Raw genomic sequence first — 71,464 nt, forward strand, 5'->3', positions numbered from 1 at the left:
CTTGTAAATATTTGGAATTACCAGATAAAACTAAAAACGTTCTTGGTATATCTTCTAATCTTTTAATAAAGTGACTTTTCTTTATCTTGTAATACCACTTACCGTTTAATACTATGTAATATTATGCGTAATATTTCATAAATGTATCTTTTAATAAAAATTCAGATTTTGAAGTTGATCGTATTATGTGTGATACCATAAGTCTATAATATTTTCATATCAGTATGACATTTCCTATATTTTACGCGCGAATATTTTAATGAGAGCTATTCACAAGAGAAACGTTACCGTTTTGCGGACACTTGCTCCCGCGTCTTACGTAGCCTCTGACAGAACCTCGCTAGGAGGCGATTTTATTCTTGTGATGGCGTCACGGTGTGAATAGTTCTCACGAGGAGTTTACCCGAGGTGTTAATCACCGATTTTGATGAAACTCGGGGGTGTGTAGACCTTGGGGTAACATAAATTTTCACCAAGGTAAAAGTTACGCTTGGCTTTCGTATTGCTATGGCAACCGAAAATGATTTTGACAACTTAAAATGAAAAATATACATTTAAACAAGAATGGGATTTCTTGGTTTCAAATCTCAACTAAAATGCAAAATTTGTACTATTTTGGGTGAAATTCATCAATATTTGCCAAATTTTACCGAAGTAGGGTGTTTTGTTTTTATATTTTTAGTAGATTGAGTAAATAAGTCATTTACGCTGTAGTCGTTCTATGTAATATTGTTTTTGTTTTATAGGAGGGGTTATGCAATCATCGTGTGCGTGCGTGCGTGCGTGCGTGCGTGCGCGCGTGTGTGTGTGTGTGCGTGTGTGTGTGTGTGTGTGTGTGTGTGTGTCGTCTCAAGGCAGCTAGGAAGGCATCTGCAGTCATGTCGCTGACAATTTCAAGGTGAATCGCTCGGGTTACAAAACAAACGAAGAGAGCTACAAACGCCTTGAAAGTCCTCTGTCCACGAATTTTCACGACCTTGAGGGAAAATGGTCCGGCGTAGTTCACACCGCATCGTAAGAAAGCTGACGCCTGCTGCTGGTAAATCTGCCATTTGTTGCTGGAGGGCGGTCGCTTTCTGTCGGACACATGGCACGCAACGTCGAATATGAAATCTGACCGCATCTCGAATGCCGAATACCCAGAAGCGTCTCTGAATGACTGATAATGCGATCCGGCATGTAAGTGCCTTAAATGTTCATGAACAAGTAACAGATCTGTTAATTTGTTTCTTCGTGGTAAGATCATCGGATGGAGTCGATCGGTATTCATTTTTGCTCTTCGAATGTGACCTCCAACTCGAAGTAATTCATCTGGATCAAGAAATGCATTTAATTACAGTAATTTTCTTTTTGTAGGAATTGTTGAAGATGTCTAAAGACATCTTATTTCTTCACTGAAGTCGATTTTGTTGCAGATAACGGACCAATTGTCCTGTTAGTTTTGGACGTTCGAGGGTTTTTCAGGAATCGATGGATGTACGCCGTAACTCGGAGAAACACGGACAATGATGAGTAATTATCAAGTAAGGACGTATCTACCTTACCAGCGTAGAAAGTGCAGGAATAGGTTGAGCTTCGAGTAGGCACTCTTCAGTTTCGTCTGGAATGACTTGATGGTGGGATTCCGTAGCCTGATTGAGCCAAGCAACCCATTCCACCATAATGAATAATTGTGGAGTTCAACGGCGGACATACCCCTAGAGGCGCAGTCAGCTGGGATATGTTCACCTTTGACGTGATGCCATTGTACTCCAGTGACCGAACCTTGGATCTCTGATACTATGTTAGCGATAAATGTCTTCCAACGTTGTGGTGGTGAAGAGAGCCACCCCAAGACCGTCATCGAGTCTGTCCAACAGTGAGTTTCTAAGGTGATTTTCTTAAGTGCGTCATGGATTGTCTTGACTAGATGAATGAGAAGCACGACGCCACAAAGTTCGAGCTTCGGTAATGACACTTGTTTCAGGGGTGCTACCTTGGTTTTTGCTGCGATCAAATGCGTTTGTACTTTATCATCCTGATTTCTGGTCCGTAAGTATACTGACACAGCGTAGGCCTTCTTGGACGCATCGCAGAAACCTTCGAGACTAAATTCTCGAGCTCGCTGTTGCGAGATGTGACGCTGAATGTTTAATAGTTTGATATTCTTCAGGTCTATCTGAAACGCTTTCCAATTTTGGTTAACACCATCACGAAGATGATCGTCCCAATCCAACTTGATTTTCCATAAATCTTGAAGTAAGAGTTTCGTTCTGATGATTATCGGGGCTAAGAGTCCCATCGGATCAAAGATCTTAGCTTCTTCAGAAATATTGACTCGTTTAGTTATAACTGGTTTGTCTGTATTTACCGTGACTGAGAACCAGTAGCGGCACTAAGGGTGGGCTGAAGTGGGCTTTAGCCCCCCTGCATTTCTGAGAGGGGCCACATATTTATATTAAAAGGGCCACATATTTATATTTAAGAGGCCACATATTTGAAATTTCTTTATGTTTTTATTGCCAAGTAAAGTTTTTCGGGGGGGGGGGGAAATCTTTAAAAATCAATTCGTTTACTCAAAAAGATAGTAGACCATAAACAGATAGATTCGGGAGGCGAAGGGAGCGGAAATGGAGAGAAAGTTTAATGAACAATTGAAAGAAAAGAAAGGGGCTTGAGGGAATTTCGGGAAATAACCCAGCGGGCATGCACGTCAATGCTCGGAATCCGACGCTCGGATACAAGCTCAGAAGGGGGTCCAGTAAACGCGACGATAGCCACAACAATAAAACGACCTTGCTCTTCTCGCTTCCTGGAAAATTCTGCGGTTTTTCGATTTCACCACTTTTGCGAAATATGGTCAATGCCAGGCTCGACCGCTAAGCTGCTTTTTTTTAAACATTTCTTTCCATTTCGTCTTGAGCTCCAGAACGAGTCAGGTCTATTTTGAAAGTCTTCCTCGAATTTTAAGTCTTTAGTCTTTCTGTTCTATTATTTTGGCAAGAGCGGACTTCTACCTCCTCGAGGTTTAAAGAAGCCCTAATGCGCTTGTTTAAAATATAAACACTTAGCTAAATGACTAGTTGATAGTTTAATTTTATTTCAAATTATTTCAACAGCCTTTTAAAGGCTAATTAACTATATAATAATTAATTTTTCCAAACAGCCTTTTTCAAGGCTAGCTAACTATTAGTAGATATATATTTTGAAAGTCTTTCTCGAATTATAAGTAGTTTAGTCTTTTCTGTTCTATTATTTTGGCAAGAGCGGACTTCTACCTCCTCGAGGTTTAAAGAAGCCCTAATGCGCTTGTTTAAAATATAAACACTTAGCTAAATGACTAGTTGATAGTTTGATTTTATTTCAAATTAATTCAACAGCCTTTTAAAGGCTAATTAACTATTAATAGTTAATTTTTCCAAAAAGCATTTTTCAGGGCTATCTAACTATTAGTAGATATATATTTTCCAAACCGCCTTTGTCAAGGCAAATTACTATTATTAGTTATTTTTCTAATATCTTAGAAACTTAGTCTTATTATTTACTAAGATAAATATTCCTCGAGAATTAGAAGTATTTTAGAGATACATTTTAGATAATTATATCCGGTAAATTTAACTATTTAAGTATTGACAAATTAAAAAAAATTGTAGAAATGAGTGGGAGAAAAGTTCCGTCCGGAAGCCAAAGTCGCAAAAAGCGAAAAGCCAGTCAAGAATTTTTAAATTCTCAAAAAGGGGCTCTAAATAAGTACTTCAAAACATCAATTCCAGTCTTAGAACAAACTCAATTAAATGCAATTGCGAACAAACTTGACTTACCAACCACTACTGAATCTTTAAAAAATCAACTTTCCCAGAACGAAAACAAATCGCTAGAATCCGAACCAAAACAAAATAGTACTGACAATAAAATAAGCTTATTGAAGGACGCTATAGGGGTTCATGTTGAAAGTAATCTTTCAACTAATAAATCGAACGATGTTATAAATAAACATTCTATGTTGCAAACGAGTCAAAATGTTTTCGATAAAGTTGTAGAAGGCATTGAAGAATCAGTTATTGATAATATCTTAATAGGAGCTCCTAGTGAAAGTGAATCAAACAATTCAAATGACATTGCACTTTCATTTGTCGCTTCCAGGAATTCCCGAGAGCTCCATGAGAATAGCAGTATCGTGCACCATTTAACTCCTGCTCTATCTGATTTAAATGCAACTCAAATTATTCCTGACATTAGTATCGACATGGATTCTCCACTCGCTCAACCAAGGCTCTTATCATTTCCCCAAACGATTATTAGGGGTCAAAAACGAAGTTTCAATAGTATTTATTATGTAAAATATCCCTTTTTGGAATATTCTGTAGAAAATGACATGGTATACTGTTTTTGCTGCCGTCATTTTCCAAGCAGTGGTAAAAAAACATATTTCACAACTGGTTTTAAAAATTGGAAAAATATGAATGAGAAATTTCACGAACATTTTACTTCCGAGAAATCGACCCACCAATTAGCGGAAACGAAGTACATACATTTTTTACAGTCTAAGAAACGAGGAGCTATAACTTCACAGATAAATAAGCAACACCGTTTAGATACTATTCGAAACAGAGAAGTTTTATCCGCCCATGTGCAAATTGTTTTAACATGCGCTCAACAGGATATCGCGTTAAGAGGGCATCGAGAGAACGACGATCAGCAAAATCGTGGAAATTTCATTGAAATCTTAGAATTGTTAAAGCGCATTTCACCTGACTTAAAGAAAAAAGTAGATAGCATGCCCAATGTAGCAAAATATACCCACGGATCAATACAAAACGAGCTTATTAACACTAGTGGTGCACTTGTTCAAAGAATGATTATTCAGGATATTAATGATTCGGGTGGTTTTTACGCAATAATTGCTGACGAAACTAGGGACAAAGGCGGTGTAGAACAACTAAGTGTTTGTGTTCGATTTACCACCACTAAGGGAGAGGTTCTTGAAAGGTTTTTGTCTTTTGTTGATTTACATAAATTTGACGCTGAATCTTCATCTTCCGCGATTATTAATATTCTTTTATCAAATGGGTTAAAAATATCAAACTGTGTAGCGCAAACATACAAGTATGACGGAGCGAGTGTAATGAGTGGAAGTAAGTCGGGAGTGAACATTAGGATTAAGGATGCTGTGGGTGGGATGTGTCCATATGTGCACTGTTACGCCCATCGCCTAAATTTAGTTTTGGTGGACACCTGTAAGAATGTACCAATAATTCGTGAAACACTTGGTTTGTTACAGGCAATTTATACATTTCAAAGTAATTCGTCACTTCGAAGTGAGTATTTTCAAGAGGCCCAAAAAGAGCTTGAATACGATGTACCATTAAAATGACCCCAGAGTTGTGACACTAGATGGTCCAGTAAAAAAAATGAGATTTTAGGCGTAACAAATGTGTCGTCTGAATATTTGCAAAATCCAAAAGTAGTTATAACTCAAGCCGTAGCAATTTGCGGTGCCACAATAAAAAAGTTAGAAACAGACCGAAATTCTGAAAGATTCGATCAAATTTGGGATGTTGCGAAACATTTAGCTCTCTCAGCCTCAATTCCAGTACCAGAAAAGAATAGTTCCGTCAAAGTACCCATGAAAAGAAAAATTATTCAAAACAAAAGGTTAAAAGGTACCATAATAACGGGTACTATAGGAAGTCGGGAAACGGAGTTCAAAACTATTGGCGACCAACTTAAAGCAACTTATTTTGAAATTTTAGATAGATTCGTATTAGAAATGAAAAAAAGATTGTTAGAAAATTGTTCTATTTATGAAGAACTTAGCGCATCAGACCCAAATTCGAGCGAGTTTTTGAACGTTGAAAAAATTACTGCGTTTTGTCAAAACTACAAAAGATTTAATTTTGAAATGGAGTCTCTGAAAAATCATGTCAACGTTGCTAAAATTTTATTTAGTACCAAAAGCGGTGAAAACATAAACACAGAAAGTTTGCAAACGCAGCTTAAAACCAATGAATATCTTAAACCTCAAAATTTGCAAAATGTTTCCGATTGCTATAAATATTTATTGACATACGAGCAGGCATTCCCAGATCTCGCAAAATATTTCCAAATTGTATTATGCATACCTGTTGCTAATACTATTTCAGAGCGTAGTTTTAGTACACTTAATAGACTCGAATCATTTTTAAGAACAACAATGTCTGAAAATCGATTAACAAATTTAGCCTTGCTCTCTATAAATAGAGATTTATCTAATAGGTTAAGAGACAATCCTTTGTTGGTTGTTGACGGGTTTAGTAAAAAAAAGAGAAGAGTGCAATTTATACTTTGAGTTAAATTTTCAAATTTTTAAATATGTAGAAGCTATAAGAGACATATTGGAGGGCAAGCCACAGCTGCCACCAAATTATAAGGGGTAACTAAAATGGTAAGGGCCACAAAATTCTTAGGGGCCACAAAATATTTAGCCCACCCGTGAAAAAACCTTAGCGCCGCTACTGCTGAGAACGAGAATGTATCTGTTACCGGTGTCCAAAGAAGACCGAGTGTTTTGAAGCATTCGGTGTTATAAAGCGTTTGTGGACCATGGATTTCGTGACTGGTGACGATTCCTTCAAGTCTTGTTAACTATCCCTTGATACCACGTCGTTTGTTGATCAGATTATCCATACTTCGTTGAGTAAGATGACTATCACGAACCGAACTGTTCCACACGCCAGGATTAGAAGACCAGATCCCTCAGTTTGAGTTGTAGCAGTTCACTGATGTAACGAGGATCTGGCTCGACGGACCCAGTGCCCCCGCCAGCAGTAGGCACGTGCCTATGTTCAAAAATTTTAGGCCTATTTTAGGGGCCTCTAAAAGTTAAAAAAAATTGCCTCTGGGGCCTCCAAATTTTTAAATTTTATTTATTTTTAAAAATTGGTCATCTAGCCCCCTAAAAAAAGAACTCCCATTCAATTCCAATTTCCAAGAGTCCTAAATGGCCCTAACAAAACGTTCTCTTTTGAACCACCTATACTCGAAATAAATATTACTTGAGTACACAACCAAAGGCAGCGAACTCTGTGGTTTCTGCTTTTGATAGTGTACACTGTTAACATTGATATAGAGTATATGACAAAAGACTGGCCCGGGATGGGGAAGTCCGTCGTGCAAGGAAAGCAGCAAAAAAACGCACCTGTTCGCCTCAGTGATAACTTAGCACCAAGTTCCTCCAACCAACACAATAAACATAAGCTTAGTTTCTAGGAATTCTACAAAAGGGGGCATAAAGTGAAAAACTGGATTTCTTTAATACGACTTAAACCGTTGCAACGCTTAAACGAAGGGAAATCCCCGCGCAGCTGAAGTCCAAGCGTAAAGCATCGTACCAGTCACTACTTTGAATAGAGAACGTCCTGGGGATTAGGGTTTTTTCTTTTTTACACTTTGTCCCTTTTGTGAAATCACGTGATATCAGTGACCACTGATCGTAGAGAAAGGACCTAGACCTTCGGTGGTCGGACTTGTCCCAGATAACGCGCGTTTCTTCATCAGAGCTGCCAGTTGGGCTTCTTTTTATGTCTACTTGCGGGAAAAAAGGAATTGGGCTGTTTTTTGGGCTACTTTCAGAGGTTTTCGATAATATACACTAAAATCGGTAGGATACCGGCTTCTTTCAAATGAATACGCTTTAAAGCACTCCGAAATATATTACTCTCAATATATGTACAGTTTTTCTTCAAAAATTCGATTAATTTGTACTTAAAAAAATATTTCGAATAATAAAAATTGGAGTTTCTATAAAATTTCCCATGATACTTAAAACTATAACATCACGCAAACACCAATATTTTGAAAAGCGCGCCTTTTAAAAAATAAACTCTCGCCAAATTGGGCTAGAATTTGGGCTTGTTTACAAAATATGGCCTATTTATAATTGGGCTCCTTTGAAGAGCTGTTGGGCGGTAAAGGTAAAATTATATCTGGCAGCTCTGTTCTTCATTTCGTTTTCTGCTCCTGAACAAACAGGTAGTTCTCAATTTCGATTCTCTCCCAGTCAAATTTTTTCAGTCTCTTCCGAGACTAACAGCCTTTTCAAAGGCTATTTAGCTGTTTTAAGCTAATTTTTAAACAGCCTTTTTCAAGGCTAATTAGCTATTTTAGCTAAATTATTCAAAAAGCCTTTTTCAAGGCTAATTAGCTATTCTAGCTAAATTATTCAAAAAGCCTTTTTCAAGGCTAATTAGCTATTCTAGCTAAATTATTCAAAAAGCCTTTTTCAAGGCTAATTAGCTATTCTAGAAAAAATATTCAAACAGCTTTTTTCAGGGCTTTGATAAAGTCTGTTTGAAGACTACATAGCTTTAACTAAGCTTTATTTTCTTAAACCTTTTTAAGGTTATTTCGCTATTACCAGAAAATTTTTATCTGGGTAACAAAAACGAGAAAAACGGAAAAGGAAAGATAGTTTCGTTAGTAGTCAGAAAGGTGCAATGGCACGTTTTTTGAAATCGTCGACGCAAAGCCATAACTATAGTTCTGAGAAAAACCTAGTCAAAGAATTGGGAAAGGGTTTAGAATCCTTGGGGACTGATAACAGTCACTGTTTTAGTAATACTGCTGAAGTTCTTCCAAACGTCAGTACTGATATGGAAATGGAACTAACTCATGAAGGAGAAATTGCAGAAGTAATTGCAAACCCCAACTCTAACCATGCACAAAATACATCAAACAACGCAAACAACGTGTCCAATTCAAAAGAAATGGGCTTACACGCGTTGAATAACTTGGATATTAGTCTAGATAAAGATTGCCTTCCAGTTCAGCCTAAACTAAATCCTTATCCTAAAAGATTAATTGGCGGTAAAAATCGAGGTTTCAATTCTTCTTGGTATGACAAATATCAAATGATTGAATATTCAGTTGCAAAGGATGCAGTGTATTGTTTTTGTTGCCGTCATTTTTTAGGCAGTAGAAACACTGCATTTCTAAAGGGATTTTCGGATTGGAAAAACATGGGGAGACAATTCGAAGAACACTTCCAACAAATCTTCTATCCAAATCCCGTGGATCAATAGTTTGCCAGGTTAACGACCACCATAGACTAGACGTTATTAGAAACAGAGAGGTCCTATCTACACTCGTGGAAGTGATTATTTTATGTGCCCAACAAGATTTAGCACTTCAGGGGAACACTTACACATCCACCGACAATATTGGGAATAGGGGAAACTTTATTGCAATATTAGATCTTTTAAAAAGAAAATGTCCTGATTTAAAAGCCAAGTGCGATAATATGCCGAATAATGCCAAATATTTGCACAGCACCATACAAAACGAAATAATTGGCATTTGTGCAAGTTTAGTGAGAAAAATTATTGTTCAAGAGGTCAACGAATCCGGTGGATTCTACTCTGTAATAGCTGACGAAACACGAGACAACGCGGGAGTAGAGCAGTTAAGTCTTTGTATTCGATATACTAAAGCAGAAATAGGTGTCGTAGAACGATTTATAGGGTTCACAGATTTACACAAGTTTGATTCTGAGAGTATCAGCTTGGCAATTATAAATCTTTTAAAAGAGGGTGGTTTCAAACTGGAGAATTGTGTTGCACAGACTTATGATGGAGCTAGTGTAATGAGTGGACACGTAAAAGGAGTAAGGGTTAAAGTAGAAGAAGCAGTAGGTGGCCATTGTCCGTACGTTCATTGCTACGCCCACCGCTTAAATTTAGTTTTAGTTGACTGTTGCTCCAAAATATCGACAGTTAGGGAATTACTTGGTTTGGTTCAAGCCATTTACAACTTTCAAAGCAATTCGGTTATTAGAAGTTAATATTTTGAAAACTCTCAAAAAAATCTAGGGTACGACATACTGAAAATGCCACAAAGCCGCGACACTCGATGGTGGAGCAAAAAAAAGTGATTAACTATTTTAGAATTAGACTTGATTCCGTAGTTTTAACTTTAGAGAATCTGATTGAAAACGGAAAACCCGACGAGGCTGCTGAGTGTCGTGGGTATATATCCCAATTACATAACTTTAACAACTTAATATTAGTCGTTGCATTAGACGAAGTATTAGGCGTAACAAATTCCCTGTCGGAATATTTACAAAGTTCCAAAGTTATTTTTACGGAAGCCGTTGCCATTTGCCAAGCTACTGTCAAGACCTTAGAAGATTGTAGAAACTCTGAACGCTTGGATTCTATTTGGGAAGAAGCTACTAAAATCGCGGAATCGGCTTTTATTGCAGTACCTGACCGTAACAGCGAACCATTAGCTTTACGTAAACGTAAAATTATCCCTAACAGGAGATTAAAACATAGTGTGGTAACAATTACAACGGGGACCAGGGAAACTGAAGCAAAAACCCTAATAGACCAGATGAGGTCCACCTATTTCGAATTTGTTCGAATTAATAGACAAATTTATTTCTGAAATGAAAATCCGGCTATTAGAAAACTCTAGTCTATATAATGGTATCATGGCGTCTGACCCTAACTCTGAGAACTTCCTAAACGAAATCGATATCCTAACACATTGTAACACATACGATAGGTTTCATTTCGACCTCGATTCCTTAAAAAGTCAATTTAAAATTGCGATAAATCTAATAATCCCCAAAAAATTTAACAGCGAAAGCGACTGCTTCCACTATTTAATGCCCATGGAAGATGGCTTCCCTGACCTTGTTAAGTACTACAAGGTTGTTCAATGCATTCCTGTCGCAAACACCATCTCAGAAAGAAATTTCAGTTCCCTGAAAAGAATAGAAACACGTCTTCGAACAACTATGGGAGAATTTAGACTTTCAAATCTGGCTACGTTGTCCATTAATCGGGATTTGTCGAATTGTTTAAAAGAAAACCCTAATTTAGTGGTTGACGAATTTGGTAAAAGCTCTAATCGAAGAGTATCATTCTTTGATTAAATTGCGAGGGCAGAAAAATTTATCTTTCCTAAGAAAACGTTTAAATTAACATATTAGTGTCATAATTTTAAAATTTTACTTATAGTCAAGAAAATTCCTTAAAATCGGACATTTCAAAATTAAAATATATAGATAGGGGGGGGGTCTTTAAATCAGACCGGGCCTGTGTGTTAAAAATTCCTGGCGGGGGTACTCGACGGACCAATGATGTTGCGCATACCAGCCCAGGAAGTGACAGAAATAATAACTCACGAATTAAAAGTACCGAACAGTAATTTATTGATTGTTCATGTCTACTTCGAAGATTAAACAATATTGCCCATAAATTGAAAGGCCGTGATATTTATACAGAAAATCGGAATATAAAAAATTAAGTTTAGATAACAATCATCTTACTCTGCGATTAAAAAACACATTACAAATAATAAAAACGTGTAGTTGCGAACAGGACTAGCTCTGATGATTATTTATTCTAATATTTTAATGTTAACAAGTTGGCAAGCCAAAATATACCTCTCCTCGGAAGAATTGTCCCTAGTGGTATTAATTTCTCGAGATAACCCTTAAAGATATATCTCCGCAATTTAGAGTTATTTGTTAAAAATGTTATCCCAGTGCTATCCCGCCCGGTATAAAATTTTAATTATAATTAAAATAATTGAGACGAAATGACCAATTTTAATTTATTCAGAATATCATAAGGTAAGTAGTTACAACAGTGAGTTAGACGTACTATAACAATGCACAACTGAATTAAACCCTTTTTACAGTACAATTATCAGTTGAATATAATACGAAGCAAATTTTAATAAAAGAAATATCTACAGAGAGTATTATAACGACCGTTCGCTTTTTGGTTTATAATTTTAACGGAATAGGGCCGATTTTTCATTAAACGATAGTTTATCGAAATTTTGTTAAAATAATATTCCCTAAGGCCGCGCGATAAATTTACGAGAATAATTTCCCGTCGCCGTTATATCGAAAATTTATTTTATTCGGGATTGCCAGAACTTTAATGTTGTGGGCGAGTAATTAGAAAATAAAATGGCAACCAGAATTATGCCAAATTATATATGTTTATTTTTATTCAGAACAGTCTATGGAACGTTCTAGATTAACTTTCATCAATGACCCAACAATATATATCCCTTCTACGTAATTGTACAGAACTGGTACTCAAGTGTCTAAGACTAGATTTGTCTTAGTTGATCGTGATTGAAAAATAAACAAAACACACTTACACTTAAGTAAATATCATAAATTTAACAAAATTCCAACTACCTAACTATAAACTGTCTTAATTAACAGCTGCGAGCTGTTCGCTACTAATTACTTCCAATCTACTTAATTAGCCTCACAGGTTGAGTTGATAATTTCAAGGGTATAATTAGGTTATTCCAATTCAAAAAATAATAACAATCAATTTTATCTTACAGCTGACTTGAGTTAGTTCACAATTACTTTAACACTTTCAGTCTTAAACACGCACTGTTCATACACTTAAGTCCATTCACTCACGTTCCAAACGCGAAACACAATTTAACTCTTTTCTTGACCGAAGACCGAACATACTAATTAAAGGGAATATAACCTCAGGTATTTGGTGTGGAACACCAACGTTTGCAGCTCTGGCCGATCTTGCCTTTGGCTTTAGAAATGTTTGGCGCCACCATACGGGGAAGTTTGGAAAATTGAAAGGGTCTTCGATAAAGGTTGCTTTGCAGGTTATATTCCCTTTAAAACCGCAAAGTTACCTCATAACTTTTGACCGACACCAGGACTCCGTCCTGCAGTAGTTCGTCTGACAGCCAAGAACTAAGAAAGACTATATCTTCTATATTGACGGCAACGGCTTTATATACTTTTATTATGTGATGTTTTTTGACCCGTCGAGATTTGACTAAAGTTCGATTGAAGATATTATATTTTTTACCCGGTTTGATTGATAGTTCTCCAGACGGTGGCGCTATATTATTACTTTGATATAGTTTCCGCGGGAGTTTTGAATAATTATCCTTTTTCTAAGCGTTATTAAAAGGTAACAATGAACTACTTTTTGTGTTTTAACGAAATTTTGTTAAGAATTTAACAAAAATTTAAAACAAAACAAAAAACCGTACCAAAGAATAAACAAACAAAGTTCAATAAACAATATATACAGATATTGTATTAATCCGTTTAGTAAAAAAACCCGCCTTATCATAATGGTTCCTTTATTTTAATGTTTTCCCTAAGGAAGTCAATGGCTCGGCGGTGAACTATCCGCATTGTTACAATGCGACCCGAGTTCAATTCCTGATCACGATCAAATTTTATATTAAAATACTAAAATATTTAATTAAATAAAAGATTAATATAATCTATAAATATTTAATAAAATATAAGATTAATATAATCTATAAATATTTAATAAAATATAAGATTAATATAGTTTATAAATATTTAATTAAATATAAGATTAATATAATTTATAAATATTTATTTAAATATAAGATTAATACAATTTATAAATATTTAGTTAAATATAAGATTAATATAATTTATAAATATTTAGTTAAATATAAGATTAATATAATTTATAAATATTTAGTTAAATATAAGATTAATATAATTTATAAATATTTAGTTAAATATAAGATTAATATAATTTATAAATATTTAGTTAAATATAAGATTAATATAATTTATAAATATTTAGTTAAATATAAGATTAATATAATTTATAAATATTTAAAATGATGTAGAATAAATTATATTATCTAACGTTATAACTTTGTTAAGGACATTCGCCAAAGTTGTTTTTTAGAAAAACACCGTAGCTTAACAAGCGTTGGTGGCTGAGTGGTTCGAGTACATCTCTTGCACGAGGCAGACCCGGGTTCGATTCCCGGCCGGCGCCAATAAATCGCAAATTGATACTAAGACGAATACCGTGTACAATTGGTGGAAACCCTGCCGTTGGACTTTGAGAGGTTGCATAACACTCAGCACTCGGTTCGTCCCGAACTCATTAATAAGACGTTGGAGAGAAAACGCCCATACAAACACAACAGACTCAACATTCACAACACGAACTCATCATTCACAACCTACACATAAACATAAAAAATGTCCAATCAAACAGGGGCGTATTAACCATTAGGCAGAGTAGGCACGTGCCTAGGGCGCCATTTTTCTAGGGGCGCCAAAACTCTGATAAAGCCCCACTGTCGAAGTACTTGGCTTGCCCCTACTTAGCTAACCAACCTGTTAGACAATGCCCAGGGGCGGCAAATGTTTATATGCCTAGAGGCGCCAAAAGTGTTAATCCGCCCCTGCAATCAAACTGAGTTAAAACTGCCGCGACGGTGAGCGTTAACGAAAAGCAACAACCAAACCCAACCCAACCGCAAATTTATCCATTAACGCTCACCGTCACACGGTGGTTTTGCCAACCTTTCGACTTCGTTCCCTAATTCCAAGCAATTGCGAACGCGGATTTCGTGATAATGCGTACGCAATGATTACACTTTGCTACACAAATGCGTACGCGTTCGCAGGACACACACACACAGACACCCTGACAGACAGACAGACACACAGACACGGTGATTGTAAAACCCCTCCTAGGTTACATAGTACCCTCGGAGAGATAAAAATATTTTCTTAATAAGTCGTATTTCGAAAAATCACAAATATAAATCTTAATTTATGAACACTTCAATTATAAAAATAAAACTTAATATATAAAAATAACTTCAAATTGTTAATTTGAGCATTAAGGAATCGGTATTTTAAATTGAAACATTAATTATGTAAATATCAATTTTTATCCTTTCTTTCATCGGAAAGTTTAAAAAAAACTAAGTCATCTTTTTGACTTAGCCCTTTTCCCTTTTTGTATGATCTATTTAAAGAATCTAATAAATGGAAATTGAATTGAATTGAAAACAAAATGTATTTTCCGATAATATTCAATAAAATTGTTTTAATAGATTTTAATTTATTCTAATAATCATCATAAATAGAAATAGCTAAATAATTTCAATTAGGGTAAAAGTTTTATAGCTGTGGTTTAATCACTGCAATAATGATTTAAAAATGCATCGCTTAATTTTCCTACCATGATTTAATAATTAAATCACAACTTAACTTCTCACGGAAATAAACGAAACGGGCAAAATTTATCAGCGCCTCCAGTAAATAGTATAAATCGAGAGGTTTTCCCCTGCTTTAGTATGATTCTTGGAACGATCTAAGGCAACATGTAAACACCTGGTACCTCTGAATCCCCGCTTACCCCCCTGCGGAGAAGCTAAGTCGTTTCAAGAAAGAACGTCCCAGTCAGCACATATAAACATAGTGTACTGTTATGTTTACATGCAGGCGGATAGAACGATCTTAAGTAGACCGTTCTTCGCAAGAACGATCTAGCAGCATGTAAACAGACTGGAACGATAGTTGGATCGTGATTGACAAAAACGATAAAACGTCCAGCGCCCTAAAACGATCTAAGAAATACATGTAAACAGCTTGGATCGTTCTTGGAAAGAACTTCAGGGGGTTTAGAGGTTTTTTCCTCCTGTTTTCTATGATAAAATTAAAATGTGTAACAAACTAAATATAAATTCTATTCTAAGCTCTATTCCACAACTACACATTGGATAAATACTTAATTAAAATTATATTTGAATTTAGCTGGTAACTTACACCTTAGATTACTTTTAATTTATCTACGTGACAATGAACAAGAATATTGTCTTGATTATTAAGCGGGGCTTGTTGTTCATACCAGCCTAGTAAGTGACAGAAGTACCGAACAGTAATTTATTGATTAATCATGTCTACTTTGAATATGAAACAATACTGCCCATAAATTGAAAGACCATGATATTTATACAGAAAATCATAATATAAAAAATTAAGTTTAGATAACAATTCATCTTACTCTGCTATTAAAAAAACACACGACAAATAATAAAAACGTGTAGTTGCGAACATCCCGGTGTCCCTAAAATATCATTTTAACTATTCAAAGGACTTATCATTATTCCATTGGTAGTAAGCATAATTTATTGATGGGTCGCTGCAGCACACGGTCAGTTGTCTTGACGGTGACCACTTTTACACAACCGTCTGCGCCGGGATAAATCTCCTGTATTCTGCCGAGCTTCCATTTGTAAGTTTCGTTTAACTGAAAGGCTGTCGGGATCAGTTGATAATGCTGACAAGGGTCTAGAATTCAGACACGCTTTGACTGGGCATAGTAAGGTATTCATCTCTTCGAACGTCAAAGCAGTCAATCCCCCGATTCGCCTTAGATGGAACTTCATTGTTCGTATTCCAGCCTCCCAGAGACCTCCAAAGGTTGGCGCGCTGGGTGAATTAAAGTGGCAGCGAATACCTTCATTCGATGTCCACCGTGAAATTGCACTGCAACTACTCGTGTTGTCGTGAACTTTAGAAATTCCTTAAGTTCTCGATTTGCACCGTGGAAGTTGGACCCACAGTCGCTATAGATGTCGGAGCTCTTTCCTCTTCGAGCTGTGAATCGTCCCAAGGCAGCTACCATTATCCGACTTAAAATAGAAAATTATTGGATTCGACATTAACTTTATGAAACAGACCATATGTATTTAGGAAAAGCGGATATTTGAATTATTTTATGACTATTTGATGAATTTCTGAGATAATTTTTTATTCACTTTTATTTTTTCTTCAAACCTATTGGTATTCGAAAAACGCGGCATCTAATAATTAGATCAGTTTTGTGTCGAAAATAAGCATTAATATTAAGTCAGCCCGACGTCGTTTCGCAGTTGGTTCTTAGGTCTATTAAAAGGCGATAAAGAGTCGACGTTTTGTAGTCAGCCGACGGTCAGCCGACCCTTTTACCCCTAGGACATTTCGACCCTAAATCCAAAGTTCGGCCGACTTTAGTGTTTAGTACCTTTTGCCGACGTCGGCCCAACTCTAATTTGCTACAGGGGCTATTTCTAGTTCCTCCAGAACGGTATGGTGGCGCTACGTACTTCTCCCCCTGGCATCGCGTCTGCGCTGGTGAGCAGCAAAGATAATATAACTACGTACCCTAGATTCGAAATCACGGCGTTTCTCGATAGCGCGTTTTCTCGTGAGGCTTTTACTGAGTTCGCGCCGGAAGTCGGAAAAATCGGGCTCCATAACAGGGTGAGAAATAGGGAATTTCAATAGATATCCCAAGATTATATTACTCACCTTTAGTTTTCTTTCGTTTAGAAACATTTTTAGAGCTACAGGCATGATCCATTATTGTTTTAAAACAATATAATGCAAAATATCTGGTATCTTGAAAACCGCAAGTCAAAAACCACGGCGCAATTTTCACTAAAACTTTACGTTTTAACTAGCCAGCTCCATGGAGGCAGTTTTTTCCGACTTCCGGCGGGAACTCAGTAAGAGCCTGCGTTGCGTGAATGGAGCTTGATTTCGAATCTAGGGTACGGAGTTATATTATCTTTGTGAGCAGTGTTGGAAATAAGGCGGTGGCATCGGTCAAAGACCAGATTATTAAATAGAATCTAGGGGGTTAAATGGTCATTACGGCCAGTTTATATTTAATTAAAAGTATAATTCTATACCGAAAAGAGAAAATGATAAAAGCGTTGCGCTCTCAGTTCCTCACAGCCAATGAAATTGCGGATTTTGACTCATAAATTGAGCGTATTTCGTGGCATCTGGCAGTAATGCAATTTGACGTTCTTTTGCAGTGCTGTTCCGGACGGTACAATTGTACTTTTTTAGTAAGTTTTGAAATTTGAAGTACCAAAATCCGTTTTGGAATTTTTTTAACGTATTTAGTACGTTTTCATTTTTTCAGTGCCAAAATACAATTTTGGGAAAAATATATGGTTTTTAATACATTTTGAAAATTTTTCGTATATAAATAATAAAATATTGAAATATGAAACTCTCGAAAAGAGTAATAAACCATTGAAATGCCCTAAATATATCATTTTTTTCAAAAATAGTTTCACAGTAGGTGGTTACCGTGGTTTAAGTGGTCACATTACAAAAACCAACACCTGTAATATTTGCAGTGGGGTTTGAAGCTTATCAGTCGGAGGTCAGTTAATATCCAGTAGTGGAATGGGGAAACCAGAGAAAAAAATCATACAAAAGAAAGTGTTATCTCTTATTGAAGTTTAACTGGCTTCCCCCCCCCTCGGCCATTATTCTACCGCGCTTCATCGTAATTCTAGTGAATTCTAGCAAATACCCAGCAAGTAATTTCCTGCCTTTAGTTTTGACACTGTTGAGTTCTCCCCCCCCCCCGGGGCGAAGTCAAATGTCCTTCAAACCTATATAAGCATATAAGTTTCATTATATTCATCAGTCATCTTTTCGAAAAGAGTTAGAAGATCTTAGGTGCTATTAAAACTTTAATTTATAAAAAATTCTAGGAGTAGTTAATTCTCCGTGTTGCCGATGTATTTTTGCCGCAGTTTAGGTTAAGAAGTTTAGTTATGGATAAGTTTTTGATTATAAAAAGTAACCCCAACGACAAAGTGCTAGGTCCCAAACCAGTATCCAGGATCAGTAGCGGTTGTAGCAAAAGAAAAGAGGACAACGATGTGGATGGACACCCAGCGCCGAAACGTAAATTCAAAACTGGTGACGAAATTTGCATTGTCAACTCCAAAATTAAAATCAGGGGACCAGAAATGTCAATTAACTCAGAACCAAAGTCGAATGCCAAAGATGACTTTCAAGAGGAAATTCTACCGGGACCAGGGGAAAAATCTGCTGAATCCGGCTCTGATATAGAAAACCAGACCCACAAACCATCATTTCCAAAATCTTCAAAGAAGAAAAGTGAGTTGAATTCTGCTAAGTTCAGAAGAGAATGGCTTAAGGGAAATGAAGAATGGCTAGTAGAAAAAAACAATTGTTATTTTTGTATACCCTGCAATAAGCAGTTTCATGGTAATATTAACCATATAAACCGACACAAAAGTACGGTTTTACACGTGAAAAATCTTAAGTCAGTACGTGGCGCCCATGTAGGGCAGAATGGCATAGCTAATGCTTTTTGTAATAAAAGCAAACAAAACCCATTAGAAAGTCAAATCAGATCGGCTGAATTGAAATTGGCAGGCTTTATAGCGGAACACAACCTTCCATTTACGGTTATGGACCATTTACCCCAGTTACTACAAAGCGCTTTTTCCGATTCAAAAATAGCGCAAGGTCTAAAATGCGCTAGAAAAAAAACAACCAAACTTGTTGGTGTTATAGGGGATGAGGCCCTTGATATTTTAAGGCTAAAACTAATAAATCATTACTACTCTATAATTCTTGACGAAACAAGTGATGTAGGCTCTATTAAATGTATGGCTATTGTCGTGAGGTTTTTTGATAATGAAATTGGGAAGTTACAAGATAGGTTTTTCGGAATGATTGAAGTACCGCATGCCGATGCGGAACCTTTGGTGGCCAAATTGTTAGCTTTTTTGGGTAAATTAGAAATTCCCATAGGAAATATGATTGTCTATGCCGCTGATAATGCTCCAGTTATGATGGGAAACGTGGGTGGGGTTAAAGCCCTTTTAAAAAAACAGTGCCCAAATTTGTTTGTTATAGTGTGCATAAGCCACTCCTTTAATACGTGCTCGTCCTATGCTTGTTTAAAATTGCCTAAAACTATGGAAGATTTAGCTCGCGATGTATATTCGTATTTCAGCCATAGTGCTAAGCGAATCACAGACTTTAAAGAGTTTCAAGAATACGTTAAAGTTAAGCCTCATAAATTGTTAAGACCATGCCAAACGCGTTGGTTGTCATTGGGAGCGGTTGTCTCCGAATGTTAGAGCAGTGGAACGCCCTTATATTTTTTTTTTCAATCGGCGGTCTTAGAAGACAAAATTGATTCGGCCGCGAAAATATTAAACGCACTTAGAAATCCAATCTATAAATTATATTATGCTTTCCTGGATTACGCCTTAGGACAAATAAACAAAATGAATCTAATATTTCAGAGCGAGTCGCCACGTATAACTAAGCTACACACACAACTTAAAGTTCATTATTTTTCTATGCTGAGAAACTATTTACAAAAAAAATATGTTAATCAAACTCCTGTCACTAAAATTGACCCAAAAAATCGTTTTCAAAGGCTTCCGTCTAAAAATATTTACGTACGAAGTAAAGCAGAAATCATGATTTCAGAGGGCAAAATTTGTTCGAATGAATTGGATATGTTTTATATTAGGGTCGCAGATTTTTATGAAGAGCTGTGTTCGCAGATTAAAGATAGATTTTCATTCGAGGATGAAGTGCCGTATCTGGCGATGTAGCTAGTCTCGCTAGACACTTTCCAAACATAGTAGAATCAAATAAATTAGAAACCTTAAATGAAGAATGGCGAATGCTACCAGACTTAGATCCGATTAAAAATTTGGGAAATACAGACGTAACATTAGAAAAAATTTGGTATGAAGTAACTAAAACAAAAAATTATTTAGGATATCAAATGTTTCCTACTCTCTCTCTCTTTTTGCTAACGTCCTGATTTCATTGCCACATTCAAGCGCTAACGTTGAAAGAGTTTTTTTCTCAATTAAATCTCATAAAAAACGACCACAGAAATTCACTAAGCACAAAAACGTGTAATTCTCTCCTTTTAACTAAAGAGTTAATTAGTAAAGAGAAAAATGACGGGGTTTGTTTTAAGTGGCAGCCAAGCGAAAAACTAGTGAAATCAAAAATTATCCTTGATCTTGATGTCTAAACTGACCTAACAATACGTTTTTTAACTGATATGTTTTTTTTTGCCTATAATAACTGTTTGTACCTGTAAATATCTCTTGTTTAATGTAGTGTAAATAATTCGTTTGTAAATATAATTAACTGGAAAATAACTTTTGTATGTAAATGAAAATAACTTTTGTATGTATCTGAAAATAACTTTTGTATGTACCTGAAAATAACTTTTGTATGTATACTAAATTTACAAAATTATTGCACGACGGATACTTCATGGTTCAATATTTTATTAAAATTAAAGGTTTACGCTAGCTTTCGGGTCGAAACCCCTCTTCAGGCGTTCTGTTTACAATGATTCTAAAATCTAAATTCAATTTACATTTCTCTTATCAGTGTATATTTTTTAATTTTAAATTTTAATTTTTAATTTTTAAACATTTAGTTTTTTAAATTTAGTATCTTTTAAAAAAAAATTTTAAAATTTTTTTTATTTTAAAACACCCCAATTGTTTATACTAATTTTTCCTTTATCTAAATTTAATTGTCCTAGGTTTTTTATAGCTATTGCTTCTTTAAATTGTCTTTTATAATATTGTGGTTCTTTAGTTATAATTTCTACTTCGTCAAACTTTATGTCGTGTCCTTTTGTTTTCCAAACGTGGTTCGCAATTCCGTTGTGTTGTTCTCCTAATTTTATACATTTTTTATGGTCTTTTATTCTTACTGCTAATTTTCGTTTCGTTTCGCCTATGTATGACATATTACAATCACATGATATTTTGTAGACAACACCGGTTTCATTGTTTTTATCAATTTTAGGTCTATTTTTAATTAAGGTGGAAGCTAGAGTTTCCGACCTTTTGCTTTTTAAGTTAATGTTAATATTTTTTAATTGTCTATTTGTTTTTTCAGTTATGCCTTTTTTATATGGTAGACTTAAATTATTCACAATTTTTTCATTTTTACGTTCTAAAAATTCACGTTTTACAATATGCGAATTAAAAATGTCATCAATCAAATTTTTAGGATAATTACATTTTTGTAATTGGTTAGAAAATATTTCTTTATCTTTTAATGGTTCATCTGAAATGGTTTCTATCTTATGTTTTAAACTTTTTAGGATGCCTAGTTTTATATTATTTGGGTGTGCTGAGTAATAATTTAAATAATTTTCGGCGTGAGTCGGTTTTTGGAAAATAGACAAGACAAATTTATCATTTTTTCTTTTGATTTTTATGTCTAAAAAAGGAATTTCTTGATTAACTTCAATTTCGTTCGTGAATTGTATATTTTTATCAATGGAATTTGCGATGTCTGTTAATGTTACAATTTTTAAGGTATTATTTTTTAAGGTGAGAATATCATCCATAAACCTATACCAGAAATATAGTTCATTTTTAAGACTCGGGTGATCTATAATTTTGGTTTCTATTTTTTCCATATATAAATTTGCGATGAGAACATTAAAATCTTAAAAGCCGATAAAGGAGGTAAAACTGTGATCATGGACAAAATTGATTATATAAATAAAATTGAAAATATGCTAAATTCTCCAGAATATGATAAAATAAAAGGTAACTTAACTGACACAGTGGATAGAAAAATAAAATATATTGTAAATAGAGCGGTGGATAATGGAGAAATCGCAAAAGATAAAAGATATAGATTTTACACTGATTGTGTGAAAACCCCATATGTATATGCTTTAATTAAATTACACAAAGAAAATCGACCAATGAGACTGATAGTATCATCTAGAAACTCAGTAACTTACGCGACTGCAAAAATGTTAGTAAATACTATAAAACCTCTGATTGGATATAATGGCCATAATTTAAAAAATTCCTACGATTTGGTGACAAAACTGAAAGAATGTAATGTAAATGAAAATATGGATTTATGTAGCTTAGATGTAATTAGTTTATACACAAAAGTACCTGTTGATAACGCGTTAAAAATTTTAAAATTAGAATTAGAATTAGACAAATCTTTAAATAATAGAACAAATCTAAAAATCGATACAATCATAAAGCTGAGTGAGATATGCTTAAAAAATACATTCTTTCAGTTCAATAACCAATTTTATAAACAGAAAGAAGGTCTAGCAATGGGCAACCCCCTATCTGGTTTCATCGCAAATTTATATATGGAAAAAATAGAAACCAAAATTATAGATCACCCGAGTCTTAAATATAAATTATTGAGATAAGATAAAAAGTAAGTTTTTATTTTATTATATTTAACGATTTATTTTAGTAAAGTTCATATATTAACTATATTTTTGTTATTTTAGGCCTTTGTTACTTGAATGAGGGCCAGAGGTTAAATTAATAATCATTAACCCAAGGATATTTCTTGGATAAATAATTGGTATAGTATTAATCGAAGTATATGTTAACTAAATGGTTAACGACTAAAATGTTTGGTAAGTATTTGTTAATGTTGAACTTTAAGTAATTTGCGATCTAGACGTTTCTGGGCTTTGTCATACTTGTGTTTTTCCTATGTTCTACGAATGGAAAGTTGTACAAAAAATTTGATTAATTCTTTCAAGTAATCAACACATGAAACATGCTGATGCATATCATCTATTGAAATAAACCAAGATTGATCAATTGTTCTTGAAATAATTCTGGTAATCCTCTTACCTTGATTTGTCTACGTTACTTGCCAACTTTTCATTTAGTTTTTTAATTTTCAATTGCCACCTTTTTATTTTAGATTTCTGTTTGCTTATAGTTCTTAAATATGATGTTTCCTTTTTGGTCTTAAATCCAGCTGCTTGAACCTTTTTGTTTTCATATGTTTTGCTATCTTCTGCTTGAATATTTTAGTTTGCATATGTTTTCAAATCCGCTACTTGAACCATTTTGTTCGACTTTGTCTCAATATTAGCTTTAGTAGCCTGCTGAATTTCAATTGTAGGAATTTCCACTGATGAAGAAAATTATGTTAAAATTTAATAGTTGTTTTAAATTAAACTGTTTTACAATCAAGTTCTGTGGATATATTTTTGCTGGAACTTGCTCCTTTTTGTAGGTCTATATTTGCGCTCTTCCACCATTTCTACAGACCGTTCACTAGATTCTATTTGAAATTTGTGTTTTAACTTATGACCCCTTTACCAGCTTCTGCCGTTACTAATATATAAATTTCATCGTACCAGTGGTTTTATGACAGTCCTTGATATCATTTCCTACTAAGTTCTACGGAACCTTTACGTTTGAGCAACTAGCTAAATTATCATTCCCTTTGGAAATATGTTTCATTTAAATTAACTTATAAATAAACAATACTTAAAACTCAATTTTTACTTGTTGGCCTAAATTCATTTGAAAATATTGTTGGAATAGCGTTTGGCGTCAATCTGTTTTTGTTTTACTATTCATAAAACAAGAATCCTCAAAATGTAGGGTGCATATTTTATTATGATGTAATTGTATAGCATCTTTCAAATAAATATCGCTTCTTCCGACATTTATCAGCCATTTCTCAGAGGTAAGTTTATTGAAAAACCACATATTTAAGATAGGCCTAACAAAAGCTATTAATTAAATTTTCTCACCGTTCTTTCTCTTTTGGAAACTTAAACAAAGAGATCCTTGGCTTTTCTTTAGAACTATTACATAATTTTGCAGAACAATTGCTTCCAGGCTTATTTCTTTATTGCTACAAACACTCAAGATAATAATTTCTGAGACGAAATGCGTAGATATATTTTTGCGTCTGAAATCCGCTGTTTGGGATTTCGAAAAATGCGCTTTCTCCCGGCCGTTAGTCGTCGCTCCGCTCAGGATTTTTTAAAATTCCGGGGGTTGCTTTTCAGGCGGAGTTTCATATCTGTATATTGCCAGTATCATCTCTGATATAGTCTTTGGTTCAACTTCAAACTGAGTACTGAAACTTCTGTTGAATTCTTCATCCTGTTACCTAGGAGGATACGGGTCATTCATATTTCTAGCTGTTACTTTCGTTAAATCAGACTTAGAATACGTATTTGTTATTTACTCGGCCTTCAGTATATTTTTAAACCGTCGCCCGTTATATTTTTTGATATGGCACCAGTTTTGGGATATTGGAATATTCGAGGCGTAAGTTGAGATTTTGGTAATAAATTTTTTTGGGTTTCTCTAGCAATTAAAAACCAAAATTAGGCATAAAATAAATAGTTAACCGAGGCTTACAGCTTGGTCACGGACTTGGCTTTTTCAAGATTAGGACTTGTGAGGAGGAGGATTTGGGGCGAAGTTCTTGAACAAATTTGGCCTTGAAAATATCCACTAATCAGATCATTTTCCTTTTTCTAAGATTGGCCAACCAATTCGACTTGTTATGGCTTATGCCGAGGCTGAACTTGAAGAAAAGAGATACAATTATGGGTAATTTTCACTCAATTTTAAATTTATAGAAATGTAAATTATTTGTATTTTTATGTATAGCCCACCACCTGAGTTTGATAGGAGTGAGTGGATGAATGAGAAGTTTACGCTAAACTTGAACTTTCCCAATGTTGGTTGTATTTTATAAGAATTACAGTGGTGTAAATAAGGCAAAAAGTAATCCCTACCCAAATCTATGTCAAAGTGTAACGATTAGTTCAATTTTCCAATTCACAAAGTGCTTTATTTAATTTTGCTCTTTAAGTCAAGTTGAATTGGAACATGAACTGGAGTTCTACAGTTATATAAGAGTACAAAACATTGCGCTCTCTGAAATGACCATTATACCACTGTTAATTTATAAAAGTGTTTCTATCAAATTCACTTATGGTGTTCTTTAGCTGCCTTATTTCATTGATGGAGACATAAAAATAACGCAGAGTCTTGCTATTTTAAGACACGTAGCCCGCTTACACAAACTTGGTAAGGAAGTTGAGAATGTGGTGCAATTAAAAATAATTATGAAATAATAATCTTAGATGGCACAAGTGAAGAGGAGAAAATTCGAATTGACATTGCTGAACAACAATTAAATGATCTCAGAATGAGCTTTGTTGGAATGTGTTATAGTCCAGATTTCGTAAGACCACTTTATTAATTATAGTATTATTTAAAGTGTGATCTTTTATAAACCAAACTTTTAGGAGAAGCTGAAACCTGGCTATTTAAAAACCCTACCAGATCAGTTAAGCGCAATTTCAAAGTTTTTGGGTGAAAGGAAGTGGATTTCAGGAGATGTTGTAAATATCACGTTATTTAAATAATTTTTTTGATTCAAAGTATTATTATGGGTTTTATAGCTTTCATATGCGGATATAATGTTGTATGAAATGGTTGACCAACATAACCTATTGGCTTCTGGATGTACTAAGGATTTTCCTAACTTGGATGATCATGCTAAGAGATTTGAGGTGAGTTAATGTTAATTTAAATCTTTAGATGCAAATTGATGTTAATTAATAATTTTATCAAGGCTTTGCCAACTATTGCAAAATATCTTAAATCTGATAAATACATTAAATGGCCTTTGAATGGAGATATGGCTACATTTGGTTCAAGATTGCAAAAAGCTCCTTGAATTCATATATGTCAACAAATTTGACGAGATTACATATAATTTCATACTGTTTTGTATTAAATAATTGGTTTTGTCATTAGTGTTTTTTTGGGATAAGTCTCTTCATTTTTGTATGGTATTATTAAACTCCATTGTTAAACTATCTTGAAAATTAAAATGTGCACAACCTTTCCACCAATGTTTTTTCTTGGGTCTTTTCACTTGACATTGAAAAATGTTTTATTTCTTTTTTTGAATGGGCAACGAAATGACAAATAGGTGTTGTCAGCGGTGAATACGAGATGTCGCTAGTGTCGCTACCCTCGGTCGGCCAATTTTCATTTACCAAAAGACTGAACAAAAATATTTTATCCCTGGAAATGTTAAGCCTAATGAATTTTTGCAGTGTCGATGAAAATAACAATTGTTTGAGGTTGTATTTATTATAATAATTGATTTTAAACTATTGGTGATAAGAGTCGCTATGTAGAGGTTCATATTTTTACGCAAATATTCTACAATTAAGTGGTGAGTTTATCTAATGACTGTTTTGGTCTTTCGTAAAGTTAGGTTAGATCACTTTTCACGATACTCATCCGTCAGTGTTCCTATGGGCCGCACTGGACACTGGGTTTCACCCGTCCCCATGAAGGAAACAAATAAACCTCGGCCCTTTTATCATTATTTTTATCTTAGATATAACATTGAAACTTTTATTACGAGACAAAATACGTCTAATTTATATAATTCTAGACTTAAATAAACTATATAAAATTGATTAGATCTATTATAAGGTGGTTGGTTGTTGGTAATCATGCACTCTGTATACTCTTGGATATTAAGGTTTTATTTCATCTTGGATTAATTAACCCCTCTCATTTGTCCATGATTTTATTTTATTGTTTCATTTGGTAAATTAATACTGGTGTTACCTATACATTGTTAAAAGAATGACATCATTGTTGTCATAATATTATGAAAGATGAAAGCTTTTTAGGTAAATACAGGATTTGGAATATACGTCCATTCTAAGACAGTTAATGTATTTTTCCCATAAGAAACATTGACATCAAACGCTGTGCAAATCACATTGTTTTTATTTACAGATAATGGAATTTTTTAAATGTATATATTATCAGACTTAAGCAGAGACGGAACTAAACTGCTATGAAAAGCATGGCTTCAAGTCACATTGATCATAACCTTGGTAGTCTTGCTCTATGTAATGACTATTCCCTGGAAAGTACGTTATAATTATTTCTTTTAATTGTAAAAACTGAAGATTGCAATATATTAAACATCAATAATCATTTCTATTTGAAATAGGTGCTATGGAAGGGGTACCAAACCCAATTCCAGTCCCCATTACGCAAGCTTATTCGGGAAGCAATTCCATTCTGACTGGTCTTGAAAGTCCAATGCACCAGAAATCTCCTATGCATCATAACCAGCACTCTCCTGGACTTTCGTCCGAATCATTAACTAATTTATCAGACATGACCCAGTCATCTCATTCATTAACGCAGATGCATGCCCCACCACGCAGCCCTTATACGGCATCTTCCAATTTAAACTCTCTACAACAAGGCTATAATTGTGATACTGGCTATCCAAATCAGCCAAGCTATCCGACCCTAATGGGTCAGCCAACACACTCTGGGCCAATTTACCATCAAATGGGTGTGAATAATTCAGAAACACAGTCCCCTAATCAAAATATCTCATCACTGAGAAACAACGATTACAATTCAGGACAGTCGCCCAAACAAACTACCCCACCATTGAAACAACAACAGTCTCCCATGCCAGTTCACCAAAATTCTGATCAGGGTATGCTTCCAACAAATCATATTGAGATGCCCCCGCCACCCCCTCCATCTATACAAACAAATCATCCTCCCAATGATCAGTCACAGTATCAAGATCCATTAAGGCAACCCCATCAACAACCACAACAACAGCAGGCGCAGCAGTATTCGTATCATCAGCAGCAGCCAACACAATCATCTTACCAATATCCCCCATGGCAACCTTCTATGGAAACAACACCCAACATGCCCCATCAGCATGAGCCTTGGCAACAACCACCCGATATGGCTTGGCAGCATCAATCACAATCCATGCAAGATCATTCATTCCAGTCTCATCATCTACAAAATTTGAATCATGATCAGCAGTCGTATCAAGGGCAATCTTACCCACAGCAGCATCCTCAACAACAGCATTATCCTTACTACAACTCTCAATCTCAGTACCAATATCAAGAACAACAACCTCCACCACCATTGCCAGCATCTTCTCATCAACAGCAATATCATCAGATGATGCCACCATATATATCTCAACAGATGCCTTCCCACCAAGCAGGGACCCAAGTTCTATCGTCGCAGACCACATCGCAGCTTCCACCCCATCAACAAACATCTCAGTTGCCTCCAGCATCTCAACGTGAGCTTAAACTTCCTCCCCCAATAGCTCTTCCCACGTTGCCGCCCCCAACTCTACACAAACAAGGGAACGGCGGCAACGCCTTCCAGAGTAAGCTAGGCTTGTTGCGGTGTTTGGGCTAGTTTGTTTAACTAGAGTTATAAAAAATACAGCTTTCAAAAGGGATTGCCAAAATGTTGCATTTAACTTTTAAGCAATATCCAATTTTTATGCAAGTTGGTACCATCAAACTTTTGCACTCTTTAAAGCCCGCTAAAGCTAAACAAAGTTTTGTTTCAGCTCGTAATATTTCTGCTTGGGCTCTGTTTGTTTTGTCAGAGTAGGAACATAATTTTTTTAATTCCCCTTATGTTTTTCAGTTTTGCACACCTTTTTTTCTACGCATGTTTTACAATTTTTTTTCCCACCTAGACTAGTCATAGACACTGATTATAATTACTTGTGGGAGAGTAGTTTTTCATATACCATGTATACGAATTTGTAAACATTTCCTTTAGGTCTAGTTGACTGTGTGAAAAAGTCGCAAGAAAAATTTGAGAGACCTGAAGTTAAGCCACCAGTGAAAACGGAAAAATCCGAAAAAGGAACGAAAGCAAAAGCTTCAGATTCAACTGCACCAAGGGGAAAAGGAACCAAAAGAAAAAGTAAGAGCATTAGAATTTTAATAATAGAAGCTATGGGTCTAGGTTACCAACCTTTTCACATTTAACAGATGCTGCTGAGAACAAAGATCCACCCAAAAGCGCTAATACAGAAGAAACTAATTCCAAAGCTCCGAAACGGCCAGCACCAAATAGAAAAAATGTATTTGAGAGGAAAAATATTAGGCAAGTTTTTGATATATTGATGTGCCACAAAGTAAAAGTGCTGATATTTTTATCTCATTAGGGACATTATTCAAGATGAGGAATTGGAAGCGACAACCGTTGCGGCTCAAAAGGAAGAGCAGGAACGTAAAAGAAGGTTGCAAGAAGCCCAACAGAGAGCTCTAGTAGAAAAATTCAATCAAGTGATTCAAGAGGCAGAACAAGAAACTGCAGCTAAAGCAGCTGCCGAAGCCACTGCTAAAGCGGAAGCGGAAGCTGAAGCAGAAGCTGCTGCAGTGTTAAAGAAGGAAGAGGAACAAGCTAAAATCAAATTGGAAACTGCCTTTACTGAGCCGTTATTAAGTCCAATGAGTATTAAAAAGGAGAATGATGTTATCTTGGTGGAAAGCAGCGATGACGATGACAAGCGGAAAAGAAATTTACAGATGTATTCCAGGGAAGCTGTCAAGGGTACGTACATTTTGGAATAACTTGGAAATAATATAGCATATTAATTGCCTAATTTGTCAATAATTTTAATAGCTTTGAATAGTGTTTTTAACTTTAATAAATTTAATATTTTTGCAAATATTTAATTCCTTTATTAAAATTAGCAAGCTTTGCTGAAGTCCACAAGCAGAAAATGTTAGCTGCATTCCCGAAGATTGCCCCCGTAGTTAAAAGTGGGTGGTTAAGCTACTAACCGTAACTGCATGATTTTTTTTGAGTTGAAAATGAGAGAGTGGCCAAAAACCTGTTAAAGTTTACAGTGTGTGGTATTCATAGTGCTGAAGCATGCTATGATTTATGTTATTATAGTACTTTTATTGGTCTTTTGAAGTTTTGGAGCTAAATTTGTCTCATTACACCATAGTGAACCCAGTGATAACAGTCTCCAGCTCCGAGGAAGAGAGTAGTAGTTCTAGCACAGATGATACAAGTAGTGATGAAGATGACGAAGCCAATGCTGAATCAACAAAGAAGGACGATGATTGCGTTATGGTCTTGAGTGATGATGATGATGATGATGAGACTGTTAGTGAAGATCCAAACAACTCTGGCTCTCACACAAATGATCTGTTCAATCAACCTGATTCTGAAGGAAGAGTTTTAATCAACGTAGGCCATCCTCCGGAAGAAGATGACATATTTTTGGCTCCTCAGTTGGCTAGGAATGTCAAACCTCATCAGATTGGAGGAATAAGGTTCCTTTATGACAATGTTGTTGAAAGTATCTCCAGATTTCCAACTTCAAGTGGTTTTGGCTGTATTTTAGCTCATAGTATGGGCTTGGGAAAAACAATTCAGGTGAACTCGGAATGTCTTAACTGAGTTGCTGCTTTATTGACAAATTCCTAATTCTACTTAGGTCATCTCGCTAATTGATACATTTCTAAGGCATACTAATGCCAAAACTGTGCTGTGCATTGTTCCAATCAATACGATTCAAAATTGGATGTCAGAGTTTAATATGTGGTTGCCTCCTGAAGGGGCTGTACCCCAGTTGTTGGTTGATAGTAATGAAATAAGGCCCCGCAACTTTCCAGTGTATTTATTAAACGAGAACTATAGAACTACATCAACTAGAGCAAAAGTTATAGGTAAGATATTTACTTGAATAATTTAATTTATATAGTTCAAATTTAATTTTATTTAGTTGACTGATATTGTAATTTAACTGAAACTTAGTTTGAGAATTTACCGATACCGATTATTAGCGATACTTATATCTTATATGACGTGTGGAGTCATTGCGAACCTGAGGTAGCCGAATTAGAGAAAATTGCTCTTAAAATGTGGTGGGAAAAATCGGTAATGGTATTTTAAAAATCGGTAATTTAGACAAACCGATTAATCAAGAAAATCGCTATATTGGTAACCGATATCGATATCATATCGTTTTCAGCCCATCACTAATTTTATTCATTTTTATTTTATTTAAGGAGAATGGAAAGAATCTGGTGGAGTAATGCTTATGGGATATGAAATGTATCGGATGTTAGCTTTAAAGAAACCAGCAAAAGTTGCCAAAAGAAGGAAAAATAGGAAAAAGGAAGACATTAATCCCATGGAAGTAGAAGATGATTCTGTAGATAAAAATCTGTTAGATGGTTTGTTGAGATTTTTTACCTGAACTGAATATGTGACATGTTGCATAATGATAAATTATTGTATAGCTATTTTTCTGGCCCTGGTTAATCCTGGACCTGACTTGGTAGTTTGTGATGAAGGCCATCGGATTAAAAATTGTAGTGCCAGTACATCGTCAGCTCTCAAAAAAATTCATACAAAGTACTTGTATTATTTATTTTATCAATACTCCAATATTTTTTTCATCATTTCATTTCTTTTATAGACGAAGAGTAGTTTTGACTGGTTATCCATTACAAAATAATCTCTTGGAATATTGGTGTATGGTAGATTTTGTTCGTCCGAACTATCTAGGGAGCAGATCAGAGTTTGTAAATATGTTTGAAAGACCAATTCAAAATGGACAGTGCATAGACAGTACACCTCGCGATATACAACTTATGAGGTATCGAGCCCATGTACTTCACAGTCTCCTTGAAGGCTTTGTTCAAAGGTAGTATCTATAGTTGCGCTTTTAAAATTCAGTGATAAATAATTTTTATTTAACAGACGTGGACACGCTGTACTTCGCACTTCTCTCCCAATGAAAGAAGAACACGTTGTTCTTTGTAGAATGACTGATGTACAGAGAGAGCTTTATAGGGAATTTGTTAGGGATTTTCACTCTCGTTCTAATAGTACAAATCCATTACTTTTCTTTGCTGTCTGCTGCAAGGTTTGATTTTTTTTTTTAATTTGTTTTGCCAATATTGAAGCAAATTACAAAAATTCTTCTTGCAGATTTGGAATCACCCTGATGTTTTGTACAATTTTGTAAAGAATCTGAAATCTCAAGTAGTTGTTGCTGATAATGATTTGGATATTGATTTGGTCAATGCGGCTACTGATAAGGCTTCTTCTCCCATAAATAAAGGCTTGGGTAATTTGTTTCGAAACTAAATATTTTACACAAGTTTTAATTATTCTTCTTTCATGCAAACAGCTAATCAAACATTAATTGCCAATCCATCTTCCAATGAACTGAAAAGTAGTAGCCCTCCTCCTTTAAATGGTAGTTCCTCTGTTAATGGAAGTCCTCCTGTTAATGGTATTGCCGAATTAGGACTGGAAAATAAACCACCAACAACTTTAATTCCTGGTGAAACTTCTTCCGCAACTCCGGTAAAAGAAAAAGCAGAACCAGCAATTAGCTATGAATGGGTAAAAATTTATTTTCAGAGAGCTGTTAAATCAGTTTCACTGACACAATCAGTTCTTTCAGGCCCAAAAATTAATGGAGTCCTATCAAACTGGTGTAATTGAAAACTGCCATAAAATGGCTGTGCTTTTTGCCATTATTGAACAGAGTTTGGCAGTTGGCGACAAACTTTTAGTCTTCAGTCAATCTCTTCTTACCCTTGATCTCATGGAAAGGTTTTTGAATGAAAGGCAAATACCAGATAGGCCCAATTTTGCACCCGGAGAGAGATGGTCTAGGAATTTCAACTATTGCCGTATGTGTTTAAACAATTTTGCATATGGAAATGACCCTCATCGCTTGACTCTACTTTTTAAGGTTTGGATGGCAAGACTCATGCCCAAGAACGAGAACGACTTATAAATAATTTTAACAACAATCCCAATATGTATTTATTCTTGCTTTCAACGAGAGCCGGTTGTTTAGGAATTAATTTAATTGGTGCAAATCGTATCGTTGTTTATGACGCGTCGTGGAATCCTTGTCACGATGCACAAGTAGGACATTTTGCCGTACAATGAATTTTATAATATATGTTTCATATATTCATTTTATTTTAGGCTGTTTGTAGGATATATAGATATGGTCAGCAAAAGGCGTGTTATATATATCGCTTGGTAACTGATAACTGTCTCGAGAAGAAAGTCTATGATAGACAGGTTAATAAACAGGGAATGTCAGGTTAGAATGCTTTTACTCCTTTACCTGTAGTCATGCTGTGAACTAAATTCAAATTATTTGCCACAGATCGTGTGGTTGATGAATTAAATCCTGAAAGTAATTTTACATGGAAAGAAGTTAGCACCCTAGTGTCTGAATCAGAAGATGATGGCCCCGAAATGGATTTTTCAGACAAGGCTTCCAAATACATAGATCACTTACTGCAGTTTATTTGCAATAAAATGAGTAACAGCTTGAGCAAAGTGAGATGATGTTAATTTTGGTTGTCATATCTATTTAGATAAGATACTCAATTTGAATTGATTTTTAAAAGGAACCTTTCGAGCATGAATCTTTGCTTTTGGATCGAAAAGAGCTAAAACTCACCAAACACGAGAAGAAAATGGCCAAACAAAGCTATGAGCTTGAAAAGCGCGGTAATGCTTGTGGTTATGGTAGAGGCTACACTTATTACTCTAGAGGTGGAATTCTTCAAAGAGGAGCTTACCAAGGGTAACAATCTTTTACCATGCTTTTAAAAATTTTGTTTAATAGCTTTTTCAAATCTTTTATAAAGAGCCAGAGGCCCAATGACATTTGCCAGTCCAACTGGAGTTCAAGGTCCTCGTTTCTTACCAAACCAATCGACACCCGTGCCAAATCAATGGAATCGCAATCAGAAGAATAATGGAGCTACTGTTTTAATTCGCGCCATGCTTCACCAAGGGGTCATGGTTAGAAGGGTCACACCATCAAATGGTGAATTGGGTTCTTTCTAGAAACCTGTTAAATATACAATTTCTTCCATGAATTAAAACTATTTTTTGTTAAACAGGTGATTCTTCTACGGTCACCATTCCAGCGGGGCAAGAAGTTTTGGTAATGAGAACACCTAAAGGTGTTTATTTGAGAGTGCCAGATGGGAGAATTATAGCGGTAAGGCTTCCTCAAGAACTTCTTAATCAATGGCAAGCAATAGGAACTACAACTACAATTGGATTAGGAGGACCACCAACTCCAAGTATGTTTAACTATTTTTTAAGAATAATAAGGGTTTTTCTTCACTTGTCTTGTGTTTTTTAGGGCCAAATTTACTTAGGACTCATTTAATGACGAGCACTACAAACACAGCAACTACCACATCCAATAGCAAAGGGAATTTTGGGGTAAAATCACAACTTTTGTTACATAAATTAGAGGCAGATGTGCATGCAATTTTTCTTGAGCATTTTTGTGGACTGAGAGTACCCGGGCAAATTAAGCGATCACTGTCATGTTAGCCTACACTTTTGGGATGCTGTCAACAGGGAAATGCCATTATTGTGACGCTGTAACGGGGATATGACTTACGACGCGCTGTCAATAGGGAAACGTCATTCTTGTGAAACTGTCACGGGGATATTAGTTTCCATGCCCTGTCAATAGGGAAATGTCATTCTTGTGAAACTGTAATGGGGATATTAGTTTCCACGCTCTGTCAATAGGGAAACGTCGTTCTTGTGAAACTGTAACGGGGATATTAGTTTCCACGCTCTGTCAATAGGGAAACGTTGATCTTGAAACTGTAAAGGGGATATTAGTTTCCACGCCCTGTCAATAGGGAAACTTCAGTCTTGTGAAACTGTAATGGGGATATTAGCCCTGTCAATAGGGAAACGTTATTATGTGACGACGCAACTAGCAAACTCCAATGAAAATAGAAAGGAATATAAATTGACTACAAAATTGCATTTTTGGGTGCCCGACAATACCCGTACTTAAGGGTAATCGGGCTTATTTACTTTACTTTTTTTTTTAAATTTTAATTAATTTCCAGACCCAGATTGTACAAGCAAATTTGCAATGTGGAGGATCAGTTAAAGTAGCCCAAGATGGAAACCCAGAAGTCATAGATCTGAGTGACGATGAAGAAAAACAGAGAGCAGCTAGTGGTAACAGTAATCTTAATATAACTACCTCTGGAACTACAACCACTACAACAGCTTCTGCGGGTGCCATAAACAAAATTAGGCAAATGCCTAGGATCATAAAAGTTCCCATTCCCTCAAATGAACTCAAAAAGGCTACTGGTGGTCAACCAGCTCGAATTATCATAAGACAAATTAACCGGAATGCCACTAGTACCGGGGCAAATACAAACACAAGTCAAGCAGTCACATTCACTCGCCAAAATACGTTAGGTGGTACTCCATCTGTTACAATTACTAGACTTCCTGTTAGCTCAACAGCTAATACTACCGGTGGAACACAATCCGGAATTACACTGAAGCCAGACAATAATAGTAATTTAACAAAAACATTTTCCAATCTGACTGTTAAAAGAAGCGGACTCAACCAACCCAGCGTCACAGTGGTTAGAAATCAAGGACCTGGAATGCAGAAAAATCAACCTGTTTTTCGAACCTTACAGAGTGGTCCCCAAGGCAAAGTTATTGTTAAAATGGCTCCAACTTCTAACAGTACCCCATCAAATAATTCTAATATTATCTCAAATGTTAATGAAAACAATTCTGAAGATAACAAGAATGAAGATGTTTCCAAACAAGGAAACAAAAACAATACTTCCGACGCAACAGGCGGCTGCTATCCAGCTACCGGAAACTCTATCAAAACCAGTGAAAATGTGGCAAATCAATTAACTTTGGTTTCAAATCAGAAGCGTCTTTTGTCTGATGGTAGTAAGTTTAGTGAAACTGCAACTTCTGGGGAGCAAAATCCAACTTCCGCGACTGTTAATGGCCCCACGTGTGAAAATCTTCAAACAACTTTACCAGGGCAGTCTGTTTTACAAAAATCTAACCAGGATACTTCCAGTGTGATGAAAGTGGGCCAAATCTCACCATCAAGAGTAATTAACACTTATTCACCTAGAAGGGGAAGAGGAGGCCAAACCAGAGGAGCCAAACAACCAACCAAAAGAATTAAAAATACCAGTATGAATAATGCTACCAATATCAATTCTTCAAATGAAATGTTTGCAAATCACTCTCAAGACATTGGAGATTTAAACAGAGATACTAAAATAAGCAAATCAAACTCTTTGAATCTGGCTCAAAATGAACCCATAATGTCTCCCAGAGACAATTTGTCTACAGCTAGTAATTCTCAACCATTCATGAGTAGTGGTTCAATGCAGAATCAACAAAACCAGTCTTCATTAAGGCAGGGAGGTCCCCCTGGCACTTTTAATAATTCCTCCACGATGGAGTACACCCAACATCAGTCTCAGAATGACCAGCCAATTCAGAGGGAACAACAAGCTTCCCATATCCACCAACTCAACAACCAGAACCACAGTAATTTAATGGATTCAAGCCAATCCAAAATGCCAGTGTCTCCAGCTCATTTGAACCAGCCCTCTATTGGACAATCACAATACACTAGTAGTTATGAAAATTCTCCTTCTTCGAGACAGTCTCCTAAGCAATTAACGCTTCTAGGAGAAGCACCAAATCCTCCAACTGGTAGATCAACTGGAAGATCAACTAGTGTATTGGATAAACGGAGCAAAAATTCTACTCAGTCTTCAGCAACAACCACAGCTGCTCCCACTTCTATGGCATCTGGTTCAAATACAACCTTCAGTAATGCTTTACCTATACCCCCCGATCCTCAAAATATGGCATTTATGCCAATGGATCAGTCAACTTCCCTGAGGTCTTATGGAGATGACCCATTCAGGCAACACTCTCTTAATGAACCTTTAGGATTTTCACACGATAGGTCATATGGAATGTATGATCAGAATTATTATCCCGGTCCTCCTCCAGACCCATTAGCACAAAATAGGACTGATAGTGGCTATAATCCTTATGGGATTTCGAACCCAGGTTATTCTTCATTCAACCCCATGTCTAACAGTTTACATTTTGGTGACCAGACAGCGCACATGTCAAACTATTACGACCCAGCTGGAGTTGCTGGAGGGTTAAATCCTTTCGGGCATTATTCTGCGCCTCCGCATTCCGGTTTTAATTACAATCCATATGGTCACTCATCCTCCACTGCCTCTACTCAACATGTTGCCAATCATACTTTCCTTCCCAGTTACGAATCGTTTTCTTCATCTACATCCCCTAAGTATGGAAACACGCCCACTCCGATAAACAATCTTAGTCCTGGCAACTCTACCTCTAGTAGGCAGTCTCCCTTCTCTAATGTTTCCTTTTCATCAAGGCATTTTATACCAACATCATCTCAACAAGGAAATACACTTCCAACTTTGTCCGCCACTTCCCAAATGCCACCATCACAGGGTTATGGTTTTCATCAAGCACCGTATTCATCATCACCTCAACCATTACAAAACGTTTACAACCCACCTATTCCTTAAATCCCAAAAACTTGTGTTAAGCATTGTTGTTACTCTTCTTTCTAGGATATCATTGCGTAAAGAAGTTTATTAACGGGTTTTAATTTTTTATATTTTATTTACTTCTTGAAGGGTCGTTACTTTAAATGCAAAAACCACATTCTCACATTGGTAATTTTCAGTATTTCATGGGTATTCCTTAACTATGATATAAATTATGTATTTTACGTGTAAGAAAGTTTAATTTTTCTTTACACCCCAAACTAAGAATTGTATTTATCTGTTTTTGTAGTGTTGTTCTTTTATATACAAAGTGGTATGTAATGAAAAAAAAAAGATTACAACCTACTTTCCAGTGTTGACTGTAAATATTAGCAAAAACAAATTCTCATGTATGTTTTAGTGTTGGTGTATATAGAACTCTCCATCTCCTCTTCCTTTAATATTGTTTTAAACAAACTTTAATTACGATGAATATTTCAGTCAATGGTAACATATCGAAAGCTAGAGTTATCTAAGCTCTCGATTTTCATTAAAGGCTCCTCTAAAGTTAGTCCGTAAATTATAATCTTGTACAATGCAATCAGGAACCTTCTATTTATGAACTGCCCAAAAAAATAGTTTTTTTGGTAAATTACTGTGGAATTTTAACCGCTTTGTAGACTATTTGTATATTGGAATATTCTTGATCTTAATTCCTTTGTTAATTATATCCTTTCCCCAGGTTTTGAAATGCTTAGAAAAAATAAAAGTCTAATTACATTGCTGATTAAGATTTCATCATTGATGTAGCAAAGTTGTCAATAACCTCTGTTATTTATGTATAATGGAGAGGAAGTGAAATAAAAGTTTTATTTTTCACTGAATATTTGCTTATTTCTGGAACATTACCATTTACCGCGTTTTTCGTGACTAAACTTTCAAGTTTTCGCGCCTTTTGCTTGGAATTTATTTAGTCACATGCTTCTGATCGTGACGCAGTGTGATACAAAAAACATGGCGACGTGCTAAGAAATTGTGTTAATTACGGCTGCGGCCGGACTAAAAATTACTCCGTTCTTCGTTTTTTACCTAAAATAAAGTGCCAAATTAGGAAACTATAACTGAAATTCTACCTATTAATAAGTTTCATTGGTCTTGAAATGGAAAACCAAGATTACGATCACGTTCGTAACATGACCCTTATGTTTTTTCTGGACCGCCTGCTGGATAAAGGACAACCCCGAACTCTGCACGATTTGTCGTGTCAGTTTGGTACCAAAGGATTCACCAAAGAAATGCGTCAAATAGCTGGAGGGTCTCAATCGGGCCTTCGTAAGTTTTTGTGTCAATACCCTGCTCTCTTTACTTTAGAAGGTGACCAGGTAACTGTAACTTGCTATTCAAATGACGGAACTGACCCCTTTGGAAAGAAAGTTAAAAGAGATTACGTTCTTGAGGCTTGTAGTTATTTTAAAATAAAGTTGGAACAATACGGGGTAGCCGAAGTTCCAATAAAGAGTTTATTAGGACATCGTTCCCAAGCTCCTCCCGAAATTAGACACATTTCTGGACAACATATTAAAGAGTTCAAAGATTTTCTATTGAAATTTCCTGACGTTTTTGTGGTGAATGATGACTATGTCATACTCAAAAGCGTGCTTGAAAACAACAATGGAGAATTAAATCAGAATATAACAAAAGTTTGCGAAGAGGAACCTTTAGATGAGCAATTAACACACATGCTAATATGCTGTTTCCAAGGGGCTATAAAAATGAAGGGCCCTCAAACAGTAAATCAACTCTTTCAACACTTGACATCCTGTTATCCACCAGAAATGTGGTCCAAAATGTTGAACAACATTCAGGATTTATCAACGTTTTTGAAAATGAATTCTCAAGTTTTCCATTTGCAAGCTAGTACAGTTTCTTTAGTGCCAGAAAAAACACCAACTTCTACGCCTATAAGATCTTTCCCATCTACACCTGTCACACCAACTAACCACATAGTGCAAAAGATGAATATAGAGAATGAAAATAGAAAATGTAACTCTCAGAATGTTGAAAACCTTAGGCAGAAGTCACCTTCGCCAATGGCGGTAAGATCTGGAACATCAACTCCAGCTTTTAACGCAAACACAAAAGAAAAACAAGAATTAGAAAAGAATTCCGGCCACACCCATAGCTCCCAGATGAAATTATCTACTCACAATTCAAATTCTGATTCAACTACCATCGCTTCTAATTGTAAAAGTACAACTTCTTCCACGCAGTCTTCTCCTTCCAGTGGCAGTGGCAGGTATAGCCATGATAGACCAGTCACATTTCAGCAAAGACTAAAATCTCAAATTATGAAAGCCGTGGCTGATAATTCTGCCATGGACTACAGAGACCGACCTTCGTACGCATCTGGTGTACCAAATGGAAGGGAAGGAAAAATTTTGGACAATAACCTTTCAAGAATGATGAGGAATGTTAAAATAATTACAAAGCTTAAGGATTGCTTGGCCATTGTTAAAAAAATTTCTTCCGAGAGTGATGCTACAGTTGCTTTGGACGTAGAAGGTGTTAATTTGGGTCCTAAAGGACCAATGACTCTCTTACAGTTTGCAACACCGGATGAACAAGTGTATATTTTTGATGTATTTTCAAACCCAAATCTCATTGAGGAGGGAGGCTTAAAAGAAATTTTGGAATCAGAAAAAATTATCAAAGTTGCTCACGACTGTAGGAACGATAGCGCGGCTCTTTTCCATCAACATGGTGTTCTCTTGAAAAATGTTTTTGATACACAGGTAGATATAGTCAATCTGTGCCTCGAATGATATTTAAATTATTAATAATCTGATTTTTTAAGGCTGCCCATGCTGTTCTTCAGCAACAGGATACGGGAAAGCCTGTTTACAAAGTTAAAGCTGTGTCTTTAAATACTCTTTGTGGTTTTCACGGAGCTCCCACAAACCCGAAGAAGGAACAAATGAAGAATCTGTACAGGAAGGATCAAAAGTTTTGGAGCCGCAGACCGTTAACAGAGGACATGATTTTCCATGCAGCTTTTGATGTTTTTTGTTTGGTGCCAACAGTTCACAATAGTTTAAAAAAGTATATTACATTATCTAAACTAATTAAAATCACTAGCATGACTAATAATAGACCAAAAATATTTATAGAACTTTACAACCTCAATTCTTGAAATTAATGGAAGAATTGTGTCAGGAGCAAGTTTTAGCTTATATTCAACCGGAGGAGGTGAAAAATTCAAAGAAACAAAGGAAAATTGACATGGAAGTTGCCGATCTTAAACTTAAATTAAATAGCAGCAGTAAACAGATTGTCCTTAGCAATAGAGAAATTCGGTTGCTCAGGTAACTTAATTTGCTTTACATAAGGGGGCCACCTTTTATGGGAAAATGTGAATTTTGTATTTAATTAAAATGAATTTAAATTAAATTGGAAATTAAACACTCAACAAAACTATGATCCAAAAAAGTGTGGTGTAAATATGTTGACAATTTTTTTTGAGTAAATATATAATGGAAACTATTAAATCCATTATGTTCAGTCCAGTATTTCCCACCTGGATTTTCAAAATCTGTTTTCATATCAAAAGTATTCTCAGTTGATTTCCAATTGAATTTGATTTTTTTATTAAGATATTTGGAACTAACAGATGAGGAACGTGCTAAAATAGAAGGTTCTCACAAAGTTGCTAGAAAATTAGAGAGACTTAGAAGTCACGGAACGAGCAATGATTCAGGCTCAGTTCATTCTGGATCAGTGGGACGTGGAGGCGATGATATGTTTTCCGATGATAGCATTGATGAGGACGAAGAAGATGATGACTATCAGATTCGATCTTCAGAAAGAGGAGATACGGATCCAACTTTAGATTCTCTCATGGAATCATTAAGTTTGCCTGAATCTCCGTGCCATTCATTTCGGAGCGTTCGGAGTCCGGATGCTATGGTCAATGGAATTGCAGATTATTCCTACTCCAATTGGTCACCAGCTGGAAGTCTCAGCAGCAATAGTAACAATAGTGGAGTGCCTGGTTATTGCCATTGCAACTGCCATTTACAAAAGAAGAATGTGACTAACTTTCCTCAAAATACCAAGTGTCATAGTGGTGGTGTAGATTCTAGTTGCCAGACACTCTCCACAGGTGATATAGTCATAACTAAAGTTTATTTTGATGAAAAAGAGGCAGCTGCACAACAGATTGAAAAGTTGAATGAATGAAATAAGGTTAGTGTTCTTATTTTAAAAATCCCTTTTCAAACTCTTTCATGTCTATTCTATAATCTTATTTTCTCTGGTTCATTTTTGCTTTCAAGGTCTTTGAACCCTATTTGGTAGCTTATTTCGTATTCATTGAATTAAGCGCTTCCAATATGCGTGTATGTGTGTACATGTGCAGTGTGTTTATAACAATATTTCAGGGGTCAATATGGTATGTACACCAACTAGGCTAATGTGCTTAGATTTGTACTCTCTACAATTTCTATTTTACTCTAAATAAGTAAGGGAAGCTTTTATTTTACTGATACTGCCCCTTGATGACATTTGGTGGGCGTAACTTGCAATTTATTCCATTCTTCTCTGTGGGCTATTGCTAATTGTGGAGTGATTTTACCATTTCACAAAGAAACATTTCGCTAATAAGATTGGAATTGTACACAATGATAAAATGTACTGTTACAATAAGCTTGTTGATTTACAACAGCTATATTTATACTTGGTACAATTGGTCCTAGATTAAGCACTATATCTCAGACACATACTGGGCTTAATACCAAATGCTATTAAGTTGAAATTTTCCCCCAAATGTGATTACTGTACTTCAAAACATATTACACGCAATGCGCTACATTATTGCAATCTTGCCACCAATGAATATGAGGTAAAATTTACTGCCATTTTAATCAAAATTTTTACACAGTTTACTTTGGTGAATTTTTACCTCTCAAAAATTTTACATTCTAGTTTAATTTTTAGTGGAATATTTTATGTATTTATTTAATAAACCCTGTTAATATTATTTTAGGTTGTTTAAGTTTAGCTTGTAAATATTTTATATATATATATAGACCTACTAATATATGTATAACATGTATTTGTAAACAAATTGCAGAATAGTGTAAAAAAAGCCAATTGTAGAAAGCTACAAATTTTTGGTAACAACTATTGGAATTCAGTGCTATAAATTATTAAATATGCTATCATGAGAAGTGGGCCATATCTGTTTAGTTCACAAACTCTGTATATTTCACATAACGAAATATGTCAAGAAGTTTTTTTTTGTTTGAGCTTTTTCCAAATTATGTAATCAAATAATTTGGTGAATGTAATTTTGTAATCAATCTGGATTGTGGGGGTGTTTATTATAGTCTAGTACTAACATTTTAATTATGAATTTGTCAATTATTTTATATTTAGCAAGTGAACCCCATCATCAATAACCATGTTTTTTTTTTATATTATTGGTGCCATATAGAACAATACTTGTTTATTTTCTAAACTAAACATGTTATCAGATATAGCATCTGTGTCCAATCAAAGGCAGATATTTGACTTAACATCTGATGTAATGCATGATTTTGTTTTAACTTTGTGCTCATTCTTTTGCATATTAAATTTTAAGAAGTACCCATGACTCTAACAAAGTACCAAAAGATGCAAAAAGTTTTAATTAAGAGTTTCTCCAAAGCATTTTTCCTAATGTTCATCAAATTGGTTGGAAATTCGAACATGGACATGAATATTGTGCCTTAAAATGTTTAAAGGGAAAAATCAAAGAATGATGACAACTATGTACAAGGCACCTAAATCATGTATACAACACATGTACTGGTAGTTATATAGTCATTCTCCTTAAGTTTTAAGCGAAACCTGGAAGATTATTTTGTATTTAACCATTATATAGCTAGATTATGGGAACATTTCTGATTATATACTCTAGTATACAATTAGCAATAATGGGAACTAAGTTTTGTTTTGCCTCCTGTTTTGCTCTTGTAATACGAGTAATTAGGAATGATAATATACATTTTAGCCTTTATTTTGGCACTTATCTGGATTATAGTTAAATTAACCAAAGGTTTTTGAAACATAGCTTTGGTGTTATTTTGCAAATGTATTAAAGTCTGGGTTTTTAGTCAAAAATAAAAATCTTAACTCAGGTGGCTCCAATGTTCTGTTTGTATTTAAATGGAAAAAATATAATCATTTTCATTACTTTATTGAAAAAGTGACTTAGGGTAAGAAACAACTTGTTACATTTAAATATAAATAACTTTGTATTTTTTTATGAACTAAAAACAAGAGCTGCAATGGTATACAGACCCTATAAATCCTCTCTTACATATTTAGGTTTTAATTCTTCTATCCTTTTGATAAAGTCTGTTTTCTCCAAACAACCATCACAATCTTCACCCCAATCTGAGAGAATTTTTTTCAAATCTCTAACTTTCAACTTCTTAAGTTCCACAGTTTTCAAGTCAATCATTTTTTCTGTGAAAAATGTGAAGAGATTAGCTAAGAAGACTTTAAACTTTTGCCTCATTTTAAAATATTTACCATATCGGAGTTCGCATATTTGGGCATCATTTTTCTTCAGTTTTTCACAGATCTTATCACTAGGCATATTGTAGCTCAAAGGTTTGGATATTTCCGATAGGATAGAAGTGGCAGATTCTTCCAATCCACCTACGTAATAACACTGAGAAATAGGAGAATAGTGTAAGTTACATGATGATATGGTCAGTTTCCTAACGTACAAAGCGGTTTTCGGATTTCTTAGTGTCTTTACAAAATTCACGTATATGATCCTCAATCTTTTTTGGTGTGCTTCTTATATCTGGTGGTAAACTTTTATCTATTTTGTCTAATACTCCAACGCAAACTAAAAATTTCAAATCATATATTTCATATCAGTCTTAAATTTAAGAGCATAATAAATTTCCTCTTTTTGCAAAGAATTTACCTTCACATTGTCCCTCCTTTAATCCAGATACTGTTTTTAAGTATGTGACAATCGTGATTAACAATAAGCACCACATTATTTCAGGCATACTTTTTGGTCTACTTGTCCTATGAGTTAATTTCATTTTACTTAAAATAAACCGTCTAGTATTTCTTCCAGAACAGATACAATATTAAAAGGTCACTTTTTCTAAAAATTCAATATACAGTTGTAGTGAAGAACCAATCTGTCATTAAGTAATGATAGTTTTTGAATAAAATTGATTCGGTATTTCGCTTTAGAGGACAGGCTAAAGAAATCTTTGTTCCAAGATATTTGTCGCCTTCTCATTGGTTAATGCGTCATCATTCTTTAAAACACGAGGACCAACCATTCCTTCGCATAGAAATCTCATAGGTAACTACTAACTAGAATGCTGCCGTGTAACTGGCAAATGGACCAAACGCCGTGGCAGACGATAGCCAGATCTCAGCCAATCAGAGCTCAAAAAGTGGTTCTGCCAAGAATTTATTGTCACCAGAGAGAAAGACGTCACCTAGCTCCCGCGATAGTAGCGGAACCAAGGAGGATTATTATTATTATCCTCCTTGGCGGAACCACTCTACGGCCTCTCATTGGCTGAAGGTTCAAAACGAACTGGCGACAAGCTCGGCCGTTACGGTAGGCGGTAGCATTCTAGTTACCTATGAGATTTCTATGTTCCTTCGGCATTGGGAATTATAGGGTGCGTCAGAATTCTAACTCAGAAGCTCAGAAATATATCATTCTGAAAAACTAGACATTTCTTCTGACAGGAAATAGAATCTTGGTTTTTGAACATTCTAAGCCATATAGAATTCGCGACCGAAACGATTGTAGGTGGCGTAACGGCGTTAGCTTATCCAAGATGGCGCCTATGATTCTAGCGTCTGCTACAGACAAATTAAAAAGTCATAAGAATGATTTTTCATAAATAAAATTATCAAAAATTATATTTTTTTGAAAGTCACATTTTCAAATAAAGATGAGGAAAAACAAATAGCGTCTTTTTTAGCCGCTACCTATCTAGGTTTCAATGACGAACCAAATGGGGCGTAGCGATAGTTTTCGGTCCGATTCTGTGGTGGCGAATAGTTTGAGTCGGAGTAAAAACATTTTTCCAAAATTTCGGTGGTTTCTTTTTACCTGTTCTCGGACTAAAAGTGTACTCTTTTTACCATAAACGTTTATTCTCCTTTTCCGGGGATTAGAAATACTGCGCCCCATAAACTATTCGCCTGATCTCTCGGCGGATAAATATGAAAGCTAAGCGTCTGGGAGGCAGAGTTTGTGGTAGTGTTGTTCCCAGCGATTTCAGGAGAAACGTACTTTTCGATTTTCCGCTCGTACCCGCGGGACGCCCTGCGGTTTTCTGAAAGGAAGGAGGGGGACCGGGAGCCTCCTCTCCCATCTAAACCAATTCGCCTTAAGCCGTCGCAGACCGGCGCAAAATTCTCGGAACTTGGCACAAAGAAGAAGAAGGGTTTCACTTTCAACCCTTCCCGGAAGGGGATCTCTTGGTCTTTCCGAAAACAGAAGATCAAGCGGCTATTATCCGCTCTTCGCGCGCTTTTGGCGAATTCAAATTTGAGGAAGAGGAGTCTACGCCCGCTTCGACGGTGGCCCTCCGCCGCATCATACACGTTCCATCGGATCTAAAAAAAAGGAGATATATAAGACGCGCTTCGCGAGAAGAACGTGTTGTTTAAGTCAATCCTACGTTTGGAGGTCGTACCAACACATATGTCATTGGATTCCCAAAGAACAATGTTCCTATGAAGATCCTTATCTACGTCATTAGTTTTGCTGTCTTGGAGTATCAGCCTCGTCCCCTCCAGTGCTACAAGTGTCGTCACTACGGTCATATCGCGTCAAAATTCCGCACTCAGGTGACCCACGAAATCTGTGCAACTTGCGGCAAGGATCATGTCTTTGATCCGGACTCTAGATACACGGCCATCGAATACTGTGTCGACTGCAAAGGGTCGCACAGCTCGAAGTCGGTGGCCTGTCTCACGCTAAGGAGAGAAAAAAAGGTTCTAGAGGTTCGTCGCACAAAGGTTGTTACTTTCCGGGAGGCAAGAGTGATAGTCCGGCAGGGGACATATGCTCAAGCTGCCACCCGCCACAGGAGTCAAACCCCTCGCCGTCTTCCCAACCCAGTGGCAGAGCCTGCCGTGTCCACTGGCGCTGTGGCCCCGGTGTATCTCACCGCTGGTGACCTCTCTCTACTCATCGTCCAGTTAGTGGCTGGTGTTGCAGAGCTCTGCGAAAAACTTCATGGGCAATCCGACAAAAGGGAAAAGTTGAAATCCTTTTTGGCGGACTATACTCACAAACGGATGGCGGCTCATTCAGCGCCCAATGTGTCAGATTTCCCACCGTTGGTGTCCTCCAACGCCCCCCTGATGACTCAAGTTCCTCTTAACGTTCTCCAATGGAACGTAGAAGGTGCTCGGGCGAGACTTTCAGACATTCTCCATCTCTTTGGGGAGCTACATCCTACCGTTATAGCTTTACAAAAAACTTTCCTCTCGGCTTCTGGCACCATCAACTACCACTTCGGCTTTTACGACGTTTTCAGGCGGACCGTCAAACTTTCCCTCCTCCGGCGAACGGGGACCGTGGTGGCGTGGCATTCCGGTAAATAAGACGGAGACGCTGAATAACGTGGAAACTGAATAACGTGGAAACTGAATAACGTGGAAACTGAATAGCGTGGAAACTGAATAGCGTGGAAACTGAATAACGTGGAAACTGAATAGCGTGGAAACTGTATAGCGTGGAAACTGTATAGCGTGGAAACTGTATAGCGTGGAAACTGAATAGCGTGGAAACTGAATAAAGTGGAAACTGAATAACGTGGAAACTGAATAACGTGGAAATGTTTCCCCTTGTCGTTGCTAAAAGTCGCCACTGACTGAATTTTAAAGGCGTCGTTTTCCATTTAAACAAGTTAGGCAAAATCGTACAAATTGTTTCACTTGCTGATTTATTTAGTGAAAAATGTATTTTTGCCAGGGCCGGCTCAAGACATTTTTCTCACCCGGGCAAGGGGGATTTTTGGCGCCCCTCTTATTTTGAGACTAAATAAAACTACCCCCCCCCCCCCCCGTAAAAACATTACCATGTCCATGTTCTAAATTTACCGTTTTCATAACAATAAATAATCCCTATATTATAATCACTTTCTAAATACTTTGTGTAAACATATTTAAGACCTTCTTTCTGGTACATGGTCATTTTACATGGAGCTTGAAACACTAGGTAAGGTGGCAAGACTAGTATACCTTAAGTTCATTAATAATTATGTCCATACTGAATAGTATCACGGTTAATATATGTGAAATAAAAGAATTAAGTTTACGAAGAACCCGTGAGTTAAAGATAAAAATAATGGATATTTTTATTTTTAACTCACGGGTTATTCTTAGTAAACTTATTTCTTTTATTCCTTACATTAATTTCTTTAACAACTTAATTAAAACACTTTTTTGCAGGATTTTTTAAGGCCTACAACATATGTAACATAATAACTCATAAGTATGCCATAAAAGCATTTTCGTTAATGAAACCTTGTTCACTGGATATGACGTTAATTACGTCACTTACAATTCCGAGACGAAATAAGCGTCATCAACTTTACTGATTGGAAACGGAAGTTAGTGAGAATTCCTCGCGCATTTCTGGCTTTGCCATGGCCGCGTTCAGTAATAGCAAACGGTTTAACCGTTGAATGCGCATTCGCTACTGTACGACTTTTTTCACTTCCGGGATTGACGTCACGTTTGCAATCGAATAGTTATCGAAATAAGCGGCTGGAAGAGCAATCATGACGTTGCAAGCATGGCGACTTCTAATCTGCCTAGTAGTTTTAAACAAATTGATTTGTCCGATAATGAAGGAAATATTTATAGCATTATTAGCATAGCAGCGCCATCGGACGATTATGACAGAATACGAATTGTTAAGTGTTGTTTCATTAATTTTTCAGCTATTATGTTACCAAATACTTAAATTAGCATAAGCCTCGGTCAAAATAACTTATTTGAGCTTTTAAGATGCAGAAAAATATAGCAGACGACTCAACGTAAAATTCAGTCAATTTGCCTGGAGCCGTTTAGTAGAATACTACGGCACGTTAGCAATCGCAACTCAACGGTTGATAAACTGTTTACTCTCCGATTACTGTTACTGAACGCGGCCCATGTCAAGTTTAGTTCGTGCCTTGCGATCACGTGATTTCATTTCCATGGTAACCTTTTCAATAGCGCAAGGATTATAAGCATTTTTGCATTTAAGGGTTCGCTTTATGTATGTTCCGCGTGAAACAAGGTCTCATTGAATTTTTTTCAATGGAAATGTTATACAGAGGCATACTTATGAGTAATTACGTTACATATGCATACACGTATGAACATTTTTAAAGCGGTCGCTAGCTTTTCTGCTTCAATGACTTCTCTTCATTTCCTTTTTTTATATAAAGAACCAGAATGCTTCTTTTTCTCGGACATCTTAATTCAATTCAACGTGACTCTTATTAATATATATTTAACTGAAACTAATAAATGGCTTTCTGCACGTGCGCGTAAAATAGAAGAGACTAACTGTAACCACGGACACACGACAGTTTAAATCGTACCGATAGACTGCTTTGGAACTAGCCATCGAAAACAATTTAAATGCATTTTAGAATATTAAATGCAGGTTCATAATAGCCTAAGAAACAAATATAATTCTTGAAGATGGCTAGTTTATTTATCATAAAGCTGGATAAACGACAACGAAATAGCAAGCAAGTACATTGAAATACTGTATTACTTTGGGCTTCCTTCTATTCTTGTGGCCCGAAATGGGTGTGCAATAACTGGTGACTTTACCGGGGAGTTGGGGTCCGGCTCTTGTAACCCATAAGGGTGGTCGCGCACTGGGAGATGTTAGCTCTGATCAAATGGTCCTACCTCCACCTCCGACTTCGGTCAGGTTTGGGCTGGAAACTGAGCTTCGGCTCAGGCTAACGGAGAGGGTCCGTGCAAACTGGCCACCTCGGCGGATTGGGTAGCCTGCTGTGGGGTGGCGGGCCTCCGTATGAGGGCACGGGGGTCCTGTTTCCCGGCTTTTTGGAGAACACCGGGATCTACGGTGCCAGCTGTGCCGGGCTATGTGGACCGCTGTGTTCCCATCGTTCCACTTTAGGGGCTCTCTCCAAAGGGTATGACTCTTTACCTACGTAGGTAGGGTGTCGGCTGGAGTTTCTACAGCATCTGCTCTTACTCCCATTACTGTGTGCGAAGTGGGACCTGGTGGCCCCGTTGCTGCACCTTCTGCTGGGTTGAGTGGTTTGCGTCAAAGGTGCGACCATCAGTAGTAGCATATGTAACATAATTACTCATAAGTATGCCACTAGCTCTATTTCTAACGGTTTGTTTCACAGATATTGCGTCATCCGTACCCTACGTAATATTTTACGTCATATTTGACGTCATCGAATCTCAAATGCCGATAATGCCGTGGTATAATTAGCTCTACGTCTGATAAACCGACGGCCATTATTTTAGTAAACAAACCGGTTTGAACAACCAAGACTTAGGAGCTAAAATGAATTACAATATAGTGTCAAGTTCTGTTAATGTAATTAATTTGCAAATTAATGAAGTTCTCGGAGACTCACGTTCTAAAATAAATTTGCATTGTCAAATAAAAGAAGCAGGTTTATTGGAAAAATAGTTGAAATTCAGGTTGAGCTTTTCTGGCGCATCTACAAGGTTGGAGCGGAGTCTTTGCAGATTCTTTTGAGCCTAGGCCTAACTCTTCTAGGCTTGATATGGGTTTTAATAACGCTGGTGGAATATCCCACTTCGACGACTTGTTCCATTTTCGGAAAGCGATCACTTATTGGTCATTTTCCCCAACCTTTTATTTTTCTAAATTACTCGTAATTTAACTTCATCCGCACAAACCGAGCGAGTTTATAAATTTCAATAAAGCTACATTGGGCTGACTAAAATTCCGATGCAAAAAATTCCTTCTAAATTTAGAAGTTTTCCATTGGCTTAAATAAATATGTTAGTAGCCAATAGTGTGACTCCCAAAATTACTAGGATGAATAAAAAGGTTAAAATCTAACGTAGTCCAACTTTTTACTGGTTCGTGGTGAAACAAACCGTTAGTGAAGATTTTTGAATGGAATAAAGGTACAGTGGCATACTTATGAGTAATTATGTTACATATGGTAGTAGGGTACTACTACCCATGCGGAATTTGTCACCTGTCCGGGCTTGGGCTGGGAGGACGTATATACGTCCTCCCAGGCTTGGGGACGCTGGCGTAGGGCACTATGATGATAGGCCCCCGGTGGTATGGCCCCTGTTGCTAGGTACACCGGGCTAAAAATTCTGGCACACTTCTATTCTTGTAGTATCGCCCAACTACTTTTTCTTCTTAATATTATATACCCTGGTTTATAATGAAAATACCAGGATAATGCTTCAGCCGTCAGAACTATATGTGCCGTAATTTTATGGTTTATTTACTATTGTAAAATAAATAGTCGCAAAAAAACGTTCGTCGACGATGTTGGACATTTTGGTTGGGAAAATGATTTTTATTTCTAATTAGCTAAAGATTTTTCAAATTATGTTATGCTTTCATTAAAAATTTTATAAACAAATCCAATTCTTGGTAAACCAAAAAGTTGCACAACTCAATTTCGGCGCCCCTCTCAAACCGGCGCCCTATGCAGTTGCCCGGGTTGCCCGGCCCTTGAGCCGCCCCTGATTATTGCTTCTTCTCTTTTCTCGAAATTATTTTTATTTGATAAATATAGGGCCTATTTATGCATTAGGCTAGAATGGGGATATAGCCCCAAGGCGGTAATCGCTTAATGGTGGCTGATGCTTCAATATTGCACCGAAAAGACTTACGATTTTGTATAAATAAAAGGGTGGCAGATTTTTTGGCGGCAAAAGTATAAAGACGGCCCTGACTATAGTTTTAAAACAATAATAAATGAATTTTATAAAAAAGTAAGATTTGGTATCACGAAAGTTTAAAAAAAAAGGTTAACAAACAAATATAAATTAAATATTATTATTATATTAATTGTCTAAGAACGAGTGACACTATCTTTAGAAAAATAAATTTTAGACTAGAAATGAAGTTTATGAGTGAACTGGTGGAACAATATTTACCAAAGGAAATTGCGTTATAGCCAATTAGGTTTCAAAATTCAATATACGAGGTAAAATTTATGAAGTCGCAGATTTTTTAATGAAATTTAAAGAATTATAGTAAAGTTGGACTTGGTCTGCAAGTAATCAGCTAGGCTAATACCCAAGGCAAGCGAAGAGATCTGTGAATGAACGGAAGTGGCCTACGCATGTGTTTGGAAAATCATTTTTCATCTTACCAAAAGTCAATCGCAAGATAACCTCACTGTTTTACCAAATAACTATGGTCTTTCTCTCGACAATATATAATTGTTAAAAACAGATACTAAATTACTGAAATAAAAAAAGTCCCACCATCATTAAAATAATATTTTATTTTATAAATCTGAACCGGAATTTGAGAAAAGTTCGGGGTCGGAAATTATAGCTTCGTGGCTGGACGGGAACGGTTGGCGGCGGTGGCGGCTGGACGGAAATGGCTGGCGGGGGCTGGACGGGAACGGTTGGTGGCGGTGGCGGCTGGACGGAAATGGCTGGTGGCGGCTGGACGGGAATGATTAGTGTGATTAAATCGCGATTAGAAATTTGATTGAGAATCAGAATGATTATATTGGTGAATGGAATGATTACAATTGTGCGTGATTAGAACGAGCGGTTTAGAATAATGTTACATAAAAAAGTAGTTCCTATTACAATGTTACCTTAATTACTTAGCTGTGATAACTCGTGTAACTAAGCTGTGATGACTTGTTACAAAGCTGTGATGATTTCGGATGTTTTAAATAAAATGCGATAAGTTATTTTTTATCATTTCAATCAAATACATTTGCGATAGAACCATCAATATTAATAATTACTATTAAATTGTCGTACTTTAGTTATGATTTTAATTATAAAATCTCGATTCGATCAGGTTAAATGATTTAATCCTGATTAAAAATTAGATCCTGATTAGAATGATTAAATCTTGTTTAAATTATGATTAGATTGATTAATCGTGATTAGATTTTCTAATCTTGATTACCCTGATTTAATCACGATTACCCTGATTTAATCATTTTACTATGATTAAGACGCACCCAAAATGGAAATGACCTGCCCCTCGGTTAAATCTAAGCGTGGAAAAAGATGCGCTACATGTGATTAACTTCAGAGTACGAAGAAAAAGAACGATGAAGGATTAAAGTTCAAGAATTGTTAAGACTGGATTTGTTTCACTTGTTTGAAACCATGTGAAGGAAACTGTGAATAATTTCCTAATGAAGTGCCGAAGTATTTCTGCGGAAACTGTTTACCAGAAGAATAAATATTGTATTTTATAAAATAACACTATAAACACTTATTAAAATTTTTCATATCTAAATATTTAGATTATGTTTTTAATTGATTCTATGATCTGTATAAATTAAATTTATTATGTATCGCTCGAAATTTATATGGGGTTAAAGGTTAATTTTAATTTTACTTACTCAAACCACATGGACTAGTTTTTATCTATTAGGGGTTGAAACTTCAAGTCTGACGTATTGAACATTCGAATTAATTAATTATTACTAATGTGCTAAACATTACTCCTTATACGCGACAACAAGATGGGCAAGAGCAGTATTTTCTTTAAGTCAGGGGAATTTATATATTTTAATCGTTGGTGTAGGTCAAGAGTATATGATATAAACACTAATGGCAAAAGTATACAAGAAAATATAAAATTAGTACGAGTTCTGACGCCATCATACGTTCCTGTCTTGACGCCGCCAGCCGTTCCGTCCAGCCGCAGCCGCAATCAGCCATTCCCGTCCAAACTCCAGCCGCGACGCTACAACTTCCGACCTCAAACTTTTCTCAAATTCCTAATCAGATTTATAAAAAAAAATATTTGGGAGGGAGAACGAGTCCGACTCTGAGTCTAATAAGCCGCTTCTACAACGAGCTTTGACGCCGCCAGCCGCAACCGCAATCAGCCGCTCCCGTCCAGCCGCAGCCGCCGCTAGCCTTTCCGTCCAACCAGTGTTGGGCATTAATCAATTAAATTTTCAATCTATTAATTATTTGACTAAAACATTATTGCAATTAAATTAATGGTAACTAAGCGATTATTTGCACATTGCAATTAATTTAATTACAATTAAAATATTTACAATTAAACCATTAATTGCACGTTGCAATTAATTAATTTACAATTAAAATATTTACAATTAAACCATTAATTGCACGTTGCAATTAATATAATCGAAATTTAACCATTAATTGCCCAATGCAATTAATTGAATTGAAATTAAAACATTAATCATCCATGGAAATTAAATTAATTGTAATTAAATTTAATTGGAATTTAATCATTAATTCCACATTGCAATTAAATTAATAGCAATTAAAATTAGTTGCAATTAAACCATTAATTCCACATTGCAATTAGTTTATTTGGATTAATACCTGTTAATTTACGTTTTGATTGTTTAAAGTATCAATTAAAACTAACAATTAAGTACCCTATTTAACTTTACGGATATCAGATGAACACGATTTATATATATTTATGCATATGAAATTGCTCTTAGATATATTGCTTCATTAATAAAATTTAGCACTACTCCTTGGTAGGAAACATTACTTTCATAATATCAAAAGTGACATAATTACGAAAAGTGTGACAATACCTGTATTTTAATATGCTAAAGGTTTAATGAATGCTCGACTCGAGATCGACCACATAAAAGACTATTTATTGTCGCCTTTCTGGATCTTTTTTTAGTCTATGGTAGTATATCGTAGGTAGATGGCGAAAGCATCTCCACAGAACGACGAAAAATACAAAAATACACTAGGTTTGACAAGTGCTACTTAGTTCCTCCGTTCCTCACTACGAGGCGTTATTTGTTGGTTTTAACTTCCTTCCCTCCATAAGGCATACATTCCCTTCTCCCCTCCCAACTTGTATTTCGCTCGTAACATTCATTAGGAAATAGGTCCGATTGACACATTTTTGGTAATTATGTCAATTTTGATAATATTCATTTTTTTATTATTTTCTTTGTGTGTCGTTCATATTTCTTTAGTTTGTCGAATGTAACTATAAACTAGCAAAAGTTACAAGTCGCGACGTGTTTGTTTGTTTTGTAGGCGGTTGGCACGGCACGCAGTGCAAAGGGTACTTGCCTTTCGCTCCAGATAGGCCAGATTAATTTTAAGTATACCGCACACTCCAATTGGACAACTAGAGCAACATGGCGCTCAATCAAGCATCATTCTCTCCTCAATACAGCCCAAAAAGATCGCGCCTAGTATCCCTCTTAAACAAATTAAGAAGTGTTGGTGATTCATCGCAATTTATTGAACGCTAATTGGGCAAAAATAAAGAGAGCAGTAAAATACTTCTTCATAAAGCATATAGTTTACATAATTATGATAGAAGCAAACCAGTGGCGTAGCGTACACGGGGTTTGCCAGACAGCTTTCCCTGGGCCCCCGACAAGTTTGGGGGGCCCCATCGCGATCGCGAACAAGAAGAGGTGGCCCGCGTGGGAATCACTGCAGGTGTTAAAAAATTAGCGTTAAAATAATTATTTCAACTATTCCATAATTTCATCTAAATTAAAGGTTATATTTAAAAAATAAATGGCTTCAACGGCCTATGAATTTCAAAGCAGTAGGTTTAGCAATTGAGTTGGGAATATTAATCTAGAGATCCAATCAAATCCGCTCCCCTCGAAACCAGTTTTGTAAATTACGAATGTGTTGTCTACCCTAAACTGACGAGAAAACTTTATCATTCGACTTGTGGCGCCATCCGCTTTTTAATGTAGGGATCTTAAATCTTTTGGCCGACAAACGCGATAGATGGCCACACGGGTAGAATGATAAAATTTTATCGTCATTTTAGAGCAGATGGCAGTCACGAGACTTACGACCAGTGCCGGATTAAGACCCTTGGGGGCCTCTAGGCACTAGGCTATCGGGGCCCCCTTTAATACAAGTAGAGGACTCAAGGATGGAGTAAGAGGGTAGCTAAGCAAACCGACTTTTTCTAGAGTTGACACAATGACCATTTTGAAAATGGGAAATGGTTTTTTTCCATGGGCGCCCGCAGAGGTGGGCAAACGGGGAAATTGCTCCATCCCCTTTCTTTAGCCATACCTCTTTTTTCTGTCGAACTTTTTGGGGAGTGCAGTGACGAAGAAGAGTGATCCAGTTACCTGAAATGTGTGTTACATCAATTTCGGGAAACTTATATCCCTATTCCTACTAAGCTTTAGCTATAGCTCGTTCATTTATCGGATCGTTGTATGTGTAAAGGTTGTATATTTCATCGGGCGAGTTCGCTATATGACTTGAAATAATTTCTGCCAGCGTCCATGCTCTCAGTAGCGTAGGGGGTGGACTTGCCCCTTGATCCACCGATCTGGCTATGCCACTGCATTTTCCTCTCTATTTGAACTTTGTTTGAACCCAAAAACCAACCTTTTTCTATTTGACTAGGCAAAAACTTAACTATTCGCCCTACCCCTCTAAGACGAAGCACTTAATTACACACGTTCCTGAATTCCATAAGTGACAATTCACAACGTAACTTAAACCAAAAAATAAATAAAAATGCCATTGCACCCACTTAAAGGAAGTAATAACTGGACCATGATTATCCAAATTATAGTTCGACTATTCAAATTTGTTTAATGCTGGGAAAATGTTGTCAATTCAAATCCTAACGATGTTTATATAAAAAACTATGCTGGGGCCAAACAAAATGAACAAGGGTGGGGCAACCCCCTCTATGCTGAGCGGCCTGACACGGAATCACAGAGTGGACAAGAGATTGGTTATGCAAGGTTACAAGGTAGTCGTTTTGGTACGGTTCTACCTCTATAGATCACCGTAAAACGAAATAGAGGCTACGCGGCAGTGGCGGACTGGGTCTAAAAATGTGGACTGCCAGGGGTCAAAGGGGGCCCACCCAAAACCAGAGGCGTAGACAGGGGGGATACACCCTCCGAAAAAGGAACATTCCCCCCTGAAATATTGTTTTATGTTAATAATTTTTTCGCTTTCATTATTTTTACTCAATTGTGTGCGAACTACGCTACTGCCGAAAACTAGAAGGATAAATGCTATAATATTTTTAATTAAATCAAGGAATACCACTGGGCATGCCTCAGGCTGGAATCAAACCAGCGACCTGTGGGTTGCGGTCCCAACGCCTCTTCCTTTTGGACTACTAAGCCCACAATATAGGTGTTCCCTTGTCTCGGGTAAAATATATCCCGATTTTTTATTAAGCCATAGCATTTTATAAATCACCTAGTTGTAGCAGTTCCTTTCAATTGGAATACCCTTTGAAACGGCAACTCATAGGTCGCTGGTTCGTCGCCATTTATAAAAGAAATGTTTTAGCGATATAATGTTTTTAATTATTACAGATAACATATTAAAGGCAATATACAGTCGATACTAAATGTAAACATAATTATACAGATTGTTATTTTTAGTTTATATTTTAGACAAATGCCGAAATTTTACTTATTAACCGGTTGTTTAAAAGCATGTTTCATGTTCCACTATATTTTGAGTAATCGTTGGAATACACTAGATGACTGTGCGAATCTGTCAATAATTGCTTCTACATCCAATTCATCTAACAATTCCTTTTCAATTAAGCAATAATTTTAATACGTCGAAGTTCGAAGCAAAAGAAAGCAATTCCAACATAACTTCATCTTTACTGATTCGTGGAGAAAGCTTAACACCATCCAAGGGGTCATCTTCTAGGCCCTTCTCTGTAATATTTTTAAAATTTGCTGTGTCCAAGCAAGATAAATCTTTATACAACTTTTTGTGTTGTAAAAAACGTGAATCTAGTGACTGGTAAATGCGGTCCATTATTAGGTTAAACACATTTACTCTTAAATCAGCGGGACCCTGCCAAATATAAGACGTAACTTAGTACTGTTCAACTACGTAGTTTCTTTCGTCGGGTACTCGGGCTTAGCCAAACTTTAAAAAATTTGTTAAAAATGGTTAAAATTGTTTTGAAAATGAATCCACGCTGAACCGCCAGCGCCTCGGCACCCCGACGATGTCATTGGAACTTTTTTTTATAAATAAAATATTAATTTTTAGTTTTATTCAGTAAAAATATAATTTAATATTGAAAGTTTTGGAACTTCTATTAGATTTTGAAGCTACTATAATGTTGACATATTGTTGAAGGTTTAAGGTGTCCCACTGACCAAATTTATCATGGGGCCACCTGCCATCGGTTAGGCCCAGTCTATGGCCAGTCGGCCACTGCTACGCGGTACCTTATCTCGACTTACTCGAATTCGTTTTTAGTGTTTTTCGGAATAGTATTTCATATTTCATTTATATTATAAATATTAAAAAAAGAATCAATATAGTTTCAAAGTTATTGATTGTTTTCATTCTGAAAAAACATGCCGTAAAACTGTTATTAAATTTAAATAAGCTTAATGTTTTTTTTCAAATAATTTATTCTTTGAACTAGCTTATTGACGTGGGATCATTCGGGGCCCCCTGACCCTCGGGGGTCCCTAGGCACGTGCCTAGTGTGCCTAATTCTTAATCCGGCACTGCTTACGACACGTATTTTTCAAAACTTGTTTCGCGAAGTACCGAATTCTGAAGTCCGGTTTGGACCTCTAGATTAATATTCCCAGCAGGGCCGGCGGATCGTGTTAATCTCGGGTGGGTAGTCAGAAGAAGGGGGGGGGGCGGATTTATTGGGTTATCCTACATAAAAAGATAGGCCTATATAATACTAATTAAGAGAAATTGATAGAGGTAAAAACTACAAAAATTTAGTATTATTCAAAATTTATTATTACATAGTATTAATTGCGCAATGCAAAAACTGTACTGCGCTTTGCATTTTCGGAAATGAACTGATTCAACAATTTTTCCAAATATTTTGACGCGTGATTTCATGTAGCTATTAAAATTCATATGGCTACGTGTAACGATGTTTGAAGGATCTGAGTACTAATATTTAAACTCAATTATATAGAAAGGTAGAGACAACGTTATAAAACGTAGTACTGACAACTGTGGGTACTTTTACTACCCCAATTTGTGGTAGAAGACTTCGTTCCTTAAAATTAGGCACCGATTATTTAAATTACAATTATTTAAAAAATAAATGGAGACTTTATGGCTTTGGTGTCAAATAAGCAGTTTAGGGAGAATCAGTTATTTATTTTTTGAACACTTACATTAGAGCCCACTACTAACCAAATAATCAACTCAATATCATATATGTAATATACATTTAGTATCGTTTACCTTCTAAAATTTATAGTGTATGCATATGCACTTATAATTCCTACTTCACAACGGGAGGTAGCTAATAACTATTTTATATAAATGTTTGATACAAAGAGACTAATGACGACAAACATTAACGTTTAAATACACTTATGAAAATTATGCTTTTGTCATTTTATGTATATTTAAATTTTGATTTTGATGATTTACTTTAATCTATTTCAATCGGGGCAGTGCCGCGTGCATAGTTTTCAACAGCACCGATATTTAAAGCATGAGATAAAGATAGTGTTGTATTTAACTTCTGCATCACTTCCCGATAGAAGTCAGTCTTTACCGTATTTTCAGAAATAGAAAGGGGATGGACGCGAAGGAAATGAAAAGACTTGTCAAAGGTCTATGCTTAAGTTGTGATTTGCCCTTTTGGGAAGACTGCATTTTACTATTCACGCTTGTCTCATTAGAATTAAAAACTAATATTTAATAACCTATTTTACAAATTTACTTCTGCAGTTTTTATATGAATGAATTAACTTAATCAAGGAGGGGATAGGAAAAATACGTAGTCCCTGGAAAATTGTGGAAACCTAGCTATTCTGTGACAATGGCCGTGGCTCTATCCCCATAGTACCGACTTTGATGACATCAATTCCGGGTGGGTACTTCTACCCACCATACCCACATTATCCGCCAGCTCAATGGGGTTAGCAGACGTCAAATTTCCATCGCCACTCCTAGTGAAATGAAAATTTCAACGAGGTTAATTGCACCCGAGGCCGGGAGTAGTGGCGTACTCCTGTAATCCCTAGTGTCTGGGAGGCAGAGTTTGTGGATGGCCGTTTGAGTACGACCACCTATCCTCCAACGGGTGGTCGGAATACTTCCACCACGGGTGTCCCACTTCTATCCCCAAGTATTCCCCTGTTGGCGTGGTTGTTTTAGGTGGCCGCTGTAGTGCTTAAGGCGGAGCAGCGGGGTACAAATACATATACTTATGTTGGCGTGGCCTTTACACATATCTCAACCAGTGGCGTAGCTAGTAAAATTGGGCCCCAATGCAAGATAAGAAAATGGGCCCCTGTGACATGTCAATTTTGGCGCGTTCCAATGTACGCGATTGGGTGCGTTGGCCTATTTACGTCACTGGCTTCCAATATCGTGATAATGACATCACGGTAATACTCTCTATAAAAATAGAGATGTATATGGCGTTCTTTCGTGAGACAGTCGACTAAGTAAAGGTTTATGGGCTGCATTGGCGTATTTACGCCACTGATCTCACCCCTGATTAATCGCATAGCGGTTGGCGGACTGTATTGTCCTTTTTTCCCCATCTGAACATTAGCTTATTTAGCCTCAAATCCTCAATTCAATCATTTTCACAGTTAGTAATAGTAAACTTTTAAACTTATACTATATTATTGATGCTATTTAAAGCAACTGTCAGCTCGACGTCAAGCAGCTCTTTATCTCGTAATCAAAACAAGATAGTTAAGCTAAATTTTGACTTATAGGTACCCTTCGCGTTGATTGGCTCGTCTGTAAATTTGACGATAACTTAAATTATAGTAATTTTTAATTGTATATTTTATATGGGATATATAATTATGGTTCAAGTCTACTAAGTAGAGTATAAGTTGTCTAAGTATAATACTCTAATGGCTCTCTGACGACGTTATCATTTGGCTATTTATAATTTTAGCTTCCTTGGCCATTAATAGAAGGCACCACGCTCTCCAGTAAAGTCGCTCGCATTTTTCGAAGAATCGGATAGATTCATGGCCATCTCTAATAACAGGGGCCTTTTCATAAAACATGTGGCAATTATAGAGCCGCCACTTGCTTTAAAGGGGCTCCAAAGTTCGGTGGCAAAATGTGTGTAAAGTCAGTAAAGTGCGAAATTTACGGTTGACTCTGCCCGCTTCTGCCTAGCCGAGTGAGGGGTTGGGGGGAAGGAAAAGCATGCTCAATTTTATTTTCTTTTTGCCACCGAGTTAAATTATTCTATACATTTAATTTTTATGAGTAGTGACCCATTCAAAGCTGGATATTATTACAGTAGAAAGCTATAACCATAGAAATCACATAAGTACCTATGAGATTTCTATGGCTATAACAAACAATGTGATATTCTGCTTTTCCTGCACAAGTAGTTTTCAAAAATATTTCTTATTGCACTTCAGACTTCAGTCATTGTTTTTATGTTTTATAAGATATCTTCAAACTTAAAGTAAAGTGGGATACACGAATTTCATAAGTGTACAAATTATAGTTCGTAGCTAGAACAGCAGCTGCTGCCTTAATTAAATTAGGTGTATGTGTTTTTGTGTTTACGCATGAACTTAATAATAGAAAGTTCGTGGTTTACGTTTCTAGGCCTACTTGAAATTCATAGGTTTGACCTTGAAAAAATTACTAAAGCTTTAGGTAAAGCAGGGTACATTAAAATGTAAAATATGTCCGAACTATACTCAATTGATCAGGTGATGTCGAAGGTAAGAATTGATTTTTGAAAACTACATTTTGTATCTTTCGAGCGGCCGAAGGTGGTGCCTTGGGTATTAGCCTAGCTGATTATTATTATTATTATTATTATAATTATTAAAGGGATATGCAAGTGATGTTGCATGGGCTTTGCGTCATAATTTTAAGAATTGGTAAATTTGTAGTCATAATTTTAACCAAATTACATGTACCTAAAATCTGAACCGTTTAGAATTTAGTAATAGTCTGAACTTGTTTAAGTTGACCTTTATGGGTGCGTTTTAGAAACACGTAGGGTTGGGGCCCCTTTTCGCGTTCAACCCTGGGCCCCACGTCAATTCGCTACGCCGCTGAAGCAAACATTAAAATCCTATCTTGACAGCACCTCTCTACTACGTAGCTTTTTTTGCTTCAGTTAAATCATTCTGCGTCATTTTGTCTTTAAATATCATTATAAAATCACCCTAAAAACTGAACCGGATTAACACTAATGGGGGCCCTGTGGCAAGTATAATTTGCGGCCCTTATATTTCGACTTTTATAATGTCTAAACGCAAAACACCAAAAGAATAGGTACATTAGCTCTGAAAACGTTGTGGGGTCACGCCACTTGGTTACTTTCCATCGATCTTACAAAGTCCGTAGCGCGCGCATTTTTTTATTAATTTCGTCTAAGAAATTAGGAATTAGTCCACGCAACACCTCCGAGGCTCTGAATAAGCCCCAACCTCAGAGGCCACTAAGTTAGCCCTAACCTCGGAGGTCTCCTTAGATAGCCCCAACTTCGGGGGCCCTGTACCATAGCAACCTCGACACATACCTTAATACGTCTATGCCTCCGCCCAATTTTTTTTCCGCAACAAAGTTCCTAAAGTAGCCCAATTTGGCGGGAAATCACCCATCTGGCAACTCTGGTTCGGTCCCACTTACTACGCTACGCATTTTCCATCGCACTACACATTGGTTCGGACGCCACTCTCCAGTCCGCGCCCTTCACAATAATCTGTTTTAATTGTTAGTGTTTAATCAAATGTATTAAAATATTGAAAATTGATTAGTTGTTACTTGTGAAAAGTCACGATTAATAATTGGTTGGTTTTTAATAGTGACTACAGTATATAACAATTAATAAATTTTTAATCGTGAGTTTTCACAATTACAATTAATTAATTGTTAATTTTTATAGCCGTGATTAACAATTAATTAATTGTTAAGTTTTAGTTGCCCCAGCAATTAAAATTTGCCCAACACTGCGTCCAGCCACGACGCTACAACTTCCGACCTCAAACTTTTCTCAAATTCCTAATCAGTTATATAAAAACAAATTATATTTTTGAGGAAGAACGAGTCTGACTAGGTGTCTAATAAGCCGCTTTTACAACGAGTTCTGGGGCCGGCAGCCATTCCTGTCCAGCCGCAACCGCAGCCCACCGTTCTGTCCAGACGCAGCCGCCGCCAGCCGTTCCGTCCAGCCGCAGCCGCAATCAGCCGTTCCCGTCCAACCGCAGCCGCAGCTAGCCGTTCCGTCCAGTGTGTCAGAATTTATAGCCCGGTGTACCTAGTAACAGAGACCATACCACCGGAGGCCTATCATCATAGTGCCCTACGCCAACGTCCACCTAGCCCGGACAGGTGACAAATCCAGCATGGGTAGTAGTACCCTACTACTGATGGTTGCACCTTTGACGCAAGCTACTCCGTCTAACCGCAGCCGCCGGAGGTCTATCATCATAATACCTTACACCAGCGTCCACAGCCCGGACAGGTGACAGAACAGCCAAGGCAGGTAGAGAACCCTACCGCTGACGGTCTCACCTTCGACGCAAGCCGCTCAACCCAGCAAAGGTGCAACAATGGGACGACCAACCCCTCACTTCGCACCCAGCAGTGGGAATGCGATAGCAACTCCAGCCAACACTCTACCCACGTATGTAGAGAGCCATACCCTTCAGAAAGAGCTCCTAAAGGGGAACGACAGGTACACAGAGGCCCACGTTACCCGGCACAGTTGGCACCGGACACCCGTTGTTGCCCCAAAAGGCCGGGAAACAGGACCACCGCACCTCATACGGAGACCCGCCGCCCCACAGCAGGCTACCCAATCCTTCGAGGCGGCCAGTTTGCCGGGACCCTCTCCGTTAGCCTGAGCCGAAGCCCAGTTACAAGCCCCTTCCAGACCGAAGTGGGAGGATGAGATAGGACTATTTGAACAGAGCTAACATCTCCAAGTGTGCCACCGCCCTTATGGGTTACAAAAGCCGGACCCTGACTTCCCGGTAAAGCCACCAGCTATCGCACACTCTGACCCATTAAGGGCCCGCTGCTGCCGGCATCAGACTATTGAATTTATACACCCCGTGCACTGCCTAAGCATTACAGGGGTTTATCATCATTTGTTCTGGCCTACCACCGATCTGTATACGAAGTTAGGAGTCACTTCCTAAAAGACATACACAATTAACTATGTGCAAGAAAGTAAGCCCTCTCATTCCCTACATACCCAGTGTGTGACTTTATCCAAGTAAACGTGACCGGCGCCGGGAGTAGTGGCTCACTCCTGTAATCCCAGGCGTCCGGGAGGCAGAGTTTGTGGATGGCCGTGTGAGGACGACCACCAATCCCCCAACGGTGGTCGGAATACTTCCGCCACGGGTGTCCCCACCCCTGTCCCCACGTATCCTCCCGTTGGCGTGGCCGTTCCACATATCTCGCCCTGATTAATCAGTTTGTGTCTTCACCGGGCTCGCGGTCTTCTCAGACTCAATATGCCCTTTCTTCTTTGAATAAAAAAAAACGTGACCGGCGTCACCATCCGTTTCAACATCTTACGGATTTTATGGCATATGCCATGATTGTTTTTATGATCGCTTATTGCGTTAATAGCAAAAAGACAATCCGTCAAAACCATTGCAACATCACGTGGACGTTGACCTTGCGTCCTTAACCAACAAATACTTTCATGTATTGCTAAGAGCTCCAGAGAAAACACATCCACCTTCTCATTAATGCAACTGACCACGTTATAGACCTCTACACCGTTCCTATACACAACAAAAGCCACTCCGGCAACCCTACTGGACAACAAACCGTCAGTAAACACCTCTACCCTATTACCATTAGGTAGTTACTCTTTGATGTTTATAGTACCCCTAACCGGTGGGTGGTCCTCCCACGGGTAACCTGGGTAGATATAGTTACCACCTTGTAACTCCACCTCGCAGTGCTTGCTGTCTTCTCTGAAACAGAAGGACCTGAACACAGCAGCTTCCTGACTCACCACCAGGTCTAACGGTTGTATACCAGCAAGGACCCCTAGCGCATCGCTCGAGACAGTCCGGTAAGCACAAGTTATACGTACGGCAGCCGTTCCCGTCCAGCCACGACCTAACCCCTGTAGCACAATGCCTCCGAAAACGAGTCGGTTAGGGGTCGAACAGTCGTTTTGGAGTCGCAGTCGGCATTTCGACTCTTAGCCGACGATATGATTTTTTTTGAAAAATGTAGTCGAGATTGCGACTATTAAAAGTACTACGAAACAGAATACTGATTAGAGTCGGAAAATTAACGATTATTTAATTTTTAGAAAGATTCCAAAATTAAGTCGGCAAAACCGACTGTTTCAAATTGTTCAAGAAATGCAGTCGGCCTTGAGTCGGTTACGTAGTTTATGACGTCCGTTTTTTTATATAGTACAACTTCCAATATACTAGTGATTCGACTATCCATTTTTTAGCCGGCAAAAATACCCATTTAAATTTTCCCGGAAATCATGCAGAGTCATCTAAATAAAATATTTTGAACGATAGTCTTAAATGCATTTCACTTCATATGAAACTTAAAAAATGTGTTAAGTATTTATGATAATAATAATAATTTCTTTTTATTTAAACCGTTTAAATTTAAAAAAAAATGCGACAACCATGCCACCTACAGTGACGCTAAGTCATGATTTTTATCGTAACCAAAAACAGAAGTGCATGTTCGGATCGGCGGATGGGATTCATTTTGGTTAGTGTTTGATAATTTATTGTGGTTTGTCGTATATAAAGTAGAATTCTTAAAGTTTCCGTGATTTTAGTTGTCATAAACCGCTACCTAGCCGGAAGGAAACTTGAAAGGAAGAAAAAGAAGGGTAATTTTTATTAAAATTATAAAATTTAAGTAGTTCTACGTTAGCTAAGGCTTAGTTATGGCGGGAAAGCGAAAGGCTTACAAGGCTATAGATGACATTTTCTCTAGACAAAAAAGAAGAATAACAAATGAGTTTATCAATAATGCTTTGCAGGATAATATTGCGGTTGGAACGAATGCTAATGAGTGTCAAGCTGGCCCTTGCCAGTTCCATGACAGTGATAGACAAAATGGACCGAGACGGATGAAGAGTGGAGAGACTTTAAAAAAACTGTTTAATATATTTGTTTGATACTCACTAGTCATACTGTTCAAAAAACCTTAAGATTTTTTCAATGTATATCTGATAAATTAATCAGCAATAATCTTTCAACATATTTTTATAACAAGTTGTAAACACAATCATACCTTGTGTAATTGTGATAATGTTTTAGTTAATTGTAAAAATGAGTATAAAAATGGGAAACAAGTTATAATTTATATTCGATTTGTCACCCAAAAATATTGACTTAGATATATCAATAATTTACCAAAGGTATATATTTCTACAATTTAAAATAAATCAAAGTGAATTATTTCTTCTCAGCTTACCCTATTTTAGGGCTTAAACCAGGTAGTCTGGAAAAAAACTGTCAACTTTGGAAAATTGCAGAAATGTTTGGTAACTGTTTCCAGACTTCACTACCTGAAGTTTCAGATAAATAAATACTTGAAATAGAGTATGATTAAGTTTTTGTCAAAACATTTTATTACAAAAATAAACAACTTTTTAGTATAAAAATTCTGTATCATTCTTGAATTGGTATTGGAGAAGAGGAGGGGAAAGTTATAATGACCGACTCTGAATAGGCCAACAAAAAGGTGTCGGTTAATAGGACTATTTTTAGGTAATTAACTAGACATAAGGATGTCGGTAGGCCACACTTTCGGCGGTCGGCAAAAAGCACACTATAAACAGTCGGCCGACTGCAATTCAGGTAGGACATTTCGACTGTTTTTCCAGGAGACTCCCGACCTTGAATCGGAGTTGACAGCTCGACACTTAACCGACTATGCGACTCTGCCTAGTCGACGTCGGCCCGACTGTTTTGTGCTACAGGGGAAGTTTTTGTCTGCTAGTGACCGGCTTACGACTATTTGAAAGTCAACCGCATAGGTGGGGTAGTTTCTGAGAAACAGAGTTACAGACATGAGATACGCTCCAAAAATTCCAAATTCGGCTTCGTTAGGACAAGTGAAATACAAGTTTTCACTAAATTTCACGATGGTAGTGTGTACAAGTCAATCTGTCTTAGAATTACCCATAATATAGAGGTGATCAATTGAAATTTCTTTATAGAGTAGTATCAACTCGTAGCTTTGGCCATGGCCGCCATTTTAGGCGCGATTTTTTCTCTATAGGAAAAAGCATGGGTGACGTTGCGTGATGTAGCACTGACACTACTCTATACATAGTTGATGAGATATCTCCGTTTCGCGGCACGTTAACCGTCAGTAGCGGCGTGAAGTGATCACCACCACCGCGAACATTATCTAAGAAAATAGCAGCCTCTAAAAAAGTCGAGAAAAAAGAGGAAGAAATATTTAATGTTACACTGAAGATATCAGCGAGTGAAATTATGTGTACGATTCGACCAACTTGTTTGTATGGAGAACGACGCCTTCAAAATTCAGTTAGTGGCGGCTTCTAGCAACGCCAAAAATAATCTTTTCCCCGCTATTCAGTTTCCACGCTATTCAGATTCCACGCTTTTCAGTTTCCACGTTATTCAGTTTCCACGCTATTCAGTTTCCACGTTATTCAGTTTCCACGTCAGAAACGATCCCCACTACAAGGGGGGTGGCCCCTCGACCCCTCGCCCCCTCCTTGGTGCGACTCCTCTTGTGCGGCCAAAGGCTCAGCGCTCAGGGTTCTCTCTTGATCAGATATCTGTGCCAGGCTTCACGCTTACACTCCTCTTACAAGGACATTGCTCTTCTCCCAAATCTGGGAAAAATCTACGAAAAACTGGTACTTGGTCGGTTTGTCTGGTATATAGAGCTCAACAAGGTGCTCCCACCGGAACAATCGGGTTTCCGCAAAGGTGGTCGTGCCAATGACAATGCGATTCGTCTCGCTTCTGCGGCCACCTGCGCTCTGGCCTCCAATAAGCATTGCCTAGCAGTGTTCCTGGATCTCAAGGACGCATTCGGGAGTGTCCACCATCGCGCGCTCCTCTACAAACTCCAAAGTTTTGGTCTGGAAGGCAATCTGCTGCGGTGGGTTGAAAACTTTTCGGTGGATCGCATTTCTCAAGTTCGCGTCAACGGTGAATTTTCGGCCACTTTTAGAGTCCGGAGAGGACTCCCTCAAGGCAACGCCATTAGCCCTATCCTATTCAGTGTCATGCTGGATGGGATTCCTCCGCTCTGCTCCTAGGCAGTCGATCACGGGGAGCAGGCGGATGACATTGCCGCCCGGATCAGCGGCTTTGACTGGAGGAGTCTTTTCAGGACTATGCAACTCGCTCTTGACAGGATCACCGACTACGGCACAAACTGGGGACTAAACTTTCAACCTCTCAAGTGCAATTTCATGACCTTCTCTCAAGGCACCGACTTTCCGGCGGCCCTAACTCTCACACTGGGCCCACGAGGGGTCGGAGTGTGCAATAACTGGTGGCTTTACAGGGGAGTCGGGGTCCGGCTCTTGTAACCCAGCACGGGCGGTGGTGCACTGGGAGATTTTAGCTCCGTCCAAATGGCCCTATCTCCACCTCCGACTTCGGTCCGGTGTGGGCTGGTAACTGGGCTTCGGCCCAGGCTAACGGAGAGGGGCCGGGCAAACTACCCGTCTCGGTGTATTGAGTTGCCTGCTGTGGGGCTGCGGGCCTCCGTATGAGGGCACGGCGGACCCATCTCCCGGCCTTTTGGAGTTCCGCCGGGATGTCCGGTGCCAGCTGTGCCGGGTTATGCGGGCTGCCGTGTGCCCGCCGTTCCCCTTTAGGTGCTCCTTCCAAAGGGCTTGGCTCTCTACCTTTCTAGGTAGGGTGTCGGCTGGCGTTGCCAGAGCATCCGCTCTTATTTCCACTGCTGTGTGCGAAGTGGGGGCTGGTCGACCCATTGCTGCACCTTCTGCTGGGTTGAGTGGCTTGCGTTGGGGGCGCGAGCATCAGTAGTGGGGTTCTGCTACCCATGCTGGTTTTGCCGCCTGTCCGGGTCTGTGGACGCTGGCGTAGGGCATAATGATGACAGACCTCCGGTGGTGTGGTTTCAATCTTACCGGTACACCGGGCTATAAATCTGATGCATGTCTCACACTGGGCCATCAGCCACTCACTAAGGTGGTCTTTTCGATGACCGTCTCTCTTGGATTCCCCATATCAAGGAACTTTCCTCCTCTTCGATGAAAAGACTAAACCTCCTGCGAGCGGTTTCGGGTACCCAGTGGGGTGCAGGTCATAAGGTTTTGCAGCTTCTGTATACGCACCTGGTACGCTCCAGACTGGATTACTCTAATCCCCTTTACGCGTCGGCGCCTGCTTGTGCCCTCAAGAAACTGGATAAAGTTAAAAATGCGGCCCTTCGAGTCATCCTCGGGACACCACCGTCATCTCCTATTAGTTTAATGGAGGCCGAAGCGGCCATTCCGCCCTTAAGCAACAAGAGATACTATATGGATCTAATCACCTTTGCTCCATGTGGGGCGGCGGACACTCCGGGCTTCTACCGCACTCTCCTGCGCCGGGACCGTGCTTCCTTGGAGATTTTGGAGCATCGCTTCCCAAAGAACACGCTACCTTTTCTACTTAGGGCTTGGCGCCTGGCTCAAGCCTGCAATCTTGATTGGCTTTTCCACGTTACTAGTCACCACCTCGTCACTGCGGTGACCCCACCATGGACCCCTCCGTCGGCGACCATCATCTCGCGCTGGCTCACCAGCCCTAAGGATGACAATAACTCTGAACAGTTTCGGCAACTATTTTTCGCAACTCTCGAACCTCACGCGAAGGACGTGATGATTTTCTACACGGACGGTTCGGCTTCCCCCGATTCAGGGATCACGGGTGCTGCCTTCGCAATTCCCTCCCTCAACGTTGGTGCGGTTAATTTAGTGGACTTCGATCATCCTATTAATCGGGTCGAGCTATTTTCCATCCAGATGGCTCTCCTACACGTCCACACATCTGCGTTCACCTGTAGTTGTCTGTTCCGACTCTAAAAGCGCACTCACCCAACTGGTAAGTCGGTCGATGGATCCGGTAGCCCTCTGTATCCAGGAGCTTTGCGATAAGTACCCGTATCCGGTTTCTCTACTCTGGTGTCCAGCACACAAGGGAGTTCCAGGAAACGAGACGGCTGATCGCCTCGCCTCGGTCACTGGGCTCCAGCGCCCTTCTAGAGTGGACTTCCTCCTCCCGTCTACTCTTGTAGAAATAAAGAGTGCGTGTCGTCGGGCTCTCTCAGCGGAGTGGAGTACGGAATGGCAGACCAGTAGGGTAGTGTATAATGCTATACTTTATTTGAAACTCTCGCGCAAGGACGATACTTGTCTCTCGCGACTAGGTTGTGGTCGGCTTCTCACAAATGCGACCCTACACCGGTTCAACCTCAGTGTGACGGCCGCTTGCACTCACTGCGGAGTAATCGACGATGCGTACCACGTCTTATTCACCTGCCCCTCTCACACGGGGTATCAAAATCTTCCGAACACTCTCGTGGGGGTTCTTAAACCGGTACATGAAGGTCATATGCAGTGGCGTAAATAGCGCCCCCGCAGCGTGGGGGGGGGGGGCGAGAACTAGAGGGCCCCGAGTCGTTTTTCGCGAGGGGGGGGGGCGGAGTTCCTACTTACGCCACTGGTCATATGGACATCATTATCGCCACCTGTGCTATTCTGCGACGTGCGGTGCATTGACATTCTGATCGGTTTATTTTATTTTGTTTTTTTTTTGTTTTACTTTGTGTTTGGTGAAAAAGCTCTTTATATAACATACGAGAGTTCACGTTATTGCGTTAGATTCATCATGCAGTTAAAGTTAAAGAGCGTGCGCATATTTTTGTTTTTGTTGAGCTCGCGAGAAAACGCACGAGACCATCTACACGGAAATATTAAGAAGCGCGAGCTCCAAAAAATAACACTTTTTATACATGTATGCGTATATATTATTTTATAGAAAGAGCTATTCTACCATTTGTACAGTTACTCTTCGGGGTGTTTTTACCTCTCCGAGGGGACAAAGTCCCCTAGGAGGGGTTATACAACGACCGTGTCTGTCTGTGGGTGGGTCTGTGGGTGGGTCTGTGGGTGTGTCTGTCTGTCTGTCAGGACTGCGAACGCGTTCGCATTTTCGGTGCAAAGTGTAATCACTGCGTACGCAGTTTCTCAAAGGGTTGGCAAAACCACCGTGTGACGGTGAGCGTTAACGGATGCATTTGCGGTTTGGTTTGGATGGTGTTTTTTCGCTCACCGTCGTGACGGTTTGGTGTATTACGGTTTTTGTAATGTTTATGCGTAGGTTGTGAGTGTTGAATTTGTTGTGTTTGTGTTCTGTTGGATGTGCATGTTGAGTCTGTTGTGTTTATATGGGCGTTTTCTCTCCAACTTCTTTTTAATGACTTTGGGACGGACCGAGTGCTGAGTGTAATGCTACCTCTCAACGTCCAATGGCAGGGTTTCCACCAGTTGTACACGGTATTCGTCTTAGTATCAATTTGCGATCGCATCGGGCGGGATTTGAACCCGAGACCTCCTGATTGACAGGCGGACGTTCTACCAC

At 37.6% G+C, this 71,464-nt stretch overlaps 5 protein-coding genes and 1 long non-coding RNA gene across 7 annotated transcripts; 4 read left to right on the forward strand and 2 right to left on the reverse strand.

Annotated features, from left to right (window-relative positions):
- Positions 1-1,266: 1,266 nt before the first annotated feature.
- Positions 1,267-2,281, reverse strand: LOC149941399 (uncharacterized). The gene is made up of 3 exons (XM_090179463.1): positions 1,685-2,281; positions 1,545-1,631; positions 1,267-1,311 (listed from the first exon to the last, which is right to left on the reverse strand). The coding sequence occupies exons 1-3, from the start codon at positions 2,279-2,281 to the stop codon at positions 1,267-1,269; spliced, it is 729 nt and encodes a 242-aa protein (XP_090035589.1).
- A 22,246-nt stretch (positions 2,282-24,527) lies between these two features.
- On the forward strand, positions 24,528-26,269 carry LOC149941400 (glutathione S-transferase Mu 1-like). Its single transcript, XM_090179833.1, has 8 exons — positions 24,528-24,711; positions 24,929-24,999; positions 25,060-25,129; positions 25,401-25,482; positions 25,539-25,639; positions 25,704-25,799; positions 25,860-25,970; positions 26,033-26,269. The coding sequence occupies exons 1-8, from the start codon at positions 24,676-24,678 to the stop codon at positions 26,135-26,137; spliced, it is 672 nt and encodes a 223-aa protein (XP_090035959.1). The 5' UTR covers positions 24,528-24,675; the 3' UTR covers positions 26,138-26,269.
- A 221-nt stretch (positions 26,270-26,490) lies between these two features.
- Positions 26,491-38,468, forward strand: LOC149941401 (uncharacterized). Of its 2 annotated transcripts, none has more exons than XM_090179872.1 (23): positions 26,491-26,644; positions 27,223-27,359; positions 27,443-28,564; positions 29,062-29,208; positions 29,277-29,391; positions 29,453-29,841; positions 30,245-30,678; positions 30,740-30,971; positions 31,314-31,481; positions 31,548-31,662; positions 31,727-31,954; positions 32,011-32,176; positions 32,242-32,380; positions 32,444-32,661; positions 32,723-32,954; positions 33,017-33,195; positions 33,259-33,379; positions 33,446-33,621; positions 33,693-33,871; positions 33,936-34,117; positions 34,194-34,379; positions 34,442-34,524; positions 35,175-38,468. In XM_090179872.1, exons 2-23 carry the CDS (start codon positions 27,284-27,286, stop codon positions 37,689-37,691), a joined length of 7,404 nt encoding a protein of 2,467 aa, XP_090035998.1. In that variant the 5' UTR covers positions 26,491-26,644; positions 27,223-27,283; the 3' UTR covers positions 37,692-38,468. The 2 variants fall into 2 exon arrangements, with proteins under 2 accessions (XP_090035998.1, XP_090035999.1); XM_090179873.1 differs by lacking the exon at positions 26,491-26,644 and adding an exon at positions 26,995-27,113.
- A 211-nt stretch (positions 38,469-38,679) lies between these two features.
- Positions 38,680-43,717, forward strand: egl (Egl_like_exo domain-containing protein). Its single transcript, XM_090177734.1, has 5 exons — positions 38,680-40,444; positions 40,507-40,751; positions 40,820-41,014; positions 41,303-41,894; positions 41,984-43,717. The coding sequence occupies exons 1-4, from the start codon at positions 38,813-38,815 to the stop codon at positions 41,886-41,888; spliced, it is 2,658 nt and encodes an 885-aa protein (XP_090033860.1). The 5' UTR covers positions 38,680-38,812; the 3' UTR covers positions 41,889-41,894; positions 41,984-43,717.
- Positions 43,718-43,870: 153 nt separating this feature from the next.
- Positions 43,871-44,869, reverse strand: Manf (mesencephalic astrocyte-derived neurotrophic factor). The gene is made up of 4 exons (XM_090177583.1): positions 44,632-44,869; positions 44,426-44,550; positions 44,226-44,367; positions 43,871-44,159 (listed from the first exon to the last, which is right to left on the reverse strand). The coding sequence occupies exons 1-4, from the start codon at positions 44,753-44,755 to the stop codon at positions 43,993-43,995; spliced, it is 558 nt and encodes a 185-aa protein (XP_090033709.1). The 5' UTR covers positions 44,756-44,869; the 3' UTR covers positions 43,871-43,992.
- Positions 44,870-65,493: 20,624 nt separating this feature from the next.
- Positions 65,494-66,161, forward strand: LOC149941404 (uncharacterized). Its single transcript, XR_016481413.1, has 3 exons — positions 65,494-65,582; positions 65,653-65,706; positions 65,860-66,161. It is a non-coding gene; the product is annotated as an uncharacterized LOC149941404 (long non-coding RNA).
- Positions 66,162-71,464: the final 5,303 nt, after the last annotated feature.

This window comes from Leiobunum rupestre, chromosome 6 (assembly GCF_980474605.1).
Source record: "Leiobunum rupestre chromosome 6, qqLeiRupe1.1.hap1, whole genome shotgun sequence".
In the NCBI taxonomy this organism is placed as follows: Eukaryota; Metazoa; Arthropoda; class Arachnida; order Opiliones; family Sclerosomatidae; genus Leiobunum; species Leiobunum rupestre.

Coding starts and splice junctions, on each gene's coding strand:
- LOC149941400 (XM_090179833.1), top strand. CDS start 24,676: ATGGCACCAGTTTTGGGATATTGGAATATTCGAGGC. Junction 24,712..24,928: donor GATATTGGAATATTCGAGGC/GTAAGTTGAGAT, acceptor CCTTTTTCTAAG/ATTGGCCAACCAATTCGACT. Junction 25,800..25,859: donor AGTGGATTTCAGGAGATGTT/GTAAATATCACG, acceptor TGGGTTTTATAG/CTTTCATATGCGGATATAAT.
- Manf (XM_090177583.1), bottom strand. CDS start 44,755: ATGAAATTAACTCATAGGACAAGTAGACCAAAAAGTATGCCTGAAATA. Junction 44,368..44,425: donor AGAAATCCGAAAACCGCTTT/GTACGTTAGGAA, acceptor CCTATTTCTCAG/TGTTATTACGTAGGTGGATT. Junction 44,160..44,225: donor AATATGCGAACTCCGATATG/GTAAATATTTTA, acceptor CATTTTTCACAG/AAAAAATGATTGACTTGAAA.
- LOC149941401 (XM_090179872.1), top strand. CDS start 27,284: ATGAAAAGCATGGCTTCAAGTCACATTGATCATAACCTTGGTAGTCTT. Junction 32,177..32,241: donor TCTTTGCTGTCTGCTGCAAG/GTTTGATTTTTT, acceptor TTCTTCTTGCAG/ATTTGGAATCACCCTGATGT. Junction 33,872..33,935: donor CAAAGAGGAGCTTACCAAGG/GTAACAATCTTT, acceptor TCTTTTATAAAG/AGCCAGAGGCCCAATGACAT.
- egl (XM_090177734.1), top strand. CDS start 38,813: ATGGAAAACCAAGATTACGATCACGTTCGTAACATGACCCTTATGTTT. Junction 40,445..40,506: donor AAAATGTTTTTGATACACAG/GTAGATATAGTC, acceptor TGATTTTTTAAG/GCTGCCCATGCTGTTCTTCA. Junction 40,752..40,819: donor GTTCACAATAGTTTAAAAAA/GTATATTACATT, acceptor AAATATTTATAG/AACTTTACAACCTCAATTCT.
- LOC149941399 (XM_090179463.1), bottom strand. CDS start 2,281: ATGGGACTCTTAGCCCCGATAATCATCAGAACGAAACTCTTACTTCAA. Junction 1,632..1,684: donor CCTCTAGGGGTATGTCCGCC/GTTGAACTCCAC, acceptor TGGCTCAATCAG/GCTACGGAATCCCACCATCA. Junction 1,312..1,544: donor TTCCTGCACTTTCTACGCTG/GTAAGGTAGATA, acceptor TTCTTGATCCAG/ATGAATTACTTCGAGTTGGA.